Source organism: Leptinotarsa decemlineata, unplaced genomic scaffold, assembly GCF_025532065.1.
Source record: "Leptinotarsa decemlineata unplaced genomic scaffold, Ldec_3_MD MMD2_tig00026354_RagTag_RagTag, whole genome shotgun sequence".
NCBI classification, from domain to species: Eukaryota; Metazoa; Arthropoda; class Insecta; order Coleoptera; family Chrysomelidae; genus Leptinotarsa; species Leptinotarsa decemlineata.
Genome location: NW_027412702.1, coordinates 910,832 through 982,920, shown reverse-complemented (window position 1 = coordinate 982,920; position 72,089 = coordinate 910,832). Strand labels below are relative to the sequence as shown.

Below are 72,089 nucleotides of genomic sequence, written 5' to 3'. Positions count from 1 at the left end.
CGACAACCCAAAGCATTGAAACATTCGAAACTTTCAAACTATTTCACAGTTTTTCCGAACGATGTGTACGTCTACTTGAAGTTTTACAGACAAAAACATTTGAAAAAGTGTATGCCTTTGAGAGTATTGTTGAAAAGTATGGACACACCATATTGAGATTTCCCCTATTATTATTATTTCAATCCCATCGAGATGATTTGGAGAAAATTAAAACAAAGCATCGGGCGTAAAACTAAATTAGATAAGGAGATAATAGAGCTAACTAAAGAAGAAGTATCTAATCTTACCGAAGAAGACTGGCAGAAAAGGATTGAGAAAGTAATTTTAGTTGCAAAAGACTATATGGAGATTGGACACTTCCATATTGATGGTGGAAATGAATTCATTATTGATTTAAATGACGACAGTGATAGTGAAATAGAGAATATGGAAGAGGAATTATCAGAAGCTTTCGCAGAAAGTTAGCGAAGTGTTTCTGAAGCGATCTATTTGAATACCTAGTTTCCCACACACCTATTTAAACTTATGTGATCAGAAATGATTATTGAATAACGAAATTAGTTACCTTTCTAACTATATTATTGACGGGGGGCTGTTGGAAGGTGGGTTGCCCTATACCGTTTACTAGAACTATACCAGTATTATATTTTATGTGAGGGTATACTTGGTTTACAGCTTGTTTGAAAAGTTTTTAATCGATGTGTTAAGCGAAATGCGTCTAGAATTTTAAAAATTTCTGTGAAATTTGTTTGATCAATATCTTGGATAGTGGTATTAATTTTCATCAAGTCCATTCATACATTATTTTAATAAAATCTTCAAAACGAAGTGTTTATTAGTTTTTTCAAATGAACAGTGGCATTGAAAAATATTTTATGACCCCAGATACGCAATATAACATTTTAATATAAAAGCAATTTTTTTTAAGAAACAATTTCAGTCAACGGTGGATTGCCGAAATATATAGGGTCGTGGAGAGATTCAACTGCATTTAATGATTCTGGACTGTTAGCATGTCCAGAACAAAAATGACTGCCTTAGTGTTCGTGAAGATCATCAGTGTCGGAGAAACGTTGAGCAACTTCTAAGGAACCGAAGTAAAATTATAATCCATCTCAAAAATGACAGTTTACCATTCAAACTGGTTTTTGGTGATTGGAGGCTTCTACTCTTTCGAATATATATTTGATGTAGTTAGGTATAAATGGTTTTGCTTCACTCGCTTATGATGAGAGGTTATCATCTTTAGTGAGTATACGGAATCGTTCACTCTGTAACACTCAGAAACTTGCTTAAAATGACAAGACATCGTGCTTAACCTTGACATATCGTGACAACGTGCGAAAACAAAAGGATATTGAACACAAACCTTTCTATTGTTGTTATCATTGCTCCATCCAGCATGAAAAGTAGTTCACCTTAGAGTTTTTCTAACAGCGACTAATTGATAAAATTGACTGGTAACTGTCAAAACACCAACTGATACGGTGAAATTGTCGTTAAGTTAGATATAATGGGAGGTTAATTCATTAATTGAAGCATGAAAACTTAGAAATCTGCATATATTTTATTGCTGCATTGATACAGAATATCCGGGTCCACTGATATACTAAGTTGTGTACTTCTATAGCTCGCCTAGAAATATAACTGGCTGAAGAATATGATTGATTTCTGATATTGATGAAATTTTCTGAACTTTTAAAAACAAACCGAAACAGTGGATCCTTCCTAATAGCAACCCATATATTATTTTACAAAATGTAAGTGGCAACCCTTGAATGTGCCTCACCAGTAGAACCGACTTGATTCAAATAGAAGGAGAAAATTAGATCTGAGAGGAGAAAGTATCATCCAGGGATGATGCCAATTAGGTATCCTTCAGAATATCTCGAATAATCTGAACCTCCAGAATATCTCGAATAAACTGAAACTCTACTGCCCATATGGGCAGTTTATATTTCGAACCCAAACTTAATTTGGAGCAGGCGTAGAAGGACTCATCGGCCTTGCCCATTCTCTAACAAAGTTCAGATTTTCCTAGATGAATTGAGAAATATTGAGATACACCAAACTCCGAAACTGAAAAGGAACTAGTACTGCAGTTATCATAGCATTGCAAAAATACAGCAAGTTTTAACTAACTGAATCGAATGTTCCACTTCAATTATTTTTATTATATTCAATAATTTTAACATTCAATTCAGTTTCGTTTCATTTGTTCTGCCTTAGATTTGAGATAATGGGAGGCCGTTATATAGATCAAGAAACATTGTCACTTAAGAAAAAAAGTTATATTTCCATCTTACAATTTCAGCCTATATAAACTTCTATAACTAGAGAGACCAACAAAGCACGTCGTGCATTGTTGGTGGCAAACTTTCGAATGCTTTGTTAGCAATTAAAAACGTATCACGTTTGACAGTAGCAAATTATAATTCATTACCACAAGCCAGAGCCGTAGCGAAAAGAAAAACCAGGGTGGGGGGAGGGAATCCAAATTTACTCAACCCCACCAGCAAAATTTCCCAACTTTCGAAAAAATGAAGGCCGAGAAATTAGTTACTACTATAATATATTAATTTTCTTACTTAGTTATCCAAAGATTGGCTGAATGCTTACTTTTTCCCAAGTCGAAAAAGCAGGGGTGAAGCTCCCCCATCCCCCCCCATGGCGACGGCCCTGCCAGAGCCAAAGCGAAAAGAAAAACCAGGGGGAGAGGGAATCCAAATTTATCCAACCCCACCAGCAAAATTTTCCAACTTTTGAAAAAGGCCGAGGGATTAGTTACTACTATAATATATTAATTTTCTTACTTAGTTATCCAAAGATTGGAATAATGGGATATATTCTACTTTGGACTAAGGTCCTTGGTCTTCCGCCATATCCACTATGTATAGGAATATTCAATAAAAATGAAAGGAAACAACACTTATTGCGCTTATTGTTTTCTACTATTATTTTTTCTATCTTCACGGCCTGAACTTTCTCAACTTTTCCAAGTCGAAAAAACAGCAAAAATTTCGGAATATTTTAAAATTGTCACTTCAAAATTTTTGGACAGTTCAGGACTGTTCTATCACTTGGGAGAAATTAAACTCAGAATTTCAAAGTATGGGATCTCCAAGTCATGCATGTTGGGAAATCCCAACCTTCTTCTGATTCTTTCCCTTTTCTTATTACCTCTCCCTTTCTTTTCTCTCATTTTTTAAATTTTTATTCATTTTTTGTACTATTATTTTTCTCTATCTTCACGGCCCAAAATTTTCCAACTTTTTCCCAAGTCTGGGGGAAGCTCCCCCCCATCCCCACTCATGGCGACGGCCCTGCCACAAGCTACATATTTTAGAAGTAATGACATTCCACGACCCTGATTGTTGAATTTTTGCCTGAATACGAATATTTTTTTGATTTTGTCTCATAGAAAAGATTGCAGTGTTTTGTGAGCTAATTAACAATATACAATACAGGACATCTCAAAAGAAACTTTCACTGTGAATATTTCCAAATCGAATGAAAATATCAAAAAACCCTATTGACCGTAATTTTAAAGGTTTCCAGGGAGACACATTATATATTTTGAAACCTTATCACCACCCCCAAACGCCTCAATTTACTTCACTTTTTTATTGCGAGTTGTTGGAGTAAACCGAAATTTGAAGAAAATATTTTACTCATTGACACCTTTTATTGTATTGTTTCCAATTTTTCGTGTAATTAGCTCGGGATCTAACTGAACGCAATTCCAAAATGCTTTTGCAATTGACTTTGAAAAATGTAGCTCTGGAATGGTGTCATTTGAAAAATTTGTAGTAATATGTTCCATAAAATGATATACAGGGTGTTTCAAATTCGATCCTCACCATTGGGATCTCGGAAGCTATGAGAGATACGAAGATGGTTAACCTGGGGCAAAGTTGCGCATTCACCTGACTAATAATATACCGTTGAGAATGTTCTGAAATTCCGAGTATATCCGGAGATATCCGAAAAAAACAGATTTCGAAAAATGGTTTTAATTTTTTCTGGCTTCATTTTTTGAAAGCTTCGAAAATAAATTGCACTTCCACATTGCCGCTTTTCCCTGCTATATAATGATGTTTTCAGGTCTGCTGTACGTCGTTTCGTCTTCCAATCACCATCATCAACTTTATTTATTTCTTATGGGCGCTACCTTAGATTTTTTCTGTTTTGAAGAGAATCAGAACTTTTCAACGATGTTTCACAATTCATCATTCTATTTCAAAAAATAGGAGATATTAAAAAAAAAATAATTCTTATCACAATAGGCTTTGACTTTGATGTTTCTAAATATGACTTTCATTTCGTTACACTCAATGTAACAATGTATTACAAATACGATAGAAACGGTTTTAGGACATCGGAAATGTATTTAAACTCATATCCCGAAAGACGACAACCACATCGAACATTTGAAAAGCCGAGAAAAAAAAAACGGAGACAGAATATACCAAGAAACTAAAGAAAATTTGATGATTGAGGTATGTATGAGGTAAGTTAGACATTGTGTTCTTTTAAATAAAAATTAATAATTTGCAGATAAACATGAACCCGGGAAAATATACACTTCAAATTTCCTCCAACATAAATATTTGTAATACAAGTGCTTGAAGACATTAAAAAAAAACGGTTTAAAGTGTTACAAAATACATATATTTCAAAAATTACATCCAGGTGATTCCGAAAGGCGATTAGAAATTTATAATTGGCTAATAAGAAGAACTGATTTTCCTGTTTTCCTGGAAAATGTAATTTGGTCAGATGAAAGCACTTTTACAAATTGTGGGATATTCAACCGAAAGAACGAACACATTTGAAGCATGAACAACCCCAGTCAACCCCAAAAAATTCGACCTCAAGTGCGATTTACTATTAGGCAGGAATTCACAAAGATAGAATTTTGTGACCTCATTTATATGACGGAATTCTGAATGGAGAAACCTATCACCAGCTTTTAATGTCGATTTTCGAAGACTAATTGGATGATCTACCTTTGGCTAACAACATCTGGTTTCAACATGATGGTGCTTCACCGTTCACTACCAGATGATTTACCTGACTGAAAGGTTTAGTGATAAATGGATAGGCAATAATGGGCCGGTGAGGTGGCCAACAAGTTCTCCAGGCTTAAGTGTTCTGGATACATTCATATGGGGTACACTGAAAAATAGAGTTCATGGTCAAAGGGAATATCAAAATGAAGGACCTTCATTACAGCATTGTTAGAGAGTTCGGAAGATTGAGGAAGAGGAAAATTAATCGTGCAGTGAATAATATTTGAAGAAGGGCACAGTTGTGTTATCATAAATAAGGCCAGCAATTTGAGCATTTGCTGTAATTTACTTTTGTGTTTACATTTCAGTTAATTATTGTTATTTGTTCAAAGTTTTATTTTCATTGAAAAGAACACAACGTCTAATTTAACTCATTCACACCTTATTTATCAAATTTTCATAGTTGATTCTGTCTCCGTATTTTTTATTGGCTTTTCAAACGAACCAAACTCGGTGAGATTTTGATCCAATAACTTGAACATAGTTCGATGTGGTTGTCGTCTTTCGGGATACAAGTTCAAATACATTTCCGATGTCCTAACACTGTTTCTACAAATTTGTAATAAATTTGTATTATATCTCTTTTTTCATCAATCGTGAAATCTATTTTTCGCCAAAAATTCAATGACTTGTAAAATAATAAAATTTCATCAAGTGTAACAAATTTTAAGTCAAATTTTGAAACATCAAAGTCACAGCCTATTATGATAAGATTTTTTTTTCAATATCTCCAATTTTTAGAAAAAGAATGATAACTTATGATACATCATTGAAAAGGTTAAATATGGTTGTATTCAATACAGAAAAAATCCAATGTAGCACCCATAAGAAAAATTAAAATTGATGATGGTGGCCGGAAGACGAAAGGTCGTGTAGCAAATATGAAAAAAATCATTATATAGCAGGGAAAAAGTGGCAATGTGGAAGTGCAATTCATTTTCGAATTCTTCGAAAAATAAAGCCAGAAAAGAATAAAAACTATTTTCCGAAAATTCCGAGTATATCTCCAGATATACTCGGAATTTCAGAATTTTCCCAACGGCATATTGTTAGTCAGGTAAATACGCAATTTGACCCCTATTTATCAATCTTCCTATCTCTTATATTTTCCGAGATCCCAATGGTGAGGATCGAATTTGAAACACCCTATAGAGGCACCTGGAAAAGAGGTAGGTAGTAGATCAACAGTTGTTTAGGTACTTATTGAAACAATAAGATGGTATAATATTCAAACCGAGTGAGAAAATCATTCTGAACGAATATGTCGCCATTCTAAAGCAAGCAAATCGGCTGGATGTTAGAAAATAAGTGGGCCCACGTTTTCCGTTGGAAACCAAGGACCTATTGCCAACTTTTCTAAATATAACTTTATCGCAAGTAAATAATCAGCCCTACTGAAAGCAAAATTATCTGATAATTCAACAAATAATAAACCAACTCAATAATTACAACAATCATAGCGAATGAGAGCAAGTATAAGGATACTTCCATAAAAGTAAACGGTAAGGAGCTAAAAATATTTCTGAAACAACAACATAACATGTGTTCTGATTAGATCCAGAAATAACAGTAAATATTTAGGAATATTTTTCAAAACCGCACTTTCCTGAGGTGATGTATCCCAACATAAACTCATCCTTCAAAATGAACATTTTTGACGAGAATTCCTATGAGGCAATGGATTCGTTTCAATGGTCCCAGGTAGCACGCATTTAACGATTTTTTAGGATTTGGAAGGAATGGAGGTGAGCAAGCGATAAAGAAACGTGATTTGTTTTAAAAATTATAAACGTGAAGTTCCAGCCGATTACAAACAAATTACAATAAAATCGAACTTATGATACACCAAAGTCCACCAGAAACATTATCTGTATTTCAGAAACATGGTGTAAAAGTATAAATGGTGTATATACTGTAATTCCAAAATATAAGGGTCTGAATTCTCATAAATGACTGACGTTTATTATGTCTCTAGCAGTGGCGTACGGAAGTTATACTAAACAGATGAGAAAAAATGATGAAAAAATATATAGAATCATAACCTGACAAATATTTTCGTTTCAATGCAATGATATTTCTGAGAATTTAATGCCTACTATTATGAAATTATACTATCTGTTAAAAAATCTGTTTAAAATCTGTTTTTCCGTTAATCAGCTGCCGCCCCCATACGAACGACAACTCTCAGAAGTTGAGAAACTTGTGCGAGCTAAGGAATAACGAGGTCTTACCTTTTAACGTGTGATTCCTAACACGGTTGCAGAATCATTCCAGCTTCAACCAGATGAATTCTCTCGAAAAAAATATCTGGTCTAGGCGGGAATCGAACACACGACCTTCCGATCATGAGTCGGACGCACTACTACCGCGGCCAATTCCACAACACTATAATATATAAGAATATTTCTTGTTTTTGTTTTGATGACTATGATCAAGCTTCATTTTTCAATAAAAAAATAATCTCATGTAGAAAAACTGATTCACATCAAAATAATTTTGACATTTAGAGTGCCAAATTATAGGTCGGTAGCCGGTCGGTTCGACGTGGGTGCTTTGTTCACTCATTCGAATTGGCTCCCGTGTTGGTCAGTGGTTCAAACCCAGGCTGAACAATCTATGTTCACTTGCTATCGTCCAACCTTCGTTAGGAAATCACACGTTAAAAGGTAGAACCTCGTTAATCTTTAGCTCGTACAAGTTTCGACTTCTAAGGGTTGTCGTTCGTAGTTGTGCGACAGTTGGTTACCGGAAAATACAGACAGAAACAGGTATAACTCTTTAACTGAATAGGCTGAGAAGTCTAGGGCCTAACACATACATGAAGCTGGTCTTATTCAATTTACCGCTTTTGCAGTTAGTTCTAACCTTCAAAAGAGAGCTGTTGAAATTTCATGATTTTCTACTCATGAGTTTGTGTTATTGTGCCAAGAGTGACACTACTTTGTTATTTTCAAAACAATGGATCAAAAATAATTTAGTGTTTTAATTTCACACCGCTTCTTGATGAAAAAAAAATGGTTTAAGCAAAGCAATGACTTGAAAAGTGTACAAGGATCCCACTCCATCAAAAACAACAACTAAACGTTGGTTTGCTGACTTCAACCGTGATCGCAGTGGACGTCCAAATGAGGCAGTAACACCAGAAAACATTAAAAATCCACAAAATCGTTTTGAATGATCGAAAAGTGAAATTGCGTGAGTTACCTGACATTGTGAAGATATTATCAAAAGAACATGTTGGCTTTATATTGCATGAGCATTTGACTATGAGAAAACTCTATTCAAAGTCGGTGCCGTGCGAGCTCACTGTTGACCAAAAACGAGAACGTTTTGATGATTCTGAGCAGTGTTTGGTCATGTTTAAACATAACAATTCGGAGTTTTCGCGTCGATACGTGACAATGAATGAAACATGGATCCATTACTCCACTCCGGATTCAAAACGATCTTCATCCCTGAAGACGCCAACTTGGTTGGTGAAACGCGGCATCGAGGAGAGTATTGCAGTTCTGATGTTTGTGAAAAGTGTTTGCTTTGCAAATGTTCATTCATTGATAGTTTCATAACTGAGTGCAATTATCATTCATTTTATAGAAGGGTATACCCTTCCTAATTCACCGATATCATTTATCTTAAATCTGATGACATTTCATTTGAAAATAATGGAATTCACAAAACATGACAATCAACGAAAAATATCATCTACTACATTTGATAACCCTCTTAATTTCGTGTTTATTCTTGAATGTTTCCGTAATGATATAGTATTACAAAAATTGACTAAAAAATTTTCGTACTCTCTTGTACCGCACACATTGGGATTTTGCCATTACCACTCCGTATCCCTCGATTTTGGTAACGGAAGACATACACGTGACAATGCCATACCTACGAATATTCGAGATGTTCAAATATTTCAATATTTGTCAACTATCAGATCATGAAATGCGTTTCTTAACTTTTGAGGAATTGGTTGGACTTCGGATTTTTCAAACTGAAAAGAAATTCACGTGAACTGTACGAAAGTTTGAGTATCAATTAGCAAAAGTCTGGAACACACGCAGTCTATGTTTGACAATCTCTGGCAATACTTTATCTGCTGAATATGTGCTCAGTTCCATTGGTTGTTCATGGTTGAATTTTCGCAAAAATACTGGAAATGTTGTGAGGAGTCATTACTCGAATTATCCTTTGATCCTTACCTTCTTTAATAACGGGGAGACATGTATTGACCATCCGTTTTCACTCACTATCACGCCAAAGATCAGAATGAGCATGATCTATTTGAAGATACAGTAATTTCAGATTACTGAAATTCATGTATTGAACAGTACTTGGATGAATTTGTTTCGTACTTCTACATTTGCTTTTTGTTTTCAAGAAATGCTTATGAGGCCAGCACTAAAAAGTTGCTTCAGGGCAGCAGATTCAGCACAACCTTTGCAGCATGTCCACCTCTTTCACTTTTCCAAACAAAAAGCAAAGGTAAGAACCAATTCAGTTGAGGTTTGAAGAGTTTTTCGAATTGCCAATGCCGCCAATTGGCGGCATCTGGTCATTCTACTTTGTGCGAGTGACGCCTTATGGCGCGCATGTGTTTCTCTCAATAAATGTGTCAGTATTCAGTCCGCACTGAACAGAGGTGATAGAATTTCAGTCCGCACATTTAAATAGTATTGTTCAAGAAGATTTCGGGGTGGGTCGTATTTTCGTGAATTTTAAAACTTTCTACAGCTTATTTAAATATGAGTGAAGAGATCCAAATAAACTAACAGTTGAGGAAATGTTACAGTTAGTGGACTGTTCAGATGACGAAGATGAAACTTTTAGCTGAGTTCTGATGATGACCTTAAGTCAGAAAGTGAAGGGGAAAATTATGATAATTTATTTCGTTTGTTTTCATTGTTTTGTTTATTGTATAAAGATGTTTTCTGTTTGTCATAGATAATACGGCAGAAGAAACAATCGACCAGGTAACATTCAATACTGACAAAGAAAGTTGACGAGATATTTGTTCGGGTATGAAACATTTTCCTCTTACTGAAACCAATCGAATGCTTGTTGATCTTCCGACAGAGGCAAAACCATACGATTAATTTAGACTTTTTGTTGAAAATATCATAACAGAAACGAATGAGTATGCAGAAAACTTGTTTTTGTCAAGGGGTGGTAATGAAAGGTCAAGGATAACTAATTAGAAAGATCTAAAAGAAGAAGAGCTCCTGAAGTTTATTGGTTTGGTGTACCATATGGACAATGTGAAACTGAACAAACTCCAAGACTATTGGAGAACCAGTCGGCTATTCAATTTCAATTGTTTTTCGGATCACATGAGCCGGGATAGATTTTTGGTGATACTCAGGAGTTTTGCATTTTTCTACGAATCCGGATCCAAATCAACCCAAATCAAACGACCGTCTGTATAAAGTTAGACCAGTTATTAATTATTTCAATGAAAAAAATGAAGGAACTATATTATCCCGGAAAAAACCTCTCTCTGGACGAATCTATGGTTTTGTGGCGAGGTAGACTATTGTTCCAGCAGTACATAGCAAATAAGCGGAATATGGACTGAATGTGTATATGTTGACCAAAAAAGGCAAATGTAATATAATTTAATTTTGTTTAAAAATGTTTTTTATTTGTTGTTGTATTTTATTCCACTTGAGCATTTTTACCCACTAACGCCATATGGCGTCATCCGCATATATCATTGAAACTCTGGTACTGTGCGTAGGACGCCAATAGGCGTCCGAGCTTGAATTTTTTATGAATCAATAATTACTGCTTTCCACACAAAAAACACATTAGAATAGCATGCAGTCCCAAACACCTTATTTAGAAAAATAAACATGCCCCGCACAGGAGTAGAGCCCTCAATTATTTTACGCAACGAATGTGTTTTAATGGGCTCATTTAACAAATTTTTTTTATTTCATAATTTGGAAGTTTATGTTTCAAATAGTACATCTGCAAAAAATCTGAATTTTCACTCTTTGTCTTCCCCCTCAAGTTAATTGTTGAATGTGACGTTCACCGAAACGGGCCGTGGTCAAGCTTGACGTCACATCAGTCGACTCGGCGACAAGGGAGTGCCGGCGGATAAGCGAAATACGTGTGCTAGAGCTAGAGATGGCACTGAACAGTTAAATTTGAAGAACTTGTTCGAACTGTTCCACTTCTTATCGAAAACCTGTTCTTTTTAACTGTTCATGTTCACCTATTCTTAAATGACGTCTCATCTTGAGTCATGGTCACTTTTTAGCGTTCGGTTCCGAGTGGTTCTGAATTTCCGTACTTTCCCTCCATTCGTCTTGTTGTTCTAGAGTTTTAGTAACAGGCTGAATTTTAATGTAAAATAAATGAAAGATCGAACCCTATTTGGAATTTCTTTTCAATTACAGAGAAACAACTGCAACTAGCAAGCAGGTTATTTCCTTCAAATCTTCCGTAACAAATTTGAAGCGTCATATGCTTGAAAACACCCCACGGTAAAAATTCTACTGAAGCAGTGTTTCTCAAACTTTTCGAATTCACGGCTTCCTTATGTTTTTTGAAGGTTATCGAGGCGCCCCGAACATAAACATTACATTAGATATTTAGGTAATAAAAGTAGGTAGGTGGCTGTCTGAATGGATTGCATTTTGCAATTACAATAGGTACCGACGTATTACCTTTACTCTCAGCTATGTATGTTGTAAAACGTTGTACCTTGAGACTTACCCGTGGCCCTCGGCACCCCAGTAAAGGTTCCACGGCGCCCCAGGGCGCCGCGGCGCACATTTTGAGAAACACTGTACTAAAGGAACAGTGAAAACGTTGAGAGGTATTCACAGGGACAGGGACCTACAATTCTGCAACAGGTGGGTATTTAATTAATTCGTTTTGCATTTTTTATGTTTAAAATTTCATGGAAAACAATTATGACTTGTCAATGCTCGGTGCAGTCGAGAGCACAGGTCACATAGCGGTCCCGTCATCCAGTTCCAGCACCAACCTGCGCAAGCGTGTTTGGAATAGCCACTCACCGTTTGAATAAGTTCAGTTCATTGAAAAGAACAGGTTCACTGAACAGTTGACTGATACCTGTTCCGAAAAACCAGTTCTTTTGGGCCCATCTCTAGCTAGAGCCGTAGAAAGCGTAGTTACGTGTTGTTTACTGCGGTGTGTCAACTGCGTGAATATGAATAGTGATAAAAAATGAAGTTACAAGTATTGCATCGTTCCTAAATGCAAGAATTCTTCAGTAACTGCACCAGACAAAATTTTTATTTTACTGTTACGAAAGTTATGGCAGCGCGCTATGCGGAGGGCCGACTTTGTATCTGCCAAGGGGACGCATTTTTGTTTTAATGAAAAAAATTATAGTTCACTCTCAGCACTACTTTCAATTTTGAGTTGAAAAAGACTTAGAAAATTACATGTTTATCAAAACTATCAAAGTGGGAAAAATTATATTGAAACCAGGCGTAATTCCACATATATTTGATTGCCGGATTGATAGACTGACGGCCCATACATTTAAAGCTCCACCGTTTGTTCAAAACAAGGAAAAACAAATTTTGTAAAATAGTTGTAACGAAGATATCGCTGAAAATCAAATCATGTGTGATGAAGCAGGTACACAGGAAAAGACCTTTGATGTTGGATTTCAAGTTAATAAACAGGTTTTTCGAAGATCAAAAGCTAAACAGACCGTAAATATTAAATACCACCGAAAAATAAATCGTTCTAAAGAAATAGAAAATACAGAAAGTATTGGAAAAAATTACTACTAAGTTACCCCGAGGACAGTGAGAGTTTGAGTACATCAGACATGACTTCTGTTGATACATCATCAGATTCTACTTTGTCTGGAATATTAGTTGAGAACTGGAATTCGAAAAACAATATTGAGCGAAGATCTATTTACTTCATAGAGAAAAATCCGAAATTATGTCTTGGAATCCCAAGGTACTCTTTATTTATTATACAACTTTTGTCTCATAAATGCCAGTTACTCATAATTGATATATACATTACTTTGAAGAAAATTAAATTGAATTGACGATAGTAGCGATTCATAATCTCCAACTACAGGCCCGGTTGCCACCGCTCGAAGCTCGTTTGCCTGGTGTGACGTCAAGATGTACTGCAGGCGATCTCACATTTTCAATTGCTCTTGCTCAGTTGTTAATTGACATAGGTATAAACCAGAAAATTTTGTGGGATACTTGGGAGATGATTTACTTTTAAAATATATAATTTTCAATAAAATCTAAATTAGCCTGAATGAGCCCATAAACTCGTATTCCTTTGTGTGATGGGATCCATATGAAATTTATTTTTTTACCGTTTATTTCTGCTTCATAGAGGTGGTTTTTGATTTGCACAAAGGGTTCCTGGAATACAATTGTTACAGTATATTCAGAGAGCTGAGGAAATCCGTTAGAATAATATGGTTTTTGTTAATGAATGTATTGAAGAAAAGAGTGACGCGGTATATGGCACATTATTACCCTGTAGAAACAGCTACATTGTGGAGGTTTCATTGGAATGGAGATGTTAGGACCATTTATCACCGCTTCCACTTCCTCATTCTAAAGTGTCAGTATACAGTTGAATATGGTTTTGATTTGGTTCTAATAGAATTTAAAGGTGGTTTTCATGAGTATATGCATATTTTTCATGATGTTCACATTAATGCTTTTCAGTATACACATTTTGTATGCATTTTTGTAACTATGATTCAGTTCACGTTATGTTTGTATAACGCCGGACTTACTGTCATAGAAGGAACGGATATTATGAAAACATCATTATGTTGCTGTTGATTCTTCTCAAAACGAAAAACAGTCGTTAATTTTCCGTAAACAGAAAAATATCTTCAACGGATAGAGCTGCTCGATTTCATATTATGACTTTCGATGTTGCTGAGGTTTGTACTCAATTCATTATTGTTGATTGAATATTCGGTAGCAATTTGAGTTCATTTACAAGTTATGTTTTCAAAATGCATTGAAGGTACTGGCTAAATTACCCATTTTCCATGTGATGTTAGTATAATCAACAAACATGTGATAAGAACATGCTAATTACACATTACAAACCAAGGAGCATTGTAATGAGCTCAATTCGAGTTATGCATTTGTTGGTACCTTCGAATCATTTTCGAAAAATGAATTTTTAATAATAAGACCATTTTATCATTCAAGGTTTATTTGTTGGAACTACAATATAAAAGCAAAGGTTCAAATCACACATTTCCGTGATTTAATTCGCCATGAAAAGACGCAGTTGCAAAAAAATGTTTTCGTCAAATGATTATTTCATAAATTCATGGTTATTATCAATCACGACAACGATCATGATATTTTGCAATCTTTGGTAAGTACAAAGTTACAAATTCATCAATTATATGAGATACATAATTTTCATAAGGGATTTATCATCCTTCAAACTTCAATGTGATGTTATGTGAAATACAGGTTTTTTCAATTCTTCATGAGGAGAAGTATCCGAAAGGTATATAATTGATATTCAAGGAGAATAATTTTGAAAATATGTTGAACGCGACTATGGAAACTCAAATTTTGGCTAATTATATTAATTTCTCCTTCGACTCGCTCAATGCCAATTTTATCTACGTATATAACTTCAAATAATAATACGAAAGTGATTTTACATAATAAAATTTTATATCAATACGTGAACAGACGTTTGAGTCAATATTTACATAATATGTAACATTCATCATTAAGAGCCAACAATGTGAACGACACCCAGAATTCTGGTACTCTGTACAAATTAATGTAAATCCCAAAAGTTCAGTGATTCAATGCCAATTTTTTTCTATACGAGTGAATTGATATTGATTATTTTCGTCAATGCAAAAATGATAATCAAAAATCTTTTATAGTTTTGAAACGTAATAGCCCTGTTCAAGCCACTAAAACAAACACGATTCCCTCGATTAACGGTTTCGGGATTCAAACAAATGAATAATAATAAAAATAATAAAGAAGCTCATTTTATTCATGATATAAAATTTCAAGTAACCTATTACTGATACATTACTGAGAAAAAAAATAAACAAAGCATTACGGAAAAAACTTCAAAAGAGTTTCTTGTGTGTGGTATAGCCAACCTATTAAAAATGTAGCCGCGCATGCCAATATTCTCCAATTTTTCTAGCAGCCTTTTGTGACAGACGGTGTCAAACGCCTTGGAGAGGTCGGCAAAAAGACAAATTGCTGGCTTTGAATTGTCTAGTGCTTCATAAATTACTGATGTTAGTTAGGATCAGTATAATCCATCCTCCGTTGAACATCCCCCTCTGAAACTGTATTGATTTTCTGACAGGATACTATGTTTCTCCATAAATTATGTCATTCCTCTTTGATGATTTTTTCAATAACTTCTGTTATATTTGAAATCAGTAAAAAAAGGTCTGTAATTGTTGATTTGAAGTCTATCACCGATCTTGAAGAGTGATTCGATGGTACCGTTTTTGAAAATATTCGGAAATATTCCTTTCACAAAACAATTATATTGATGATATGAACAATTGGACCTGGTATGGCATTTGCTATTTTCTTTAACGTGTCCGCGTTCATGTTTTCATCTCCTGGACTTTTGTTTGACTTGGAAATACAATTTTTTAGCACTTTGGGTTAGTTTATGAAATTCATTATTTTGATTGATATATTGATGTTTGAGTTGAATATCATCAATATTCCTTTTTAGCATTTTATAAAGATGATTTTTTTCTTGAATTAATGTAAGTAACTCCGGAGTTATCCATTTCTTGCGGGTTTTGTTCTTGTTTGTTATTTTGATTTCAGTTGTATTTATGTTTATATGATGTTGAAGTTTATTAATGAACATCGTAGCCATTAGAGTCATGTCGTTTTGCTCGTAGATATCTTCCCATGTTTCCTTATTTAACATTCATTTCAATTTTTGGTAATTAATATACCTTGTTTCTCATTTTCCTTTGTATATCCCTTCTCTATCTTTAAAGCAATAGGGCGATGGCCACTTATTTGTTCATGGAAAATGAATGATTTTATACTTTCATGAAATCGGATATCAGTTTTAACAAAAAAAGTGGTCAAGGCATGCGTAACTACATGTTCGAGTTACATCATTGATATAGAAGATGAATTCAAAGTTTATATTTAAAAAATCTGTTTTTCCGTTAATCAGCTGTCGCCCACATACGAACGACAACTCTCAGAAGTTGAATACAAAAATCTCAGAGATTATCGATTGAAATTGTAAAAGACAGGAAAGTACAATAGCTGCGTTATCAAAGGAAACAGTAAGTGATCGATGGAAAAAAGTTTTCTTTCGAAGAAGTATTGAATTTTGAGGACGACGAGGAAGAAGAAAAATCAACACAAGAAGAAAAAGAAGACGCGACATCGAATAGAAAACCGATCAAAAACCAAGCAGAAAAAAAATTGTGACTCGTAATAATGAAGAAAAGTAAAAAAAAAATTTTTGATTGTACGTCTCGATCCGGATATAGTCCAGTCATTTGAGGTTTTATCTGCGGAAAAAATCCTACCGAGCTGAATTTTGGTGAACACCTTCATTATGGCATTTTAATGAAGATGTGAAAAATCGACGTTGATATCGTGTCGGCTAAAAAAGTAATGAGGGTCAAAAGGTCACAAAAATCAGTTTTTCGGGAATATCTCGCGACCTATCGCTCGGAGGTCAATAAAGATCATCATAAAAATCATTCCTCATACAATTGTCTACAAAAAATGTATCTTGCATTTTTCTGTAAAGTCAACAGTTTTCGGACTAGAGCGCTGAGAAAGCGACTACATTATGATAATGCATTCGTTTCCGCACCACCTTTGAGGTAGAATGCAATGCGTGTTTTTTTACATGGTTTCCTCCGTAGGCATAATCCATGAACTGTAATAAAAGTTTTTTTTATTTTATGCTAAATAATTTTTTATTTGTACATTGAAAAATTGGGAAAAAATTTGTATATAATTTTCTTTTATATTCATTCGTCGTCGATATCCTCAATTTCAACTTCATCGAAAGTTGCTAACAAAACATCGAGTGGACTTATTGCTGTATTTAAATCAACATCTTCATCATTTTTTTTACTAGTGGACTCTGCGTTTAAGCATAACTGACCACGACAATGTCCACAAGCTTTAGAACATCCCAATAAAATTTTTTACATCCACATTTGCTGCCACAACCTTTTGTACGATTACAAACAATTGTGTTTCGTAGATCATCGGGTGCTGGTGGCAATGAAGTTGTTATTGGTTGTAATATATTATTTTTCAATTCCCAACCCCACTGTTCTGGATCAATTTCTTTTCCTAGCCAGGTTTGTATTTGATAATAGACTCGATAAATATGCTGTTGAGCTGCCTAAGAAGAGGGTGGTAATAATTGAAATTTCACAGCTGTGCTTTGTCTTGTTAGTTTACCAAAGCTGCAGTATCTGTAGTTGTCAATTGAATTTTTTGATTTTGGAGCCCCGACATTGCTAGTAGAAAATGTATTCCAGCATTGACAAGGGCATCTCGAGCGCAATTTCCTTGTTGGAATATTTTTGCCGAATTGTGTAAGTCGGGTCTTTTTTCAAACATCTTCATGACTTTAATTTTTCCTTTGCCAAAAAGTTTTGAAGTTGTGTCACATCCGGTCATAGCATGTAGAAACAGAATATTTTTCTTGCAGTGTGGATATTTGTTGAAGCTCTCAGTCGAGTATAATTTTGTTTCAACATTGTTTTTCCCTGGTTTCTTAAAAAAATGGATGAAGGTTGATTAAGTATCTGTGTGCGTGCCATGAGAATAATAATGCCAACGATAAAAGTAGTATTATTTATTGATTTTCAATTGCTGTTTCAACTATTAAGACGTCAGCATCATCACGTGATTGTCTTGTAGAAATACCAACTTTTTAGAAATTCTTAATGAGCATTTTAATTGATTTTCTTTTGTTAAATCGATTAGATAAAACCTAAATACATTGATAAAAAGCAATAGAGTTGACGGTATACAATACCCTATGTGAGTGCATTCTACTCGCTTTCTCAGCGCTCTAGTCCGAAAGCGGTTGACCTCACAGAAAAATGCAAGAGACATTTTTGTAGATACGAGGAATATTTGTAGATATGAGAAATAATTTTCATTTATGATGACCTTTATTGACCTCCGAGTCATAGGTCTCGAGATATTCGCAAAAAACTGATTTTGCGTGACCTTTTGACCCATATAACTTTTTTAGCCAGCACGATTTCAATGTCGATTTTTGACATCTTCATTAAAATGCCATATTAAAGATGTATACCAAAATTCAGCTCAGTAGGAATTTTTCCGCAGATTGAGGTTTAAAAAACCTACAATGACTGGATTAATGGCACTTTTTGAACTCTATTTTTCTTGTATCCTTCAATTCATCTAATATAACAAATAACTCTGTTATCTCTTGATTTGCGCATTGAAATTTCATTGACAATGTTTGATTGCGGACATATTAACGTGAGATCACTTCTCAATGATTTCGATATTGTTAGAGATCATTTAGAAAATTTCAAATATGACACCCTGGGAATTTCTGAAAGCTGGTTACCTGAAGGTATAAGTGGAGAAATGGTACAAATAAAAAATTATGATTTCATCAGACAAAATAGGAATGGGAGAGATGGAGGTATTGGAATTTATATAAAAAAAAATTTGAAATTTAAGATATTATATCAGGATTCCAAAGACTTTTTGGAACAGATATGGATTGAAACTATAATTCCAAATAGAAAAATCATCATAGGAAATATATATCGCCCTCCCAATTCGAAATTTGCACAATTTATAGACCACTTCGAAGATACTTCAACTGAATTATTCACTGAAACAGAAAAACAGTTTTTTTTTATATCATGATATTCGGTGACTTCAATGTTATTAATTCATTGATTGGATTTTCACCAATTCTCAAGATGTTTCTGATTCTGGCGTTCGGGATCTTGATATATCTGATCACATGCTCGTTTACTGTTCCATGAATGTAGAACTGAAAGCCTGTCACGTAACATGGACATCCTCTGTTCTCAAAGGGACCTCGGAAATATGACATGGGATATTTTGTACTCGATTGAAAACAGAACAGAAAATTATTTTTGCAACAGATAACTTACTGCAACTTTTCAACAATCATGCACATGTTCGACATGTAAAAAACAAAAGAAAACCTTATAGTCTATGGATTACAGATAATATTCGCAGAATGTAAAAGCTAAGGTATGAATAACTCAATCGTTACCGTTAACAGAAGTGGTGGAACATAGGAAACATTACAAAACTATTTTGTCACTGCAGCTGTAAGGGCCAAAAAAAAAGCGTATCTGAACTGAATTTGAAAAAACTCAATCATAAACATTTAGTACTCAACTGGCAGTTTTCATAATATTCGAAATGTAATGATCTTAGTCGATCACCATTTACTTAGATATATGCATTTTCCCTCTGGGTCTCAACAGCACCTGATCTCGTATCAGAAAGCTGACAATTGACCAATTAATCTGTATACCACAAAATATATGTATTATCATACTGGTCATGTAATTTTGAATTTTTATTAATAAAAGTCTTATTATTATTATTATTAGTTTTTTTTACCGAAGTATGCGCTATCCCCCGAAACACCGAATACATTCGGGAGGGCACATTAGCATTATCAACCAACGACCACTCAGTAAGTGATCATTGGGTCCAAGAATCATGTGCCCTGAGCAAGCGCATTGAACCGAGAATGACAGCCTTCTGCATCTGTGCGGCTAAGATTTCTGCCTCAGTGCGGCAAGCCGGTATGATTTTAAGATTTGAGAGTAGGTAAGGCATCATTTCACCAAGGACTCAAATAATCAGAACAACCATCTTGACAGAGCGATCTGGATAGAGTCTGCGGAGTTCGACTGCGATAGACTAAGGTGTTGAAGACACCACCCTGGCAAGCCATGATGAACCCCTCAATTTTCGACTTCAGTTTGATCTTCCTATTTAAAATCTGTTTTTCCGTTAACCAGCTGTTGCACCCCTACGAACGACAACTGTCAAAAGTCGAAACTTGTGCGAGCTAAGGACTAACGAGGTCTTACTTTTTAACGTCTGATTCTTAACACGGATTGGACGATAGCAAGTGAAAATCGATCGTTCAGCCTGGGGCTTGAACCAGCCACCAACACAGCGGCCGATTTGAGCGAGTGAACAAAGCACCAACGTCGAACCGACAAGCTACCGGCTGTCCTCTTGAAGACGATCACTTGGTGATCGAAACATGTGTTGAGAGGTTGAAATAACGGTTTGGTGTTGGGAAAAAACTCCAGTAATATTCATTACTACAACAAAGGTCCCGAACAGTGCATCACAATTGAATAAACTGTATTAATTGGTATTTTTGGACACATGAAAATTTAAACATCCTCAACTGCGACGATGGTCGATGTCGGATCCAGGTGATTAGGAATTTTCTCATAACTCTATAACTCTTTTTCATTCATTGATAATGAATATGAAATTGTTCTTCAGAGTAGCTAATGTTAACTTATCATCAAGCTAACATCAGCCTACAGAACATCTACAGAACATGTTGAAATATTGAACATTGAAAAAACACCAATGTTTGTAACGATATTAATTTTTGTGGTGTTTTGGAATTGGGGAAGTTGAGCAAAGGAACTAATACTACTTTGAATGGTTTATTTGCGTATCCAAACGTCATTTCTCAAAGACAACGTAACATCCACTATAATTGGCAAACCTTCTTTTTCTACCTGTAAGGAGTTTTGTTGACTTTTAGTTAAAGTTTGAGAAACATATTGGCTATTTCTCGTTATCAGAATAATTATGTAAAATAACCGCACCAATACCATAAAATGAACTATCCATAGTTGAATTAACAGATCAGATCGTAGTGAACTAGCACTGGAGAGGATGCCAAAACATTTTTTACTTTTTGAAATGCCTTTTCCCATTTTTCACTTCAATAATATTCTACATTTTTCTTCAATGAATTATTCAAAGGTTGCAAAAGCATTGAAACATCTATCATTAATTTATTCTATAAAAATTTATGAACCCAAAAAATTATTTTAGTTAAGTAACATTTTGAGGAACAGCTGCTTCCAAAATTGCTTCAACTACTTCATTACATGTATGTAACCTATTTTTATCAATTTTCTATCCCAAATATTTTACCGACTCTTTAAAAAAATCACATTTTGTTGAATATTTCAATGATCTATCTTCGAATTTTTTCAAAACTTCTTGCGCCTTATCTACATGCTCTGAGCGATTATGCCCTGTTATCAGAATATGATCAAGAAAACATGCTACTCCTTCTATACCAGGTAATATTTTTTCCATTATTGCCTGAAAAATAGCCGGAGCGTTCGAAATCCCAAAAGGTAACCTATTATAAACAAATTCTTCCTTATGTGTACTTACTGTTGTTAGCAATTCAGATTCAGCATAAAGTTCAACTTGTTGATGAGCATTTGGAAGTCAGTCCAATCCGCCTTGTAACTTACAAAATAATTCATCAATACGTGGTAGTGGATACTTGTTAACATGTAAAACTGGGTTGGGGTAATTTTATAATCACAACATATTCTCATTCCTCCACCGTTCTTAACTACTAGAACGATGGATGATGCCCATTCGCTGTATGATACTGGGCTCAGAATACCTTCATCCAAAAGTCGCTTTAATTCTAGTTCAGCGCCTTATAGGCATCGCTCCTTTTTTCAACTACAAATGTATGGTGCCACCGTTATAACAACTCAAAGAAGATCAAAAGACTGAGACATTTTTTCACAAATACTTCTTTATATTTTCACTGTCAACTTTCTCCAAGTACGTTTCTTTCAAATTATTTATTGAAAGCTCAAATGAATTGAAAAAATCTCAACCCAACAGTGGTGGTCCGCTTTGGTCAATGATAAACAATTTAATGGAATTTGTGATATAACCTATCGACTTTATTGTTGATCCATCATCACTAGGCAAAGTTTTATTTGTAAAGTTCAGTATGAAACGGTTCAGATATTTTTGTCAACATTCATTGGAAACTGCTAAAACTGAGGCCCCTGTATGCATTTCGAATAAAAATACCCTGCCATCAATTAAAACTTTCAAAATAATTGGATCATATTGTTTCAGTTTTGAGGTTGTTATAAACATTGATTTTGAAACCTCACCTACATCTAAATCTAAATCATTTGCAGCAACCTGCAAAAAATTATTTCTATTATGTTTACAGATTTTTGATAAAAGACCCTTTTGTTTACAAATATTACATGAATAATTTTTGAAAAAACACTTATCTTTTGTTTGATTCTGTTTGCCACAGACAGAACAGCTGACACTAATTACAGATATCGACGGCTTCGACCCATCATATGCAATCTAACTTCTTGTTGCCATTTTTCTTGATGAACGTCCTCTGCCGGTTGAAAATGTCCTGTTTCCCTCCACTTGACGTTGTTCATCAAAGCTCTGATGATTTATGTGTTGTGGATTTCGTCGACCCATGTATTGATAAAAAACTTCTTCCTTCACTCGTAGGCTGTTTTTCATCTCCGCTTTTTCAACTTAACAGCTCGTAATTTCTATGACCTTGTCGAAGTCGATTGTGATTTTTTCATTGAAATTATCGATGGGTCAAGTCCCATGATAAATTTGTCACGTAGAACTACACGCTGGAAAAAATCATGAACTCTCAAATGCGCGATTATCTTGATACATTCAATATACTGCCTCCTACTCAGTCAGGTTTTCGAGCTGAACATAGCTGTACAACTGTACTGTTGAAAGTTATGGACGATATTCATGCTTCGGTTGATAGTAATAATTTGTGTTTACTTGTTTTGTTAGACTATTCAAAAGCTTTCGACACGATTAGCCATCAGCTTTTATTAGTTTTGTTAAAATATCTCAGATTTTCACCCAACTCAGTTGAACTCATGAAAAACTATCTAAGTGATCGTTCTCAGTGTGTTATATTGAACAAAATCAAATCAGATTTTCTTGCTACTCGGAATGGTGTTCCGCAGGGGTCCATCCTAGGGCCACTTTTGTTTGTAATATATACCTCCCAATTCCCTCATTGCCTTCGTTACACAAACATACATAGTTACGCTGATGATACGCAGATATACATGCATTTCGAGGAATCTTCTGTAGATGATAGTTGCCGAAAAATCAATATAGATTTGAAAAGTCTGACTGAACTTTCGGAAAAATACTGTCTTTCTGTGAATGTCAACAAATCGTTTGTCATGCTTTTTGGGAGGTCAGCAACTAGAAAAAAGTGCTTGAATAATATAAGCATCACTGTCGATAACGTGTCGTTACCAATAAAAGGCGAAGATGACAATATAAAAAACCTTGGTTTGCTGATAAATCCGTCGCTAAGATTTTCATCGCATGTTTCACTGATTTTGAAAAGAGGGTACTGTAACCTCAAAACAATCTATCGTAACCGTGAAATACTGAATCGCCAATCTAAACAAATTCTTTGCGATGCACTTGTTTTATCCCATGCGAACTATGCTGATGTGGTGTATGGTCCTTATCTGTTACAAACCGATAAGAGAAGACTGCAAGTATTACAGAATTCATGCGTCAGGTTGATCACTGGTTCGCGAAGACGGGATCATGTGACACATCACTTACCAAAATTGGGTTGGTTGAATATGGAAAATCGGCGTATCTTACATGCATGTCCATTATTTCACAAAATAATAAATCACATGAAGCCTGCTTATCTTTACAACAAACTCAGGTTTCGGACCGACGTTCATAATCTTAATTTGAGATTCAAGAACTTGCTCACGCCCCCTCACCACAAAACTTCCCATTATCGTGGATCGTTTTCTTATTACATAACCTGGCTCTCCAACAAAGTACCTAACGAACTAAAGAATTCAAATTGTATTATATTCAAGAAAAAAATTAAACATCTTTTGCTTATGAATGAAATTCCTAGCATGCTGAATTTCAAGTGCTAGTATATATTTTCTTTTTTTTTCCTTTTAAATTATAGTATTATACATATGTTCAATGTGTCTTGCATACTGTTTTATGAAGTATATTTTCAATCGTGTTGTCTGGTGTTATGTTTGCTTGTGTGCACTTGTGTTTATGTTTACATAGGTGCACACGTTTTTTGGTTGGATGGAAGAGCAAGGTCTGCTCATGTTGCGATTTCTCCGTAGCATGGTCAGAAATTGAATCCTGCCATTTGATAGGAGGTTATATTTTTGTTTATATATATATATATTTTTTTTTTCTTTGTATTCGTTCCTGTCAATAAAAGCAATTATTATTATTATTATTATTATTTAACTCGGTTTCGAAAGCACACGTTCCAGCTAAACATCTTACTCTCGCTGCCACTGCTAAACTGTTTCAACTTTACTTTTAAATGCACTATAGTATTTATACCTCGCCGCAAAAGCACTGACCTTAGACTCAAAATGTTTGTCACACAGTTCCACTGACACCACAATTCTGTTCAAATGAGGAACGAGATCCTGCTAAACTGCAGGGGAGAATTTTTAAATACGTCAATCATTCTGAAAACTTCATAATTCTACTTGGAATTTCATGGGGTTTTCCACTTTGATAAATACCTTTTTATTGTAGTGATGCATACAAAGAAAACAATGGATCTTTTCCTGAGGGATTTATGTTTGGTGCTGCAACATCGGCTTACCAAATAGAAGGTGCTTGGAATGAAGATGGAAAAGGCGAGAATATATGGGATCATTTTATCCATGAAAATCCAATGAGGATTGTAAATAATGACAATGCCGACGAAGCTTGTGATTCTTATCATAAATATAAGGAGGATGTCTCTCTTGCCGCGAGTCTGGGATTTTCGGTCTACAGGATCTCTATTTCTTGGACTAGGTAATTTCTGCATAATTTGTATGTATCTAGGATTGCTAAAATTAGATGAAAAGGTTTTGAGTTCATATATTTTGTTGAATGTACCTATATTTTTTCACGAATCAACTAGAAATATCAATCAATCAATCAATCAATTAGAAATAATCGACAATACCAGTGGTGTGATTTGATGTTTTCAAGCTGAATCGTTGATTCATGTTATTCAACTAGTGTTACAGTTTTGCTTATACTTCAGTCTATAATGAATGTTCTTGCAAAATTGGGTATCACAATACAGATGATATTTCTCCTGAAAAAAATGAATATCAGAAATTTACATCTATTTTTTTATATCTGTAGGATCACATCTTCACAAGTTTATCAGTTAGTAAAGTTTATATATTTGAAATCAGTTCGAAATCACTCCTTAAATAACAGTTTCCTTGATATTTCAAACTAGACATTGCTTTCACATACATCTCAATCGGGTTAATACGATCAGATTGATATTCATTACTTTTTTCTGAAACTCTGTTAATTTGAAACAAAAAAATATTTTGTCATAGAGTTGAATGTATTTAGGGATGCATGATAGAAGTAAAAAAAGGAATATCGAAGGTTGATGTGGTGGGTTGGAAGGGTACTGAAAATGGTATTCAGTGTATGGAGTATAAACGTTCCCGAAGAAGCTTTGATATAGTGAAACGCGTTTTTTTATTTTGTGAACTGTCCAGTGAAAATTTCACAATGAAGTGTTACTTAAAATATACTATTTATTTTCAAATCCTTAAAAAGTTGAAATATCTATATATTTCTTGACAATATCTACGTTATTTACAGAATCCTTCCTACAGGATATATGGGCACCATCAACGAAGTTGGCCTCAAATATTATGAGGATTTAATTGATGAAATAGTGAAACACAATATGAAAGCAGTAGTAACGCTATATCATTTTGATTTACCCCAACAATTACAAAAAGACTTTGGCGGGTGGACCAACCCACTACTTATTGACATATTCGTTAATTACTCCCGAATAGTCATTGAAAGACTAGAAAACGTTGACTACTGGATTACGGTGAATGAGCCAAGAATAATTTGTAACTATGGCTATGGTAGTGGGGAGAGTGCGCCAGGCTTGAAATATCAAGAGTTCGAATGTACCAAGGTTGTTATTATGTCTCATGCTGCCGTCTATCGCATGTATAAAAATGAATTCCCTAATAGAAAAGGTAAGATATTTATGGAATCAAATTGCATGATAACGCGATAACACTGCTTGGGAAAAGTAACGGATGAATTTGAAATAAAAATGTAGACCATGTTTATTCCAAAATATGTTCAGACAGGTCGATTTTCATTTCAATTCCCAACCTCCTACTTTCAATAGGTGGCATCCTCAATTTAAAAAATTTAAATGGCCATGTATCGCTAGTAACAACTTTGGTGATATATTCTTTACATTGAATACAATAGAGAAGTTTTCAAAAGCAGTTTATGTTCAGCAAAAATATTCATCAAAATATATTTAAATGAGAATATTTCGAAAAAACAAAATACTTTCGCTATTAATGGCAAGAAAATACCCCAATCTACTGAAAGAGGCGTGTTGAGCTGTTTTTACTTCTGGAATGATAGAACCGATTTTTTGACCAATCTTTTCCTTTAATGTTTCGATATTTACAGTCCAATGACAATGACTCACTTTTTCGATCATCCTGAAGATAAATATCCAAAACAGTTGTGTCTAGTAATTTTTCTGGTCATTCAATAGCGAGTAGATTTTGTCATTCAGTAGGTTACGTCCGCAACGCTCATGCTTATAAATTTCCAAGGATTCTAAATAATTGAGTTTCCAACCCTCGTCTACATAGTGCAAAATTTCCTTATCGTTAAGATTTGGGAACTTGTAATTGAACTCCAAGGAATGGTTTGAAAACGTGGAATCATTTTTAGCTAGTCTGAAGGACCTTCCATGTTCATCATACCGTTTTGAGAAATTTTGGCCACATTGTCCCACATAAACACTATTACACTCTGAAAACTTGGGCACATAAACCACTTCATCTTTGGCATTGAAAAGGAAATTAGATAACCAGACGTGTGGCCTTTAGGCCACACTTCCACTTTATTTTTTCTGAAAAATTTCTCAATGGTTCCTGTTCTTATACAAATATGTTAACGTTACAAATTTCTTGATTTCTAATTGTTTGATCTGGGGAATATTAACTTCTGGATTGTGTCTGCGTTGAAACTGTTATTATGTCCTATCTGTATAATAATATTGATTTCCCTGTCTAGATTATTAGCAAACAAAGGTAACGAGAATGTTCTGTGTAGCATTGAATTGTAGGCTGCTGATTTATGACTGTCGAGATGGAATCACTTGGGATTGTAATGTCTGTAGAGCTCGGTTTTATGAATACATTGAACTCAAATTTATTATGTGTGATGGCCAGTTCTAAGAAATTAATCTGTTTAATTTCAAGTGCGAACAATGTGGCCGAAATTTCTTGAAACGGTATGCTCAACACAAAACGGTCCTTTAGACTAGGTAAAAATGATTCGACGTTTTCAAACTATTCCCTGGAATGCAACCTCAAGTTTCCGAATCTGGGTTTGATTCTCATACCGATAAACTTTTTTTAATTTAATTTCACTCAGTTGGCGATGACTACGTGACTGGTATGTGAGAAGGAGTCCCAAGGGGACCCGAGGGGAGAGACGCAGTCCCAAGGGGGTCTACGCTCTTTGAATCTCTCCGATACTCATTCCATCCTTCTCTGCATCGATTGCGTCACATGTTTCTCTCTGCCACTCACTAAAGTCTCTCCGAAACATTTTCCAACGACGCACGACCTTAAAATGCGCTCGGACCAAGCTTGCTCATCTACTGGTGAGAATTTCCCGCTGTACGCGTGGTAGCTTCTGATTGGTTGACTGAATGACGGCAAGTGTGAAGTAGTAGGGGTCTGTAGAGGCGCTATCCTTTTTTTGTCACTATGCAGGCGAGGGTTAGAAACTCATTTATTTGGAATCCTTGGAAATTCATAACCATAAGCATTGTGCATTTAACCTACTGAATGACCAAATCGACCTGGTCTACTTGCCAGTTTTCAGATAAGCGTACCCACATTGTCATAGGTAGAGAAAATCAGGTCATAAAGTCATTAAGGACCGTCGATTATTACTTACCCTGGTATATACATGGAATAAATTCATTATTTCGGTTACGGTACATCAACAAAATCCGAAAATACGTCAAATTCAAATTATAATTTGACATACTTCAACGGAAAAATGCAACCCGTTCCTTCAACCTTCCTTGAATGACAGGTACTAACCCCAATTTTTCAAATGAAAAGTATAGACTTGTAATATATCGTTTAGAAGGTCTCTTCACTATCTATTCAAAAATTATATCGCTTTTAAGTGTATTGCAACAATTAGGATAAAATAAATTAAAATCATGTGGTTGCCGAAATTCAATGAAATACACTCAAAACTTATTGCAATATACTCAAAACTTATGTCATGTTGAGGTAACGATAATAAAAAAGTAAGCAAAAACCATAGCAATGTTTTTTTAGATGGTATCCTTTAAAAAACTGTAAATTTTTGTGGCAACGTTAGTTTGAAACGGCTTGTCAACTTGTTTTGTATGTTACGTTAGTTGTCAGTATTTTAATTCAAGTTTGAAGTTCGTTAATTTCAAGTCTGACAAATGGTAAGATTAACTGTTCAAAAATGATTGGTTATGAAGATAAAACCCGAACACAACAGGAAGTAGCTCGCCTATTCAATCAGAAATTACTAATTTACCGCCCATATCTCACGGAACAATAAGCAAAATAGAGAAGCAGTTTCGCGAGCTTGGTCATGAGGGGCATATACAAAAAGCAGCTGCCTATGCAATGAGTGATGAACTCAAATTAGATGTGATGCTTGAGTTTGAGGAACACTCACATACATCGAGTAGACAGGCATCCACCACATTCAATGCTAGCCATACATCTATAGTAAACATATTAAAATAGAGTAAAATGCATCCCTATAAAATAATATCTACTCGAGAGCTCATGGAAGACGATTTTGACAAAAAAACTTCTTTTTTTATTTATTTATTCACGGGTAACTCCCATTTAATATAAGTTATACAAATATCAGATTGTTAACACAAATCTTATCTAATTTAATTATTAGTAATAACAATTTAAACAGTTATAGTAGACAATTGAAATGAAGCAAGAATAAAAGTAAATGACAGATACTAGCAATTTAAGAATAAGTATATCTTAACTTATTTCTAAGAATATTCTCGGAAATATGAAAGAGATCGAATTTTGTATTATTCCCGTTTATGACTATTCTTGATAAAGGAGAATGCATTCCACAGTTACACCTATGGTAATCTATTGCAAAGGTTAGATTATTTCGTGTTTTTCTAGAGAGAACATGAAGATTTTGTGAGCAAATGATGGACATGTTTGATAACAATATCATCATCCAATTAGAAGACGTTATGTTTTCTGATGAGTGTACTTTGTTTCTTAACTGTCATGTTATTCAGCAAAATTGCCGCTACTGGTCATCAGAAAACCCTCATTGGATGAGAGAAGAACAAACGCAATACCCTCAAAAGGTTAATGCTTGAGCAGGGATTATAGGAAACCATATCATTGGCCCCTTTTTCATTGAGGGCAACTTGAATGGCGATACTTATTTGGCACTACTTCGAAATGATGTCATTTCAAGTTTAGCAAATTTATATCCTGATCCAGGCAACCCTCAAGTTCCAAATAATGCGATATGGTTTGAGCAGGAGCACCACCACATTACCAATTCAATGTCCGACAATACCACGATACATTTCCCAATCGATTGATAGGGAGGCGAGGATCGATTGAATGATCACCTGATCTTCCTTCATTAGATTCCTTTTTATGGAAATATGTAAAGAGCAATATGTTCAAAACTAAACCTTCACATTTGAATGACTTAAGAAAACGAATAAAGCTTGCAATTAGGTCAGTCACGCCTGATATGTTGAATAATGTTAAATAGTTCTTTTTCGTATTCTACGTGTCATTACATTTTGCATTATATTTTAGTTTTCGAGTGTATTTTATCGAATTTCGGTAACCACATGATTTTCATTTATTTTACTTTAATTGTTGTTCGGGATTTTTTTAAATATATACAGTAAGCGAAATGATGAATTTATTCCATTTGGCTTTCACACACTGCATAAGGATACACATTTTTGATTATTTCAGTTCATTATATGTTCTTATAGTAATGTTTGTTACAAATAGGTACAAGTGGTATAAAAACCTGGAAAGTTTTATTTCTCATTTTTCATGATGATTTTTTGTATTGCATCAGAATCATCTGCATTTATTTCCAGTCGTGATCCAACATCACACATCGCTATTGCGAACCGGCATAGATTGTATGCCAGGCTGAATGCTTTGTTTTTTGTGCTTTGTTCTCAACCAGTTGCCTTGCAGGTAAAGCTGCAGAGAAATAGACCTTCTCTTGGAGCTACGTTTATTTTTAATATTCGTGTCTTCGGTTGATTCTACAGACGACGTTGTCGTACGAAAACATGTCATCGCAAGACAGTTGAGTTCAGCAATGTCTGTCTTTTATTAAATCGCAAGTATTTAATTTTTGGGCTACAATTCTGACTGAAATTTCATTCTGAAATGAGCAATTGATATATTCGATTTTCAACAGCAAAAATGGCAATAAACTTGGATTGTGAATGGTTTGAACCAAAAACTAATAGTTTTGAGGATATTGCAGCTGCTGAAAGAATTCTGGAATTTCAGGTGAGTATTGTTTTCTCACATCTTATTACAAGAATTGACAACAAAGGCTGTAAATCGAATATTTAAAAATGATGTTAATGGGTCTCGCTGAAACTCGACATCGGCTGGATCGATTTTGATAATTTTGGTTTTGAATTATTTGTGAAAGTCCAGGAAAGGTTAAAAAGGTGAAAAAATATGAATAAAGGAAAATAATAATAATAATATCATCATGGCATACCAGGATAGTATCTTCTACACCTTAGTCTACCGCAGTCGCGTGATGGGTATAGAGGTTCCTGATACAAGGTGCAGGGCCTGTCGCGAGACGCCCGAGACCCCAATGCCCTTGCTATCAGCATGTCCAGCATATGCGGTCTCGGCCTATATCCATCGACATAACGCGGCCCTCAGTGTGCTATATTACCATATACAGCACTCTTACGGTATTGACGCGACACCGGTGTTATTTTACGCTCCGGGGGATATTGAATCCGTTATGGGGAACGAGAAGTGCCGAATTTATTGGAACTATTCTCTTCCCATTCTCAGGATGAGAAAAAGTAAAACATCAATGATAAAAGTGACGTGTTACAATGAAACGAAACTGTATATCACAGGGTGATTCACTGAAGAGAGCACTCCTACTACCAATTCCCATTCATTTTATTATATACGAGTACCATAAATTTTGATATTCTTAACAATTTTACATCAATTTTAACATACAAAATTTGCTTATTCATTGACTTGGCGGAACGACGTTCACCGGATCCGCTAGTGCTCGATAATTCTAGTTCCTTTGAATTTGGATTGAAAATATTTTCGTTGAATGACCTATTATATTCATTACTGATGAAGCATATTCGACTGAGTTATTCTAGTTGACATTCAGGATCTCTCCAATTAATGTTGTTATTTAGAAAATAAATAGTATCTTGGCATCAGTAACTCATAGACTCTTTCACTGCCAATTTGACACAGGGGTGTCAGACTCATTGTAGTCCCCTTCATGACTAAAGTCAGGGGACTAAAAGTCTAATGTCAGAAAATAGTATCATTTTCGTCTGAAGTACCGGAATTGAAAAAACAAACGATCACAACCTCAGGCATGAAATGCGCGTTTTTTAATCAAGTATATTTGCTTTTCTCTATCTTTAATCATTACGTATGAGGGTATGAAAGGGTCTGTTTGGAAAATACCTTTCTAGTAGTTTATAGATCTTATTCCGCATTTTTAGATTTCTAATCTTTCGAGAGCATATAGAAACCTAATGTCATGTACCTGTCTCAACAATTTCGAGCATTCCTCACTCATTCTGTTACCGTCCTCTGAGGCATATTGAGCAAAACTAGACTCATCTGGTCTAGGAAACTGAACATGTGGAATATGTTCCTTATTCCACTCATTTCAACCAATATTTATCCTAACGGTATCCTTACTGTTTTCTTCTGTAAATCTCAGACTGTTTCGTTTTCGTCGTTTTGTCATTCAACAACACTAGTCGAAGGTAACGACCACTTTTATATTCAAATTTTTGAAAATTTGAATCAATCTATTGGTATATTTTGGTTCTTTCGGAACAACTATCAATTTTGAGCCTTCAGCTTTCTAAAAAGTCGAGGATTCACAATGACACTCTCTGAATTTCCATTTCTGAATCAATTCATTCACTATGTTCGAAAGGTAATCATTACTTTCATCTAGTTTTTTGATAACTTTTTTCTCTTTATCATATCTTTGTTTGTTCAAGAGAAATTTGATCAATCTAAGTACAATGGACAATTGATAATAGCGGCAGCTATTAGGGATATATCTGAAAGTGCTAGTAATTTTTTTGATACATCCAATTCTGAACTTTTTTTGGCGCTAGAACACCCAGGAATGGTAGCAAATCCCCATTTTCAATTCCATATGTGAACTCCTTTCCTGTAGAAAACATCATCCACGTATCGACTCCCAGTCCATGAATTGTAATCTAACTTTTCTCTTGGTACTATTTGATATATGTTCATGAACAGATTACTCATGGACAACGGATCGCCCACTGCCGTACCTTCATACAAATATGTGTAGGCTGGTTCATTTATTTACGGAAGATCCTTCAGATATTAAATTGTTTACGATATGGGTACACTCGGAAATAAGGAAGATACATCGAAGATACCAAAATATCAACCATCTGACTTCTTTATATCTTTGATTTGCTCCATGAATTACCAAAATTCAAACTAGGTTACGGAATTGAAACCTGTTCTGATGAATAGCTTGAGGATACAGATTGATATGGGAAGAGGTAATACGTAATGAGCTCATGAGTTGACAATCTTATTCGCAGACTATGAAGAAATGAGAGTTTTCGAATTTGAAATTTGGACACTAACATTTAATAAGAGATACTAAAAACCATATTGATTTGGCAAGAGGCCATCGCCTGTATTGTTCACTCAACACCATGAAACGTGAAATTGTGAGGTTGCCAAGAAAGTGAATTCAACGTTTTCTCAAAATATAGAACACTTTTCGGCATGGAAAAATGTCATCTGACATGTTCCATAAATTAACTGAATCAGTAACGAATGAAATAACAGGGGGGAGCTCTTTTAGTTGAGGATACGATTTTCATAGACCACTGAGTGCCAAGTATGTTAGTTTGAAGATCTCCTTTTGAAAACTCTGAATTTGTCAGAGTCATTGGGGGCCGTTCAAGTATTACGTAAGCAGATTTATTACAACTATTTACCCCCCATCCCCCTTGTCAGCAAAAGTAAGCAAATCTCTTACCCCCTTTCCCCATGCTTACGTAAATATTTGTCAATCAATGTATTGTTTTTTTTTAATATGATAATTATAATTTGAAAAATAAGAAAATAGATTTAGGATAGAGATTGTATTTTACTAATACGATATTCAACATAGAGTAAAGTCCAAATAAATGATATCTTACTAACATAACAAAATCATTTTAAATTTTTGGTACACATAATAAATTCAAATTAACAGTCTTCAGTCCATGAAACCCGAATCCATGATTCTAAGTTTTCGATGACAATGGATTGCTTCGATTGCTGCTCACTGTTGTGAGTCGGCTCACTTCCATCCGACTTTGGAATGTCTACGTCGTTCTCATCGAGCCATTCAACATCATGGTACTCTAAATTTTGAATAATGCACATCAGTTCATTAGCACGACGAGCAGCAACTTTTATAGGTCTAACTTTCCTATCAGTGTGCGTGTTTACATTTTTATGGATCTTTTCGATGTAACGATTTAGTGACTTGACGGAAGCATGATAAAGACCACACACACATTTTGCATGTTCGACTTGATAGCCTCAATTTTACCGTCGGACAAAAATAATCGTAGGTCATTTGCAGGAAATCTTTGAGTGAAGCACTGGAAGATTGAGAAATTGCCCTCCTTCATCCAAAACCAAGTCATCAACTGTTTGTTTTACTTTTACAGGTGGTGGAAGAAACCTGTTGTCTAGTTATCTAAATAGGCCCCTTCTTGGACGACAGCATTCTGTATTTCTACATTTTACAATTTGAAGCAAGTATTGGCTTTCACGCATGTTCTGAATACCATTTAATGTCTGGAAAATCAGGAAGATCTTGTTCACCTGCCCCAACATATTTTGCATTAATATTATAGCCATCAATTTCCATTGAACTCCATACTTCAGCTGATACATTTCCTGCAAATTCGAAATTAGATCTTTCTAAATGTTCATCAATAGTAACGCCACGTTCATCCAAATGAGACCCAAAATGGTCATGAGGCAATATTGAACCAGCCATTTCCCGACTTCCCTTTCTGCGGTCTACTCTGTTATACGCACTTCTTCCAGGGGCATTGGTAGCTAAAAACAATGCATCGAGATCATGTCGCTTGAAGTGTTGTAAAGTAAACCCTATGACTTTTTGATAACACGGATTTTCATCTGGCCCTCCATTAACCGTCATGATTACCACTGGTTTTACTAGTCCATGGTCAGTTTTAGTTGATGGTCGAAACTCTTCAAGTTTGAAAAGTGTCTCGAAATCCTGAGCATGTGTATTAGCAGTAGATGAACTATGCTTTCCACTTTGAATAGCGATGTATGTTGGTCCAGAATATCCAACGGCTTGCGGTTGTCCTAGCATATTGGAAGTGATTTTGATACCAGCATGAACAGATGGTATTAATTTATAACGCTCAGCGATTACCCAATCGTGATCAGGCAGTTTGATTATATATTCCATGTGCATTAGAAAAGGTGCCTGCTTATTTGCCGAAGTTACGCCAATAGGGACTCGAGCTTTATCATCTTGAGATATGAAAAATACTTGATCTGGTCCAAGTATGTATGCTATGTTCTCTAAATAATGGATTGATGTTTCAGCGAACTTGCTATTTAAGTGGCTCTTGTGGTGATCAGTTTGAGCCCGAATGAGCTTAACAGAGATTGTCGATACATGTCTTCGTCCCTCTGCAGAATTAGATTTTCTGGGAATCAAACAAAGATATGTCCCACTGCGACTATTGTCAAATCCTATTTTACGTAGTTCTTGTGTGAGTTCATCAAGAGTTTTTACGCTGCGAATTGATTCCGTTCGTCTTCTATCATCTGCTGCACTCCCAAATAAACCTATATCCGCGATTGTTTTCAATAGTGAGCGTTGATTGCTTTCAAGATTAGGACGTCCCACTGAATCCCTCAGAGATAGTCTTTTTTTATTTCTGGATTTTCATGACAAATATCTTCTAACTTTTTTTCTAACATCCCTGTGTTTCTTCTGGGCAATTGCGTTTTAAACCTTCCTGTTTAAAGACTGTTTTGCTGTTTTTATTTCCTCGCGCAACTTAATGATCTGTTTATTAACTTCAGCACGGCTTGGCATAGTATCTCTGGCAGAATACAAAGCATTCAGATTTTTTTCGAGTAGAGCGATCTCATTTTTCATAGCTTCCTGAGAAGGTTTTACTCTCTGTTTATCTGTATTTTCATTAATTTCGCATTGCTGTTGTGATTCATTACTGGGTTTTATTTTATCTTCTTCCTGTTTTTAATATTTGAAGCTGGTTGTATAATTTGTATTTTTTCTGCAGGTTGCCTAAAAATAAAAACTTCCTATGGGTTCTGCTGAAGATTCTCTCATTAAGCTACATAAATACAAAGTATGGCCATATACACACATCGGAAAAGTCTAGGGATATTTTTATAATATACTAAATATCATAAAAATAAATGCATGAGGTCGTTTAATTTCGATTAAATTGGTACATTCGACCACCCTGTAGATTTCTATGGATTGAACAAAGCCTGCAAAAACGGTAACTAATCTTTCATCAAGTTTTTTACAAACTGTAGGTTTTCGGCTAAAATGAATAATCTGAAAGTGTCGAGTTTATACATTCTATGCAGTTCTTGCTCAGCAATTAAACTGGAAATATTGTGCTTTAATATGGAACGCCATTACTTACCATTGGCTGAGATGAATAGAGCTGTAGGGCTTTTTCAAGGTGGCATGCGACAAAATGATGTAGCTCTTCGTTTGGGGGTCTCCCAAAGTGTTATCAGTCGATTGTGGCGGCTTTTCCGTGAAACTGGTAGTCCAGCCGAACAACATCCAGGGCGAGGACGCGCTACAACTGCAGTTCAAGACCAATTTTTGGTCTTAACCGCAAGAAGACAACCGACAATCACAGCACCTGAGTTAGTTAACGTGTTGCAGCAGACGCACCAGGTAACCATTGGTCGTGATACTGTCAGAAATCGACTGCATGAAGCAGATCTCCACAACAGAAGGCCACTTAGATGTCCACCTTTGTCGAGAGGCAATCGCGGTAGAAGATTAGAGTGGTGTCAAGAACATCAAAACTGGGATGCAAATGATTGGGCCACAGTTTTGTTTACAGACGAATCCAGATTTAGATTTCATCCAGATTCTCGTCGAGTAAAACTGTGGAGACGACCTGGAAATAATGAACGTTTGAGACACGTCCAGGAAGTCCACACATACAGAGGTGGTACAGTAATGCTATGGGGCGGAATCATGATGAACCGATCTCGTTTTTCCAAATAGCTTCCTCACAGCTCGACAGTACCTCGACACCATTCTTCTACCTATCGTACGTCCGTTTGCTGGTGCTGTTGATGAAAACTTCCACCTAATGCACAATAATACTCGTCCACATGTCGCGCGTCTAATGACTGACTGGCTCACCAACGAAGGAGTTGATGTATTGCCATGGCCACCACAATCACCGGACCTGAATCCCATCGAGCATGTGTGGGACATGATTCAACGAAGAATTACTCCGCATATGGGGAACATTCACACAACGTTTCAATTGAGAGAGCTTTTAATCGCTGAATGGGCAAATGTACCTCAACAAGACATTGACAATCTCATTTTGTCGATGCACGATAGATGTAGGGCCGTAATAAACCAGCATGGAGGCCATACTTTGTACTGATTCCAATTTTTTTTGTATTATGATTTTTTTTCCGGGTACCAAAGAAGAGCCATATTTTTTTTTGGTTTTCTTATATGCGCACTCACTATTTTTGACCATTTAATAAATTTTGTTGTAAGTTACATTCGTTTAATAATCACCCGTCACCTTTTTTTTTCCCTAAAGCGATCTAAAAAAATTATTGCCATTTTTAAAAATATCCCTAGACTTTTCCGATGTGTGTATATGGTGATAAATAGAAAACCCTATGGCTTCAAATCTAATATCTTCAAACGAGCAATTCGTTCGGGTCACAAAATATAGGGTGTTAGTTTTCTGTATATATGTATAAAACTATCATCCTGTATTTTGTGACCAATTGACGGAATTAATCATAAGAAATAAATATATATGTATATAAATATATATATATATATATATATATATATATATATATATATATATATATATATATATATATATATATATATATATATATATATATATTGAATATTACCTCTATACTTTGAGATAGGCCATAATATTTTCTAATCAGTAAAGAGAAACTGTTTGGCGATTTCTAATATTTCTAGTACTTATAGGTACCTAAAATGATTTCGTCACTCACCTTAGAAAAAAATGTAGATTGGATTTATTCTTGGTCGCCGCTTGCAATTCTTCTTCGATTCTTTTAGATACAATAATATCTAGTTCCTTGTCGGATTAGGCTTGTAATTTGTAATTTCGCCACACTTCATTAACTAACTTCTGTACATTTTGTACTTTCGTCCTTGTATGAGATGTTTTAAAACTTTGAAACAATTTTTGGTGTAACTTGGATTTGTTTATTTGAAACGACATCTTATTTAAACATTAAACTTTGGCTAATGGAATCAATGGTAACAGAAATGTTTACTTGCTTTACTATGCTTACAATATGCCTACTCGCTAGAGTATCCAAACAAGACAATACACTAATAGAGAAAATTTAGAGAAGTGAACAGTGCGCGATAATTTCTCTACTCGGTTCTGAAGCGAGTGCCTAAAGGTATGCATTATTTGCGGGAATCCCCGAAAATGCGTTTCGTTTTCAAGCAAGTTATCTTATCTTATCTATCTTATCTTAAAGACAATGTGACAGGGTTGCCATTCTTGTAAAAAAGTAAATAACTACCGATGACGTAATCATCATCTAGACTCCCCTACCCCCCAAGTCATCTAAAATAAGCAAAGCAGAGACCCCCCGCCCCCCATAGTGCTCACGTAATACTTGAACAGCCCCTTGTCAGAAATTCATAACCAATGAGATTATTTTGTATGGAGTTCAGAAACTTCAGTGATTGAGTACTGCTAATAGTGAATTCTAGCATGAATAATAATAATAAAAAATAACAGCAGTAGATATTTGAAAATATTCCATTTCGGTATTTTGTCTCATTATCACGAAAAAAATAATGTTCCTGAACAATTCACGATATTATTTATCATACATATCAACCTTCATGACATTGAGACGATTTGTTTCGTTGGCTGAATTTTCCTTGAATGTGTCACCCTCATGAAAATTCAGTGGTGATCGACTGAACAATTTTAGGTGATTATTTGGTAATAAAATTTGAATAATACACTGTGTCCCAGATAAAAATGAACATCATGGGGATATCGAAAACGGTAAGTGATATGGAGTCGACTGAATCAGGGAAAAGTAGCGCATTCGTGTGGCTAATAATATGCCATCTAGAAGGTTTTAATATTTCGAGTAGTTTTGGAGAGAAACCGAAATTTGAGAATTTTGTTCAAATTTTCTCCTAGCTTTATTTTCAAAGGAAATGTAAAACAAATAGCACTTTGCCATGGCCGCTTTGTATGGACCCCACGATAACGCAAGAAGAATTCTTCTGCGACGTTTCGTCTTTCAGAAACATTAACTTTGTATTTTTATAATGGACCGAAACAAAAGTATACCCTGTATACAACTCCATTTTTCATTGTGAATACAGCAACGTGTCACACAATATGATTTCTTAACCTTAACCTGATTTTCTTCAATTTTAGATAGTACGCGCTTGAAAAATGACACATAACGTTCTGTTGTCATAATGATACTGTTGTTTCGTAGTAGAATTTTTGACATATTACCGTTCCTACTTTTACATCTCGTTACCTACCTAATTTGTGTTGAAAATGGAAAACGGCAGCTTTTCAAATACTGAAAAATTTGATATGTTGTCATGTTACATTTTGTGCCAAAGAAATTTTGTTGATGATGGACGTGCGTAGTCTAATAAGTATCCAGTAATTGAACGTTCAGTTCTCAATTTAAAAGAATATGGATCATTTTAAAAATCTATGGTTTCCCGACAAAAGCAATCTAGTGAAGAAAGTCAGCGTGATGTGTTACCGTTGTTGAAAATCCTAAGATATCCACTCGCACCATTGATCATAATACCGGAGTAGCCAAATCCATCGCTCACCAACATTTTAAGAAAAAATAAATATCATACATATAAATTTAGGATTTGTCATGGACTCAGACCAGGTGACCATGCAAGGCGAACAACCTTTTGTGAATGGTCCACTAGAAACTGCCAAGACGATAAATATTTCCCTTTCAAAATAATTTGGTCTGATGAAACTAAGATCACCAACAATGGCATTTTCAATAGGAGAAATGTTCATTATTGGTCACAACAAAATCTGCGTGTACACAAATTGTCCAGACATCAACATCGTTTCGATTTTAACATGTTGGTTGGGATTCTCGGTACGAATGTAATTGGGCTTTTTATCTACCAATTCAACAAAATAGTGGTACATTTCGTTATTAAATGATTTGGAAGACGTTCTTGATAATTTGCCTTTAGCGGTTACTCACAGCTGCTGGTTTTAACAAGATGGTGCTCCAGAACATAACGCTAGAATTTTTTGTTGATTAGTTGAACCGTCGCTTTCCGGGACAGTGGATTGGTACTCATAGTGATGATTCCTGGCCTGCAAGGTCTCCTGATCTAACCTCACTAGACTTTTTCCTTTTTAGATATATCAAGAATCAAGTGTACTCTCATAATTTTCAAAATAAAGAAGGTTTGCTGAGATTGGTTACTGCATCCTTTAACAATACTGTTCCGAATATGTTAACTCTAGTTTTTAATTCTTCTGTTACCGTCAATTTCAGTATGTGAGAGATCTTTTTTAGAATCTTGAATGACTTGAAGTTCTCAATTCACCAGTTTCAAGAATATGATTTTTACTTAAGTAGTGACTGAGTACTTTTGATACTGTGTGATTTTTCACAAAAACCAGTGCTTGCAATATTGAGTTTCGCGTTATATATGCAGGTTGCTTCAGATAGCTCGCGTTTCATTATTTTGTATGAAGTGACTTCACAGTAACATACCATTTTCATATTTGAATTGAAAGGGGTATATTTTTGAGAGAAATCAACATTCCAGAAAGAGAGGTTTTGCCTTTCACTTCTCCACCTTTATATAAAAATTATGTAGGAAACTTTCAAATGAATGAAGCAATTGATCACAAATTAAATTATATGCAACGATGTATAGATTATGCATAGATTTTACTATGCACAATCTATCTATCTATCGAAACAGCTACTTTCATAAAAATAATGTTTTCACATATAGTCAGTGGGCATACTAATTCAAATCATCTAGAAGAACAATTCGTTCAGGCCAGTCTCAACTCCCTACACAGTAGGTTAATGGAAAACAGAAAACACATACTCCCCTGGCTAATACCACGAAGGGCGTAGGATTATATCCGGCAGGCGTCAGTGCAGGTATCTTCACAGAAATATATTTATGCTGTTGGCGATACAACTGCCGCAATAGATTTTCAATTATTGGAACACACTTGCAGAGTTGAGAGTTGAGAGTTGTACTGTTGAGAGTGTAATTATTATTCATTCTTCAGGAGAAACGCATATGGTATGAGCATTAACTACAAAAACGTATTTCATTTGAATTTTGAACGTTTTGTTTCACCTTAATGAGTTAGTTGTGTGCATTTTTCCTTTCTCCCAAGTGTATTTTAGCTAATTTATTTTCCGAACCGCTGAAGTCGGTGTTACAGATTTAAGCTGAATAGTCTGATATTATTCGAAACAGTTCATTTGGATACATTTTTTTCTGAACTTGTATTTTTTAGATTGGTATTTTTGCACATCCAATTCTCAAAGGTGGTTGGCCCAAAGTGGTAGAAGATAGAATGGAACAAAAAAGATTGATGGAAAACTCGCCGGTCTCTCAACTTCCCAAATGGACTGAATATGAAATTGAATTCATCAATGGAACATTCGATTTTCTAGGAGTTAACCACTATTTTACTAATTACGCTGAAAATGATTTTGAAAATAACGTTGGAAAGAGCCGCAGTGAAATGAATGCCGGCGTTCTCATCACGACCGATCCGTCATGGGATAAAAATTCATTGGGCCGCACAGTGAGTTGTTTTCATTTCCGTACAGAATGATTAATAATTATAATTGCAAAATCATCTACTCTGAACCATCAAAAGTCGCATATATATGATGATCTGAGTTTTCGGGTTTTGCTCCGTGTTTTTCATCCTCATAATAAATATAAACCTTGTGGGGATAAAAAACACAGAACACGGAAGGAAACCCGTTTTTTTTCATTTTCAGGTACCTATTCATATTTTTTCAAATTGCCATTGCTCTGAGCGTTTTCTAGAATGAACTTCGAATAAGAAAACCTTTTATGATTATCTGAAACATATCTACGACAAAAACATATATCTGTATTGATAAGCAGTAAAAAAATGATAGCATTAATAACATCCGAAACGAACACTATATAAGTTTCATGAGAACATAAAACTCATAAAATAAGTCAATAAAGGAAATCGTATGGACATCAGGGAGAACTTACATATCCATAAATTTAACAGTCATAATTCACTTATCGAGAAACAAATACAAATCAAATCGACCCGCTGACGAAAGTGCTGTCTATTTATCGTTTTAGCAAATTTTCAATTTTCGTAGTCCCCATTTTGAAAAATGGACAAAAAATAATACTCAGCTTAGATGGCCATGACTTCAAATATAGATGTATTTTTCAATGCTGAATAACTTTTATGAATAACATTTCCTGGGAGTTTTCCAAACTTTTGTCTCAAAATCAATTATTTGAAGTCTCCTCGTAAATTACGTGTGTTTTACTGTATTTCGTTGGTGCATGTTCAGTTTTAGGGAATGCACAAACTTTTATCAAGAATAACTTTTTGTTGAAAAACCTTTAATAAATACGTTTCTCATATGGTGCATACTTTGGGAATGACACTGTATAGTTGATTCAGATGAGTTTTATTATTATGTGGTTTTTGGAAATGATCAATAAGTATGTTGATAATTGTGGCTCTATGAATAGTTTTCATTTTCATTGAAATCATTCATTATATATTCGATTTCCGACAATGAATTTGAAATCGAAATGTCTTTTTTCTGAAATTTTATCCAAGTACAAGAAATTGTTCAATATCTTTGAGAAGGTTGACTTCAGTCAGAGTTTTCAAAAACTTTTCATAAGTTTTGATTTCTAGATTTTTGAATATATTCAATATATTTAATTTATTCATTCTTACGTGTTATATCATCAATTTGTTTGTTACCTATTTTTTGGGGGATACATCACATGATACTCATATTTGAATCTCTTGAGGCCTCACATCATCCACGATGAGGGCTTGGTTCCATTGTAGTTCACATCTAGCTTTCATCACTATTTCAGATTCAGGCATGTAATCATTCATTCCAGGTCTTCTCCTACTCACCCCCGCAACACAGAAGTTACCCTCTAAGCTGCTTCTATTGTGACTTCACATCTGATAATTCCTTTGTGTAAATTGAATATTTACTGTGTTTTAAAAACTTTAGATTTCAACCATTCTCATAAAAAAAAGACCAATGGAGACAAATCGAGAAATCTGGGTGGCCATTTTGCAGAACCTCTCCTTGCGAACCGTCGACATGTAAAGTTATTATCGAGATACTGTCTTTCTGTTACTAAATATGCAATGAGAATGATCCATATATTTGCTTCCAAAAATAATTATCCCATAATATGAATACTCAAAATTCTTGCCCAAACATTGAGTTTTTGGGGATGAAGATGTGTCATATTGGGATTTGAATAACTCCGATATCACAAATTTTGACGGCTTATTTGCCCATTCATTTTGTAAGAGTGAAGTTTCTGTCGATGAAAAAGTTTAAAAACATTTATACAACCCACTTCTGATGCTCGGGACACTCACTTCAAGACGACATATTTTTCATTAAGGCGATGTAGCTTAAACTACAACATTGATGCCTCCTCATTAACTAATTCCCGAAGTATTTTTTTTTCTGCTTCCATTAATTTCAGTAACAATTGATTCTCATTGAGAACATGTTGTCCGTGCAGATTTTCTATGTCCGTTGTACATATACATCCACTATTCCAATCCGCTTTTGAAGTGTATAAACATATTTCAACAAAAAATAAATGAATAAACTCATAGATTCGAAATCTATGACGTAACAATGAGAATTCAATGAAGCGAATGAAATAATCAATATAAAACATGAAAATGGCCCCGGAGTAGAATGAAAAAAATATAGAAATAAAAATGAATGGAATTTATGCAAGCAATTAAAACAATTAGAGATAGATTTGAAACCAAGTTACTCCACGAAGACGATTGTGGATACTAACAATCGAAACCATTATGAAGTAACGTGTTTTCAACACTTTTGTTTTTATTGTTTTGATTTTTTTTTAATTTCCTCCGTATTATCATTTTTTATTTCCTTTTATTTCTTTTTCATCTTTCATCTTGATTATTTTGTTTTATTGTATTCTTATTTCACGTTTCATTGCTTATATTCATTGCTTCTAATTGACATATCAGCTAGTCATTTTAGTTTCATTTATTCTTTCATAGGTTTCGAATTATATTACAATCATATTAGTGTCCCAACTAATAGAAATCACCATGAAAAAGTTGTTATCCACTCTCAAGAAATAAACATAATAATGAAACTAACCTGTCACTGACCATTTCAGAATGATTCTGACATATTCATCAACGATATCAGCAGTAACTAGATAATGATATTCAGGACCATGTTATGTATTTGAACAATACATTTTCCACCGTGTGATTTCATTTCTATTACTTTCATTAATATCATTCAATAGTCCAGGTTGCCCTAGTTTCTAGAACGTTTTTGAATTGAATAAAAACCTGAATCGGTATTTTATTTTCCCATTGTTATATCAATAATACTACAACATTGTACACAGAATTGAAATATCTTCCAAATAAGGTCACTCGATTATAATTTACATTTGACGAGTAGTTTATTTCCACACTGAACTTGTCCCCTAAACACTAAAGTTATTCAAAGTGGCTAGTTGTAGTTTATAGTTTCGATATGAACGTCTCATTATTCGATTAAAATGCCCCCTAAATGGCTTTGAACTCAATCGTCTTTCCGAACCAGAAGAAGACCTGAAAAAAAATCAGCTCAGAAAAAGTTGGTTGAGAGAACATGGCAAAATGTTTTCACGTGACTCAATTTCGTTAAAATATTCCGATTAATTTGAAAGGTCTCAGATGTTTGCAAAGACAACCCGGATCATGAAGCTCTACACGTGTTAACTTTCTTTGCTCCGTGAATAATGAATTTAATCACTTTGAAATAGATACTGCTCAGTAATTGATTAATCTTCAAGTTATTTCTTTGGCTTAGATCCTCTAACTGCCATAACTTGAATTGGAGTTTGATTTGGTAAATTTTGCCTCTTCTAAAAGAAGATTAACGAATATGAATTTCTTTATATTTATCCTTTAGAAGTAACAAAGAATTCAGATTTGTAGTTAAGAATTTGAGAAGTTCATAGCATTAGTTTTCGTGGAATGTTTATATCGAACCTCTCTTATTTGTTGTTCGGAATTTGTTGTAATAATATGTTATCTAAATCTTTGTTGAAACATTTTTATATTATGTAGGTTACAACGTGGGGTACAAGAAAACTGTTCAAATGGCTGAAGGAAACTTACAATAATCCTGAAATTTTCATATGCGAATATGGTTATTCTGATAATGGAACAACTTTAGAAGACAATGAGAGAATTAGATTTTCTAGGGTGAGTATTTTGAAACAAAAAAACATCAAAAGTGGAAAGGTTTTTGAAATTTCATCTGAAGGAATACTGAAGTGTTTATTGAATATAACTTCAGCCTTTCACACTGTTTCTTGTCAAAAATGAATATTTCTATATAACACGACAGTGCCGAAGTTTCCATCAAGTTTTTTATCAAGATACTCTACTGAGAATAAATATCCGATGAACTTCTGATTCTTGACAAATTTTTGTAACATTCCTCCATATGCTCCACTAATTTATGTTGGTAGATCAAAACATGTGTTGCACTATTTGGAACCTCTGGTGTAGTAATAAATATTACTAGAGCCTAATCCCAACACCAAACCGTTATTTTTAACACCTCGACATGTTAAAAATATCGGTTAGGTGCTGGGATTAGACTCCGGTAATATTCAAATCAAAACATGCTGCTCGATTTGTTGATTTCTTCTCAATGGGTATATTTTCATGTTCGCCAATACGAACTCCCAACGGTTTCTGGATTCACCGATATATGAGTCGCCTAATAGAATCTGGTTAACGCAATTTTTGGAGCCGACCATGATTGGTGTCTGAATTTTTGTTAGATTGTTATGCAGACCCGGATCTAGGCGGGTGCATACCGAGGCCTACGACTCGGGCCGCGAGTTCAGAGGGCAGCCAAATTCATACTTCACAGACGAATGGACAACTCATCATTCACTCAATTTTGACCTTCATTAGGCACAGACATTATTATTCGCGAGGCGCGTAGGCATAGTTAAAAATTCGCGCCCGCTCGCCCGCAGGAATCGCGGCATCACCTTTCTAATTACCGTGCTTGCGAAAGTGATTAAGCTATATTTGAAAACTCCCTCGTTGATCTCTCTTCACGACAGTGTTTCGTTTAGAACATGTGTGTTGCCTGTGTTTACAATTTGATACTTGTCGATGACATTAGAGTAATATAGCTAGAAGAGTTCTAAGCCATTTCTTATGGAAAAACACTTGCAAATTTGAGCAGGTTCATTCTGGACCTTTTTGGTCCTCAGGCCCAGTTCACATGGAAGGGACAAAATTCCATGCCTTGTCACTGCCAGACATCCATTCTGTGTGAATTAGGCCTTAGACTTTCAGAACCCACCCCTTCACTTTTGGCGTCATTCAGTCAACCAATCAGTTACCGCTCGTACAGCACGTACAGCGAGGTGAATAAAGTGACTTCTGGCCTAAAATCCCATGTATTTTCTTATGGAGCTGAACTTTTTGCAATATTCGTGATATCCGAGCGGAACCTTATGGAACACCCAATTCGAGGTAGGTGTGTTTCGAAGAGTGGGAGAGAGAAACATGTGACGTAATCGATACAGGGAAGGATGGAATGAGGGCGAGGGTTCCCTTGGGATACCGCCACACAACTCGGGCCCCCTTAGTACTCCGCCTCACCCCTCGAGCTCCCTTGAGAATCCGCCCCACCCCTCGGATCCCTTTGTCACGTACCAGTAACGTGGTCCTAATTGAAAAAAGTTTATCGGTATGAGAATTAAACCAAGGACGTCGGCGTCGTAGGCTTTGTCCTTAGCCTCGACACCAACGTGAAATATTGGAAGTGATTGCGAATTGTTGATAACGTTTGTTTTGTCGGGACCGAAATTGACTCATTCATTATACTTGACCGTATTTTTGGATTTCCTCAGAATGTTAGGGAAATTGTGACGTCATTGTCATGTAGAAGATAGGAAAATATCCTTAGATTTGGGAAAGATTGGTGAAACACAATTCTTTCCCAAATTTAATGGATATTTCCTTATATTCTACAAGTAAATGACGTCGCAACTTCCCCTTAAATTCTATGGAAATCCAGAAATGTGGTCTAGTATAGAGAATGGGTCAATTTTGATCCCGACAAAAAACCACGCTGACGACATGCGATCAAATCTCATACCGATAAACTTTTTTTTAATTAAAACCACGTGACTGGTGCGCGACAAGGGAGCGGAGTCTCAAGAGGCCTTACTCTCTTTGAATCTTACCGATACTCATTCAATCCTTCTCTACATCGATTATGTCACACGTTTCTCTCTCCCACTCTCCGAAACACACCTACCTCGAGCTGGGTGTTCCACAAGGTTCCACTTGGATGTCATGAAAATCGCAAAAAGTTCAGTTCCTTGAGGAAAAAATGGGATTATGGGACAGCAGTCACTTTCTTCATCTACTGGTGGTTTGAATTTCTCGCTGTACGCGCGGTAGTTGATTGGTTGACTGAATGACGGCAAAAGTGAAGGAGTGGACTCTGAAAGTCTAAGGACCAATTCACACAGAATGGACGTCTGGAAAAGACGAGGGGCGGACCTTTGTCCCTTTCGTGTGAACTGAGCCTGAGGTCCCAAAAGGTCCAGAATTAACCTGCTCAAGTTTGCACTTGTTTTTCCATAGAACTCTCCTAACTTTATTACTTATTAGAATTGGATACTGTCCTGTCTAATATTATGATAATGGGATCAATATGGCTGGCATCTATGAAGTCAAAACATTGGAACAGCAGTGATACAGCAACATAGTACTAGTATCTTTATATATGTAAATGAATAGGCGTAACACAGAAAGAACAGCGATGGATGTATTAATTCCGGAAGGCATAAGACCAAATGTCAATCAATTAGTGGACATCTGATAGCTGCCGCGGGGGCGGCATTTTTCATTTTTTGCCTCGCTTAAAAAATTGAAGATCGAGGGCTGCTATATGGGTGGTATGCGAGGATTTAAAGTATATTCTTTCATATAGATCTAGAACTCTGTATCCCCTCCAACAGTCCTAGACGTTAACGCTAGAAACGGCAAACACTGATTGTGACCGATGTTTTCTTTTAGCCGGTGCCGATGTCTATTCTACCAACTCAAATAGAGTCTTGATGATTCATCTTCCTGGGTAGATTGATGGAGATTGGATTCAGGTACTGTCCGGTATGAGTTGGTTTTCTGCATGAATATTTTTTCGTTTCGATAAATTAAAGTACAGCTTGTTATTGCTTGAATTAAACACATCCATTCTATATTTTTCAAATCTTCTTCTCCAACTTTTTGAATTGAAAGCCGTGGATTTTTGGCATTTTTCCTGACGTTTCGCTGGCGCGAGTGGCTAGCTTCTTCAGAGGTTTAACCATCATGGCTTGCTATCCGATGCCTAACTTTCAGGCTTCGTGAAGCGTATGTATGCCTTGTCAGGTAATCAGTTGTATTGGTACCTGTATTTGTACCTGTACTTATACGTTCACTTGTACCTGTAATTGTACCTGTACTTGAACCTGGAACATTAACAATCTTTTTGCCTGTTGTCATACTGTTCGTTATTCTCGAAATCCTTAAAGTGGGGTTCTATATTCGTTCTATATTTTTGTTGATGAAACTCGATTTTGTATTGTAACTGTCCTCAGTCATAGAACGTGTCACCAATAAAATAAACATTCTTGTAAAAAGTCTTATAAGAGAAAAACAGCACTCTCATTCACGCCGGTTTGAGGCCGGGGTAGACCGGATGTCCACGTGGGAGTGTTACAGTGGAACTACATAACCCCTATCCCCATTTACGCCGGGTGGAGGCCGGAGTGGACCGAGTGTCCACATGGGGACTGGACTTTAACAATCATATGTGTTGAATTATGTGTAAAAAGTCAAAAAGTGTCCCGAAAAGAAGGCGAGTCAACAAAAAAATATTAAGTGTTTTTATAAAAAACAAGTTTTGGGGTGGCAGTATTGCTTCGAGCAAGACCGCTGCACCCCTTCGACGAAGCTCCTGTCAAATCTGATAGAAGGAGGATGAAGAAATGCGGCGGAAGGAAGCAACGTCCAATAAATCTAGAGGGAGAGAGAGAGAAGAAGAAAAGAACTTATTTTATTGTATTCTTCGATAATTTCTGGAAACGATACTTCATTAACTGAAATGTACGAAAACGTTATTTATTATTCAATTCCAATCTCTATATGGCAGATTACAGAAACATGACGGAACCATATACTTCCAATCAATTCACTGTCAATTTCTTTATTTCAGATGTATTTGAGTGCATTCCATGATGCTATCTACAAGGATGGAGTCAGCATTTTTGGTGCAATGACTTGGAGTCTGATTGACAACTTTGAATGGACATCTGGATACAGGTATTACCAAAGTCACACCTATTCGCTGAATCTTTCCAATTTCTAATGAACAATACTTCTTCAGAAGTTGTGTGTCATACTGCACAGCATGCTACACGAATTCTTATATATCAGCAAAACATTTTACAAATATTCCTCAGAGAATAGAAATTGGTAATGAGTTATCGAAACGTATTTTGCATCGGAAGAGGTTTCTAGAGGCCAGAGAGGCCAGAGGCCATAAAGCGTCCAAATTCAAGACAGTAACTGATGTCAACATCTGATAGGAGAGATAAGAGGCTACTACACTTGCTATCTCTTCAAGATCAAGATTCACATTCGACCAAATGAACCCAGCTTCTCAACAAAGCCGATTAGTTTGTATGATCTTTCAGGTCAGATGGCAAGAGTACGGCTCTGTCGAACTCTAAAAACCCGATTCGTTCCCCAGCGGGGCAGGCACAAAGTATATGCTCTGCTGTTTCATCCTCAATGAGGTAGTTGGATAGTTGGGGTGCAAGATTCTCACTTTGATACCCGCGACAAACTACCCATATGAGGCTTTTTGCACGTCAGCTACACCTGACGATGCCTTAGATTCAACCGTGCAGGGCTTTTTCACCTCTAGTTTTGATGAATCATCACTTTAGCGCAAATGTGTGCTAACCTGCTCATGGGGGGTTTGTTCCTCCACCTGAGACAGATTGTGCGTACGCCGCTCAAGAATTTGGTGCAAGTTATTTTCGTAAGGTACCCCGCTCTTGAGGAGACGACTCAGTCGTTTCCTGGCTGCACCACCAAACCTTTTTTTTAGGTTCAGTTATTGGATCAGGAGTTGGAGAGTTGAGAATCTACTGATCTGAATTTACAGGGAGGTCAGTTGGAGTCGTAAGCTCGACATTCATCTTCTCTGTAAAGTACAGGCTTTACTAGTGTATTTAAAGAACAGCCAATAAGAATGATCGCAAGTACAGGCCTTGCTCGAATATTTAAAGAACACCGAGCTGCATCAAATTCTCTAATAACCGCTGAATTGGTAGCCAGAAAGATGTTCCAAAAACGTAAATCAAGTATCCCGAAGTTTGCAAATGATATAATGTGAGCTATCTGCATCAGAGGCAAAATGGGGCTCTCAAAATAATCTACAGAAAAACGATAACATGTATCGACTTTAGATGCTCGATGACCCAAGATTTCTAACAACTATTTCATCAGGTTAGTCGAATCAAAATACGTTGATTCTGAAAAGTGGTTACTGAAATCGAAGATCATTCCGAAGTCGAAGGCAAAATCGAATTTCAGGCTGGACATGGACGAGTTCAAACCTCTCTAGTAGGATTATCCAATACTCTAGTCACTTTTGAAAGGTTGGTGAAGGGTAATTTCAAAATCAATTCAGTATAGTTGACCTGCATCAGAAGTTATAAACCACGTAATGAGCTTTATGGGATGATGAACGTACTACAAAAATTTAGGGTGACTGAATTACAGAATAGAAAATATCACCCGATTCGATTGGATATCTCAGTGCTGGAAATTTTCACCTCAACTGTGATGGAGATAGGAGACTTTATTCTTCACTTTCAGATAGCAGCTTCTACCTTTTGTGGAGTTCCTAGACCAAATTCACACATACAAGTGTACAGTTCTGTTCAGAAGTTCATGAACTCAAAAGAGCTATAGGGTTAACTTGCAAAGTGATTCGGAAAACTTCGGTAAAAACACATTTCAGTCGTATATATAGGCTGAATATTTTAGGCAGGCACTATTGGTAACTCCAAAACCTTCAAGGTCAGAAGGTTGATAAAATTACAAAAAAAATGCTTACTCCAAAGGTCAAGTAAACAGTGTACCGAAATGGAGAAAAAAAAGGTTTTTTTAAGATATTCGCAAAAAATCAATATTGTCAATTCCAGTTTGAAATTAAAAGAAAACGCAACACGATTTTCATACACTTTCATTTGGTGTCATGAAATTCAAGTAGAGAATTCAAATCCAAAAGAACGAAACACATGTCCATCTTTGAAGAAGAGAGTTGACGGTGGCCAATATAAAACAAAACGTATTTGAGAAAATTTTTCAACACTAAATGATGATGTGTATGAAATATCCAAAAAAGTCACTATTGCTATTTTATTTTGATAGATGAGAGCTCTAAATCGAATATTTCGAGAACGCCTACTTTGTTTTTTCCATTTCTGTACAACGTTTATTTGACTTCATAACTACACAACTGTTTAAAATTCCACCAACCTTCTAATTCTGAAGGTTTTCAAAAACTTGTCTGTATAACAGTATGGTCGAAAAAATTCTTGGATTCTGTTAACACCACTTCATGACATCAACGAATTGCATTTTGCCATAATTATTTCGATAAAACTTTTTCCAATAAACAACTGCAATAAAAATATATAAAAAAATTTAAATAGCTAACTGCAAAATGTTGCTCTTTATCAAAGTTTGCTATCTATATCGAATAAAAAATACTTTCACTATGCACACTTGTCGCACGAACTATTGAAAAGGTATAACAACACTTTTGTTTTCATAGACAGATATTGAGATACATTTTTTTTAAAGCGCACACTTTGGCCTTTTTTACATCGACCAAAATGATCCTAACAAAACGAGGATTCGGAAGAAGTCAGCACATTTTTTCAAGAAGTTAGCAGCTACCGGTCGTATACCAGAGGATTTGCACACATAAATGGCTTGCAGAGGAAATTTTACCATTTTATTTGTAAATTATTTCGAATAAACTGATCATATTCAAGTTCTATTTACTTTCACTCGAAGAAAATTTTAATAATTATGAATTACAATCATTACAATTATGAATTACAATATCACAAAATTCCATTTGTAGAAAATTTATCTGATGAACTTGGAATTCTACTCAGTACCGAACAAATTAAAGTGGCCTTTTCAAATGAAAATATACTTGGAAAGCATTTTTTCTCGAAACAAAGAACAAAAACAATACAAGGAATACAATTCTATATAGAGTACAAATTGAACTGTGGAAGTTGTCACAAATGCTATGTTGGTCAAACCGGACGGTAATTTGAAACACGAGTTTCAGATTATATAAGACACTCTAGGAAACTAAATATAAAAAACCCCAGAGCTCTCGTTGAACATGGAAAAGAATATGGACACATTTTTTGATTTTGATCATCCAACTATTCAACCATATTTATCCAAAAGACTTTTGAGCGAAATGATACAGATGCTCAAATGCGATAGAAGAGATGTAGATGGCCTTAATAGTGCATATTCCATTTCGATTAGGGAAATACCTGGATAACTTATCCTTTTTCCATTCTTTTTCTTTCTGTCATTGAAGAAAAAACAGATACCACCTTGATATCTGATGATTTTGAAAATATCATCAACAAGAAGAAACTATTTTTCGTTGAGTAATTCAATTGGGAATGCTTCTCAATTTGGGTTAATATAGCAAATGCAAGTATGAATTCATGAGTTTTTCAAATTCACTTCGGAAAGTATTCAAATTGATGTTTCAAATGTTGGGTTTTGATTTTTGAAGGGATTTTTTCCTAATTCACATATTGGCAACATCACCTATATCAAGTTGAGATAATTTATACGTACCTAGATATTCTACTTTAAAAAAGAAAAATTATCTTTATAAATCAACGATTGAGGCAAAATATAAATTAATGTTCAATACCACCTCCACAAGCCACATAAACAACAGTTGTTTTGTTATTTATTTATATATAGGAAGATAGGTTAGGTGCACAAAATGTCATATGTCACAGAATGCCTCGGAACTCGGAACATAAGTTAACAGAACAGCACGCCTCTGAAATATGTCATCTTTGTTTGTCTCATACAGGTAACAGATTCATTGTCCTTTATTAGCTATAACCGATGTTGCCAAATGGTGAAATAGAAACGAATCCCTTTAAATTACTAATGCATTATTTCATTCCTCTTTTTCAAGAATTTAAATATTTTTTTAAAGAAAAAGGTTGAAATGATAAGTTTAAATGCGTTGTTTTAGAGCTCTTTTATGAAAACTACTTGATTTTCGTCAGGAGGAACATTTTCTATTAAGAACTCATTATTTCTTGTAGAATTGAAATGATGAATATTTGTATGAGTTGTGTGGGAGGTATATTTATGAAAATTCATTGTTACAGAGCGCCTAAATAGAATTTAATTGAATTCTTAACGTCGGCAAGAAAACAAATGTTTTTTAAAGAAAAAATTGATCCTGTTACCCAACCAACCTTCCCTTACTGAATATAGTATTACTCATTTCGAAAGAGGTTAATGAATAATATCAGAAATGAAAAATATTCCAATTCACAAACAGTATTGAACAGAGAACTGACAGGATTTCTTTGACAATCCTGAAAATTATTTTGTAGCATATTAGGATGTAATCTATCAATTCAAACTGTAACTTTTATTATCAATAGTGTATATTTCATGATCACAATCATTGGCAGAGTAATATGATTTATATGAACCATTTAACTGTTTTTTCAATAAAACAAAACAACTTTTCTTATTGCCACAAAGACAAACAGGAATATGAATGATTTGAATATACAATTAGAAAATACTTTGGTAAAAATGAGAACTAGTGGAAGTACAACATTTAGAGAAATATAATGAACAAAAATAAGTAAGAAAAATTATCTAATCAATTGTGAGTTGTCGGAAACTTCCATCTAAACCAAACAGATCGTCATAATTTGTTGGTTTTCCTGGACGTTTCGATTCATCAGCCTTGATATTTTCTTGAGCTTCGAACCAGGGAGTGTATTCTTCAAGTTTTTTCATCCACTGATCTGAAAATGAAAATAGTTTTTCACACAAGAAATTTACCTATTTATTGAGGTAAGATAAATCAATTCCATGAGAAAGCGGAAGGGAGTGAACTCAAAGAAATTATAAATATGAATCGGTGTGTTCATATCAGCCGTATCTTCCTGAGTTTTTATGTCAAATAGAAAATGTTTTCGAAGCATAGAGGTCCATTTCGAAATTATTATCTTTGAAAAATAGGTAAATCTGTTATTTGTATTAAAATTATTTCTAAACTAGATCATTTACTATTTCCTTATTTGCCATCAAGAATGTTATACTTGAATCATTTCGTATATTTTCCGCTCGACATTCCATACAGCGTGGATCACCTTGAATTATAGTTAATATTGAAACGAACGACCAATATTACGTTCCACGATAATGTTTTTGCCAATGAAATCTAATGCAATTGCAAATTACCGCGTCTACATGAAATATAATTTTTTGTTGATATTTTACAGCAGTATCTGGTGTTCACCACGTGAAGCTGATATTCTGAGACATTATTGGACATTGCTCAACTCCATCTGCTCACACTGCGGAATATCGATTTTGATTTAACGCTTCATAAAATTCCCACCATCAAAAGACTTTCGCTACTTTATGGTTTGTTCTTCCTGAACTTGGGCATCATATCCAATTTTTGACGTTGAATCCATTATCTTCCACTTCTCTACATTGAAAAATTACTGTCATTGTTCAGATTATTCAAGATGTATCTTGCAGGTTTTTACTTCCATCAAAATTATCATTTGTTTGCATCTTCCTTCTTATTTCAATATTTTGATTCAATATTTTATTGTAATATTGACTTTTCTGGTTTTGGTTTTTCTACTATCGTTTGTTCGTGAATTATGACTTTGCCATCGCAAAGGCAAAGGTTTCCGCGAATGAAAAATTCTGAAAGTATATTTTAAAAAAAACAAAAACCTCTTTTTCATGACCGAACGACGATATCTCATATCACCTATTCTCTTTGAGAAACCTTATGTTGTGAAAGTCTGGAACGCAACAGAAAATTCAAGTTAATATCTGTCTGTCTCTGTCTGTTTAAAATCTGTTTTTCCGTTAATCAGCTGTCGTACCCCTACGAACGACAACCCTCAGGAGTCGAAACTTGTGCGAGTTGAGTATTAACGAGGTCTTACCTTTTAACGTGTGATTCCTAACACGAGTTGGACGATAGCAAGTGAAAATCGATCATTCAGACTAGGGCTTGAACCATCGACCAACACGACAGTCAATTCGAGTGAGTGAACAAAGCACCCGCGTCGAACCACCTGGCCACCGACCGACCAAACATTAAAACATCTGTTGCTGTTGAAACACTTAGTCACTCACCGTGAAAAGTTTGTAGTTTTCCTGCTGTACCTCCATACTCTTCCGGTAACACATCCTTTGGTATATATTTGTGTAACGATTCCTGATCCGAATGAACGAAAATTCTATTTTTCAGTTTCTCTTTCAAGAACGGTTTCACCCAGCTGATGATTGTATCTACCAAAGGAGAAACGTTGACAACATGAACTTCTTTGAGTTTAACTGGATAAGCTTCCTAAAAATGAAAATAATGAAACAAGTGGAGGAGGATCAATTTGTTTATTTGCTATTTGAATGCCACCGCCAGCAATATACATTATTTTGCAAACAGAATTGGAAATTTATATATTTCTCAGAGTTTTCTCAAATTTGGAGGGTCTAATATTTCACTGTTGCTCACATGCCCGTTTAAAACCTTCTATAAAAATTAATCCGTTCAAAAAGTTTGGTCTATTGTGACTATTATTGATCAACTTTAAGAAAAGGTTGGGTTATTTGATATCTTACGGCAATTTCATTTCATAATTATCAAAAGTAGGAATTACTGTTGTCTTCAGTTGGCGTATAAACAAGTTGGGCATAATTGAAATTTTGAAGTTTCAAACAATCTCAAATCATTTCAAATGCATTGAATTTCTGAAAATCTTTGTAGCAAAACATATTTTTCAATTCACCCATCGGTTTACTTACTTCAAACATGAAAGAGCTTCGAACTTTCAGATCATTTGAAACTCCAAGGCGTTTCAAAATCATCATCAACGATAATAAAAAATGGTAAAACTTCGCATTGATATATCAGAAATAATTTTGATATGATTTTTTTTCATCAAAGTGTAAATAAAACGAAAAGTTAAAAATTTCTAGTTTTCAAATCAAATAAATTTTTCGGTTTTTTTATCGATAGAGTTTTTACGAAATCTGATGAATCGAATGCCATCGTTATCCTTGAACGAGAAACATATTCAGAAAATTAAATCAGTCATTCAAAATGAAAACCTTACTTACATCAAGAAAGACCCAACGAATAAATATAGTTTAAAAAAACTAAAAAACACGCTTTTGAAGAACATCGAACTAAAAAGTTAAAAATATTGCAAAGTATTACTCACTTGGGTAATGACTAAAATTTTTTAACCATCGATGGATTGATTTTTGAAAAATGGGTGGGAGTGGCTACACTTGCATCTAAGATATAAACATCCCCAGCAACACCAGTCTCTTCCGCTTCCAGACGAACATCACCTATCATGAGAACTACTTTCATAATATCTGCAATGTCATATGTTTCCACTTGATCTGTTTTACCCCGAAGAACAACAACTCTTCTACCATCAGGAGTTAGCCCTGGCAAAGGAGGTATCTGACTGAAAATTAGAAATAATTTCTATAAAACCAATGTTTCAACAAAGGAAATATGCTGAGCCAAGCAACAACAGTTTTGATTTGTACATTAGAATTGATTCAGACAAATTTTTTTAGTATTTTTTGGTAGATTAGTGTGTGATAATAATAAAAATACTTGAAACACTCATTCATCAAAAGTTCTAGACGATTATATCAATGGAGATTGTTTATCGTTAAATATTTACTAATGACCTTGAAAACATGATGATTGGTTTTTGTGAGAATTCATACATAACTATTAGGGGCGATCCGTTATTGGAGAGAAATTGTTTGGCTATCTATTCTTTATATGTACTATCGTTTTACAGAAAAAAAAACATTGAATTACAGAAAAGAATAAGTTCTTTCAAAACAAATACTCTTATATAAACATTGAATTATACGAAAAATACATTTTTCATTCAACGTGTTTTATATGGATGCTTTTCCATTCATTCCGTTTTGTATTTTTAATGAGAATGATGTATGATCCAATTCCATAACGAATGAAAATATGATTTATCGTGTAATTCGAAGATAGTTGAAGAGAGTTGTTTAGAATGAACTTTTTTTTTCGTATAATCCAATGTTCATGTGAAACTAGTTTTTTCAAGGAAAAATGAAACTATTAAACCTAATTGCCCTTTCCTTTTTCTCAGAATTTTTCCACATTTTTTCGTATAGTCATGGAAAACTAGAAAACCAAAATGTTTTTTACTCATTCTTTCTCATTCAGAATATTTTGCACAAAATATCTTTATCGATTTGGAGTGAAAGGGAAATCATCTTCAGAACCTAATTTCGAATACAAGTGAGAGTTCAGTTCATAAAATAATAAAACTTGCCCATGTCTATAATGAGCTCGTTCTACGAAGTAATTATTTTCGAACGAATGTTATTATGTCAAGGAACCCTTATATCGTCTCAAAAATGATAGCATCTGAAAAGTATCCCTTATATTATATTAAAATTCATAGATGGAGAAGTAAACTCATGATATTTTCAGTCATTCTTGAGATGACTCTCAGTTTACAAGAGTATCCTGAAGGCTCCGACACAAACACCACTCCCACAAACGAGAACCTGAATTTGTGATGCACTGTCTGGAACCTTTCGTGTAGTAATGAATATTACTGGAGTTTTTTCACAACACCAAACACCTTGACACGTGTTTCGATCACCAAGAGGAGGAACTAGAATATCATTATTGACGCTCTTCCATCAACCAAATCAGGAGGTGAAAAATTAGTCGAAAATTTTTCTGGTGTGCTTGAGTGTTGTGAGTGTTAAAGTCCACAAAACATGTGAAAAAGTCGTAGTATTCTCTTCTGAAGTCCACAAGGTCATTCAAATATGTAGGTACTTGAAAAATAGGTATTACTGTGAATTACTTGCCAGTCGTGGAATAATTTCAACGTTGATCATCCTTGTCACGTTTTTGTTATTTTCATTGTAGCATTCCCAATAAAAATATATACGATCTCGAAAAAACCAAATGAGAAAGAGATGAATTTCAGGGTGGCAGGCCGTGATCGAATGGAATTTGTGATTCGTCTGCTACTGCGGTAAAAATCTTCAATATGCTATTCAGAGCTATTTGAGAGAAATTTGGAAAAAATAACCTTCTTTTCAATGAGTCACTTACTCAATCAGTCGATACTGAGACTTCAAAATGCTACATTAATCCTCGCAGTCAACGCATATAACACTGAAGATGTCTGCAGCAATAGCAGACGGAACGTTATGTACAGTTACGTCCTACCAGCCCGAATTTTCTCTCTCATCCTGACTTTTGCCATGGAAACCTATGTTATTGAACAATTGAGTTGTAAATAATTTCAGATTGTGTACCATGAACTCAACTCGACTTGTTGATGGAATGTGAATACATTTAGGCATCAGAGTACCGTTTCGAAATTCTCATGCAATTTTCTCTTCACCGTCAAAACAGAGATTAACATTTGAATTGAAGGGGTTATATTTTTTAGGAGTGATTAATTTTTGGGAAAGAAAGTTTTTGGCTTTCTACTACTCCATCTTGATACAAAAAGAAGGATGAAGGAGTCTTCCAAAGAAAGGAAGGAAGTAACTCTATACATGGATGTGTAGATCATGCAAAGAAGTAACTTTCAGACACAACCTGAAAAAAAGTCCTCCTGAAACAGCTACTTTTTTTTGTATCAAGATGGAGTAGTAGAAAGCCAAAAACTTTCTTTCCCAGAGATTAACAATTTTTCACATTTTCTCGTATTCGATTTTTGAGTTATTTTTCTTCAAGAGAAGATATATTGATACGCAAGATTACTACTGAACAGTTTTAGAAATACGAGTACAAAAACAAAACAGAATTACGTTTTAATTTTCATTATGTTCATAATCTTCTACCCAATCAACATTTCTCAACATCTGGCCAATGAGTAGTTATACTTCCTGGTTCGATTTTACTGTACAGTGAAGCGTATAATAAATATATTTATTGTCTTAACGTGACAGATGGTATACAGAAAATTCTAAATGATAGCCTCATTTGGAAAAGAAACCAAAAATATTTTTTTCAGGTCATCTGAATGGACATTCTTCAATATTGTTTCCCGGAACAAATTGGAAGAACCCAAAAATCCTAATCGATTTATCAACTGGAGTCGGACTGATATAAGCCAATTCAGGTCATTAACAATTGAGTAAAATAAAAAAATTGCCATGACAAAATATGTATACACTTCAGACAATAATGTTGGATGGAAACAACCAGAACGGAATCTTACCCCACTTCAACGACTAGCTTCAACTCTGGGTTTCTTATATTTCGATTGGAGAATATTTCTGGAACCGCAGTTCTCATAGTAAAGTACATATCCAATTTCCTTTTACATTTTTCCAACGAAAATTTGCACCCTCGCAAGAAAGTCATAAGTCGTTGTTCATCTGGAAAATATTCAATAAATGAAATTCCATCAGTAAAATTCTGAAATCAGAAAAGAATAATCTCACTACCAAAATAATATTTCAGAACACAAAAGAGCCGTTCCAGTATTACGCAAACATATTTATTACAATTACAATTACAATAGTAAGATTCGCTTACTTTTGCTGAAACGTAAACATTTTTATATGAATTTTTCTTTTAAAGTATTCTGTTTGATTCATGGGCAGCAGATATGATTCTAGAAATAAGAAAATAGATTTATGATAAAGGACTTTAACGCACATATTATCCATTTGAACAAGGTTTATTGAGACGGTATTCAACAAAGAGTAAGTTCAAATATTATAATTTATAATCTTAAGTAGAATATTATAATCTTAAGTGTGCATATTAATTTCAATTAACAGTCTTCAATCCATGTCAGCCGAATCCATGATTCTAAGTTTTCATTGACATTAGATGTTTGCTGTTCAATGCTGGATGTCTGCTCACTTTCATCCGATTTTGGAATGTCTTTGTCGTTCTCTTCGAGACATTCAAGTTCGTGGTCCTCCAAATTTTGAACAATGTACACCAGTTCATCAGCACGACGAGCAGCGACTCTTATACGGCTAATTTTGACATCAGTGTGCGTGTTTACTTTTTAAGGATGTGTCATTTAGTGACTTGACGGAAGCATGATTGAGACCACACGTTTTGCATGTTCGACTTGATGGCTTCAATTTTACTGTCGGACAAAAATAATTGTAAGAGATTTGCAAAAAAATCTTTCAGTGAATCATTCAAGCGTAGAGCTAAATAGACTTTAAAATTGAGAAATTGCCTTCATCACCCAAAACCAAGTCATCATCTGTTTATTTCACTTTCACTTTTGGTGGAAGAAACCTGTTGTCTAGTAATCTGAATATGCCACTTCTTGGACGACAGCATTTGATGTTTTTAGGTTTTACAATTTGAGGCAAGTATTCGCTTTCACGAACATGTTTTGTATACCATTCAATTTCTGGGAAATCAGGAATATCTTGCTCGCTTAACCCATAGTCAGACAACTGAATAGCGCGCGGTATTTTGCCTACTCGGTGACAAGCGATTACCTAAACCCCACAAATGCGTTTTATTTTCAAAGATAGACAATGGGTGGGTTGCCATATGTGTGAAAAAATAAATAACTACGGCTGACGTAATCACCATCTAGACACCCCGCCCTCCATGTCGTCAAATATAAGCAAATCAAAGACCCCCGCCCCCCCTATGGTGCTTACGTAATACTTGAACGGCCCCAAATGGGTTTTTTTCATCATAATGAATTATATGATTCTTCATTTCACTCTCATAATGTCATGTGGTTTACCGTACTATCTTCAACAGTACCATTGTCAATTTATGAAAAATAGGATAGATTATACAGACACATATTCACATCAGTGTTCATTGAATAAAAAAACTTTTCATATTTTCCATACCTTCAGAAATTATGCTTTCAAGAAAATATTCTCGTATGTAATATTTTAAGATAAAATGTGTGTAAAGACTGAAAATTTCAACCGATTGAACTTAGTATATTTTCTTCAATGCATAAAAACTATAGAAGGTTATTGAAGGTTAGGCAGTTTTTACAGAGTGTACCAGTGATTAAATTAACTAGACCTGTTCAATCTATTAAAATGAACCCAAATATTGTTCTTGAGAAATGTTGTCGTCAACATTAATATTTCAAACATAAACTTATAGTTTTCGAAACTCAATAATTTTCGGATATTTCACATAAATCCTAGAATTTGCATATCAAAACTTTCTTAAGTTTACGTTATCTTTTTTGTTCCGAAAATGATTTCGAAATATATTTGTCCTAAATCAAGTCCAATCAACCAAAATGCGTACAATTCCATAACATAAAATTTTGCTTTTAGGTATAATGGTTCAGGATAAAATTTTTTGATCTACGGATTCAAAATTTTATTGACTATTAGGAATCAAACGTTAAAAGGTAATACCTCGTTAATCCTCAGCTTGCACAAGTTTCGACTTCTGAGGGTTGTCGTTCGTAGGGGTGCCACAGCTGGTTAACGGAAAAACACATTTCAAACATATTTTTCATTATATACTCAAGTCATTTTTTTAGCATAATTTCAAAAATTAGGCCTTTGCTCACATTTTAAATGGTCGAATTGGTTCACTCGGAAAGTAATATTTAATTATGTCTGTTCAAATCTGTTTTTCGTTAACCAGCTGTTGATCCCTACGAACAACTTCCCTCAAAAGTCAAAACTTGTCCGAGCTAGGAATTAACAAGTTACCACCTTTCAACTTGCGATTCTAAGCACGATCATCGAATAAGTTTTTGAAAAAAATATTAACAATATTTCCGCCAATGTAGAATATATCTTTTTGTTTATCATTTCAATTTTCATCGAACGATTTTGGATTGAGAACAGAAGTGATACTTACCCCAAGTGTCTGGTAAATGGGGTTGTTTGAGTAACCAGTCTTTAATGTGCTGTAAATCACTATCTCTAGTTTTAATATCTTCATTGAGTTCTTTTCTGATGTGGATCTGCAATTCCGGACCAGGCTGTACCAGTGTCATGATGGAGGACTACTGAAAAAGAAATTAGTCTGAATTACGGATATACAAAAGTTCGATAACGGATGTATGTGTTCTCATATCCTTTCACGTACTTCAGCATAATTAGTTCATTGCCCTCGAATTGGGAACTAGGTTATCAATAAAGGTAACTCCAGAATAGGAAACACAGGATATACCGTGAATAATAATTTGAAGATCTATCATCGCCTATTCAATGTTAGCGGTTACCCAAGACTTTGTTCGCGTATACTTCAGTTTTACAAACTTTAAGCAGAGTTTACCAAGAAATAGTCTCAACAAAAACTTCTTATTCTGAAATAATATAAAAATTGAATTGAGGAATTTTTTTTGACAACCTGTATATTATACTTCAATTCGTAAACAACAGGTAACTGACGCCATTTCATAATATGTCACAACAATTACAGGTTTGGAGAAACCAAAACATATTTTATTTCAAAAACAATTACTTTTTAATGCGAACTACAAAAACGAGGAGAAAGTGAAATTTCTTTTACAATTTACCGGATGTACGTGACTATACTTGGTAAATCCCTTCAACCGAAACGAGATTCTAATAATCATAGATGTAATATGTTTTTTTATGATTCATTATTCAACTTTATGATATTGAAGAAACTAGGCAGATATTAAGATGTTTTACGTAGACATTTTGAAGGCCGAGGTCGCATGTTTTGTTGCCTACTGGAAAATAGGTACTTACCTATTTCAAAATTGAAATTGTTAGTTGTGAAAGTATTACTGTTGGAGTAACTTTCATGAAAGGTCATTATCACTTGTTACAAGCTGATGTGACACTATGGATTATGAAAAATTATATGTTATAAAAATATAGGTTCAACAACGGATCAGTCGCTAGATTCATGGAAAATTTTTGAACTGACTAGTGCGTAAACATACAAATCCAAATAATCTCATTCAATCATGTTTTTTTATTTGATATGCATAATATAAACCACAACCCCATAATTCCACATTTTCGTCAGAATTCTTATTAGAAACCTCTTCTATCTCACAAGACACCTGGTCAACGCAAACTGTGCGATTATTTAAATATTATTCGTTTTCAATTATTTTTATGACTATAGCAAGTGTCAAATGTGATGACGAGCCCGCTCCATGCTCACAAACTCATTTTTAATGTAACCCCATTATATAACATTTCAATGTACTGTTTCACTACCCATAATACTAAATGAAATATGAAAAGAAATTATAAAGAAGTCATGTTTCATTTACGACCATGATTAAAACCAATTATTTATATATATCACACTGGCCAGCAAGGAGCTTATCGTAATTGGCGCTTGCTATACTAGTTTTATAATGCAGCAGGTAGAAACAGAAACATTCAGCATTTGTATCTATTCAAATAGAGATCAAGGAAGTATTTTTGTTACTGTTCATTGAAAAAATTACTGAACACACCAGTGATCCATATTCATTTTCAAGTTCCCCTTCAAATAAAAACCTCTGTTATGGCAAATAAGCATCGCAATTCTGTCCAGCGAATTTTTTTATATTGAATTCAATGCTATGAATTATAATACCTCGTACCTATCGGTAACTGACGTGTTGTTTGAATAATGTTTTGTCATCTTCGCCTTCAATTAAAAACAAAAAAAATCGATATGTCATTAATAATGAAAAGGAATAATATAGATCTGATAGAGAAAAGATGGTTGAGGTCACACAGTTATTAATTATTTAATGCTTAGTAATTTTACCTGACGTCAGAATGTCAATAATTCCATTTCTCTGTAACGGCTAATGATATTTCGAACGCAATTTTCGATTCTATGAAATATTTTCACTTGAGTTTGGTAATAATGATGATTCATTCTTAACAAAACGCAGAAAAAAATCAGATACTTACTGTTTTTTAAACTGCAAAATAATTTATTGCAATTGTACTGATGAACAATTCATTCGATAATTTGTATACAATTATCAGTTGGTATAAAATGACAAATATTCATTTATTGAATTAGAGAGTGAAAGAGACAAGAAAATCGTGATAAATATCATGATATTATCGTAGTATATAAACTTATTTTTCCTTCATTTAGGACACCTGCAAACGGTCAATTATATACTTGGAAGATTTGATTAATGTTAATGAATTATTCAAATAAATTTACAACTGGCGCATTGGAGCAGTTTAATATTAATGGAAAAATAGTTACAGTTCTCATCAACTACAAATATACTGTGGATGTATAGGAATATAGGTTTTCATGTCTGCCGCCAATGTTTTGATTGGTTTCGGGTTTTTCCGTGGTCTTCTTTGGTTATAGTCTCCAAACGTTTCAACTACAACTGCGGTAGAGTCATCTTCAGTGGCGAGGTCGAAGTACACCTCTTGACGTGTCAACTGACAGTTGACACGTCAAGAAGAGTACTTCGTACTTTTTGATAATAAAGAAAATCACATCACCCGTTTTCACCCCTGGAGAAGCTATTGTATAGTGAAACACGTGTGGCGTTTTTGTGAACGTCATGTATTTTCATCAAATATCGGCCGATTCATCAGTTACAATTTTCAAACGTCTTTTTCCTAAATTTCGATGAGAAATAATGATCACTGATACTTTGAGTACTTCTTCAATTTCAATAATTGCCTATTGAGAAGTAAAAACTGATTAAGAGTTCCGAACAAATTACCTGAAAATATTTTTGCGTACTGACAAATTTTTAGAATTCAGTAATCGTTCTGAACCTTTCAGTTTACAACCCAAATAAAAAAAATCATTTATTCCTGATGGTCAATTTGATGGAATGAAAAATTTATCGAAATGATTTTTTCAGTTGAGCCGCTGTCGCCACAATACAAACAGAAATTATCAAAAGTCAAATTTTGCGTGAGCAGAGGATTAACGGGGTCATACTGTCAAAACTCATTTCCTAATAGGGATCAGAAGATATGCATCGCTCGATTTTTTCACGTAAAAACACAAACATCTCTAAGGAATTGCATGTGATAGAAATGTGGAAGAATTACTCCCTACTCAAATTATTTCAGATGTTCAATGATTGTTACCACGTCTGAAATTGTGACATCATCTAATCTTGTTTTTGTAATAATCATGAGTTCTATCAGTTCAATCAATTCGATATTTAGTATAGTATTTTAATTTTTTTTTTCAACAAATTCCATAAGATTCACTGAGACCAATTGCCAAACTGTATACTAATATCCAATACAACTGTAAGAATAAATGGACAACAATCCACTGCAATCAATGCGCTATCAATTTCGTTCCACTGAAGACCATATTATCCAAAATTGAACAAACCATCATCTGGTTTACTGTCTTCATTTCAAGTTATACACAAATAATGATTAATTAATATGTCATCTTTTTTCTTAATTCGATCATTTATGTGAATTTATCTCTTAATTTGTCAAATCCTTGATATGTCAATTTTTTTTTATATATTTAGCTTGAGTAGCCTCTATTTATACATTATTATTTTTATTTTATATTGTCCTTTGAATGGATTCATCTGTTGGGCAAAAAATGTTGTTTTCCTTTTCTTCTTTTTTTCTCTTTCTCAACAGTAGGTGCAATAACAATTATGCGATATTTTTCCTGGTGTCTTTCTTTTAGCAATAGCTCATGAATATATTTTTGTTTTCATCAATTTGAAAATGTCGTCGTTCTATTAATTTTATTCTGGCGAACGGACGAAGATCCACCTCAAGGTCGACGAGTTTGTTATAGACAAACATTATGGTTCAGGACAAATATCGAATAAGTGGTTTTTTAATTATCCAAAGTATTGAGTGATGATGAGTTTCATTGCAGCAGGATGATTAAAATTGAATGAAATTCAATGTAAAACTCTCTGAGTGGTTTTTTAGATGTAATTCTCTTGTATAAAGATATTTCAATTATCGTTTGAGTTAAAAAGATAATTTAAGGGGAGATGAGTTTTTTTGGAAAGAGCTTCTGGCCTCTGATATCTCTATCATGAAACAAAAAATGTGGGAAACTTCCAAATTGAGAAAGAAAAAATTACAACATTGGAAAGTCTTCATTATACCTAGTTTTTCTTTTACTTTCTTAGAAAGTTTTCCACATTTCTTTTTCAATTCAAATGAAATTCCTATGGCGGGGTTAACCAACAGTAGAGATGTGTGTACGTACTGTCATTGTGACAGTATACACATCTACAGCAAGGTTATGGAAGAAATGAGTGATTTGTCTGGTTATCCAAAACGGTGCTGATGAGGTGATAAGGCAAGTGTCTCGCCTTGAAAATTCAAAGTACATCATTGAGAACGTTATTATTCCATATAGGTGACAGTTCATATTAATACTCTTCGCGGCTCGACTGCATGTATGAAACCTTCGTCTAAGGAAAACATTGTCTAACAACTTCATCTCGTCTCAAACGGAAAAGAAACATTCCATGTACCAATACTGTGACAGAAATCAAAAAAATATCAATACTATATCGAAAAGAGACACAATTGAAAAAAACATGTGCGTCTCGAGACGTACACGTTTTTTTTACAAAGTTCTCAACTTACTGTTAGTGAGAATGGCCGTGTCAAAAAGAATGTTACATTTAATTGATACATATCAATACAATAGAACAAGTTACTACATTAAAAGAGGTTGACTCCTCACTGATATAAAGAGTGTTATTGAATTTATTTACTAAAAATCGTTATTTGTTTTAAAATTATTTGATTATATGGATTATCATGTGTATGTACACATATTATAGCTACCATAAGCCAATTATTATTTCTGTAGCATTAAATAACGATGCTAATAATGTACATACACAAAATAAGTATCATAATTTTTAAGCCACGTTTCACATAATGAAAGAATATTTCGTGCTTGCTGGTTAGATTTTCATATTACTGTTAACAGTATATGTCTAACGCACACTAAACACAGCGTCTGTCCGACGAGTCCGACGAGAGAGGAGAAGCCGCCTTCCGCTAACGTATGCTTGAGAAAAAGAGATGCCAGAAAAACTGGCGCCGTTACGCGTTAGGTAAAGAAGCGGTTTTGAAGTTATCACTTCCAAACAAATATTGCGAATTGAAACTTCGAAACATTCATCTCCGTACCTATACAACAGGTTCTGGTAAATGTCTGCATCTATCGTATTTAAGAAGTTGATGCCGCAATAATGGAAGGATTTTGAATAAAAGAAGATACTAAAAAATCAGTCAAATAGATTTCAGCAGGAATGTCGAACATGCAATATTGGTAGTTAGCAGTGAATTTTATTTTGTGACATTTTGCCTGTGCTCCAGGACAAGCTTCAAATGCGCAGGTGGTGAGTTCATTTCAGCAATGATATAAGATTTATTATTATTCCCTGTACCTTCACCTGAAGGGGTGGTGAGCAATGTAACTGCCGAAGCTGAACAATGGGCTGCAAGTGCGATATTTGACTTTATATCGACAATTTTCGGAAATTTCATAACGAATGAAAATAAATTTTCCAAGCATTGTACTCTCAGAATATTTGTAGATTCTAATATTTGGTTGGGATTATGAGAACTCAGACGAAGTAAACGCCTTGAGGAGAACATTAATTTTAGAGTTTGTTTTTTCATTTAACAGAAATGTATCAGAAATTGGACGATATCATCAATAGTTTTTGAAAATATTTGAAAATGTATTTCAGCTCACGTTACACACTTGATTATTACATCACTGCAACCAGGAAAATTTCCATATTTAATAATGTTGCTTTTGTATTTCCATTGTTTAAAAAAGGCGACTCAATTATAATAAGCAGCTACAGATTTTATTACTGTTCACTTTTTCAAAATTAGTAAAGAGCTGTTAATAATATAATAATGGGTTTTTTACGAAAGTATTGGATAGATACTTCTCAACATAGTTTTCCAAAAAATAAATATATTGATAGAGCTATAAATCATTTTCCCAGTCTTGTATACTTCGAACTTGATCAGAATGAATTTGGCATTCTAGTTTCATCCTAAGCTTTCGACAGAATAGATTAAACAACTGTGAAAGATAAACTTCATCACCTGGGTATTATAGAAAATATTTTGAATTGGATAAAATCTCACTTGCAAAATCGTGAAGATGTGCAACAACCTGTCTGGCAGTTGCAATGTTCCGTTAGGAATGTCTCAAAAGACAGGTAGGTTCACTAATTTTTCTATTGTAAATTAATAACAATTTTTGAAAAACGTTCACTTTACATGAGAAGAGACGGACAGGTGGTGCAATGGAAATCGACTCATCGTAAATAAAAAAAAAATGAGTTCATAAATTTTTATCCTAGATCTTTGATACAGAATCTGGTTTCACCAAATATGCCTTCTGCAAAATGTGTGAGGTTTCTTGAAACACAGCTTGATTGTCACTCAAAATTCAATTTACATATAGATTATATATGATCCCAATTGAATGAAGTCTTTTATATAAATGTGCAGATGAAATCTGTGCTAGATATTACGCATTCACCTACAGTCAGCTAGCCTTAAAAAAAAGCATCTTGGGAAATATCATGTAATTGGAATTGAGTTTTCTGTGGAAAATGATTGAGGCTTTCTTGGCCAAGGTTTCACTATTTCTCGGGTTTGAAGTTTTCTCTGCTCAGAAGTGTGTAGTGCGGCTGATCTTCTACTTAGTTCATTTGTAACTAATGTAAATATTTGGAATACATGGGGTTCTGGAAATCGAGGTTAGGATGTCCTTGATGTCGTAAGAATTTCAAAGTGTGAAGTATTTCATGAAAAAATTAATTTGCACGAATGTATTTCAAGTTGTTTGCAGTGTTTTCCTCATAATTATGTTTCCTGAAGCATACATTTCGTGCTATAACCAAACTCCATTGGAACGGATGTCGAAACATCGCAATGCAAAGATTACTCACCATGAACTGAACATACACGCCGTTATTAAAGTCTCTTATATAATATCAAGAATTTGGAAACAGAGGAACTTTCGTTAGCCTACTTGAGTCTTCATAAGTAGGTCGTGATCGTTAGGTCATATTTTTTGTACGAGTTGGATAATGAACCACTGAATTCGTGGACTGAATCAGTGGGCAATTTCTTTTGAGGATTTGCATTCGATCCGAATTTTGAATATTCATTCTGATGAAAAACTGATGTAGTTTCAGTGTTTTCTATTATTTCAAGCAAAATATTTAATTTTACTAAAAACTTCGTAATCATTTGATACAATTTTTAGTTTATCGAAGTAGATTATAAATATTTATTCTTCATTTCGTTTATTTATATCCTAACAGATTTGGTATTAGAACATGAATGTTATAATACCACACATAAGAGTATTATACACTTAAATCTGGGATATAATCCAAAGAAATGCCTCTAAAATTACTTTGCGAAAGAGTCCAATCCAAATCAATCATTGAATTGAAGTTGTTGGCTAGTCGAAACGTTAGTAGTTGTTACCAATCGCATTTGATGTTGTTACACTTCATCAGGAAACATATCTACATAAGTGAATAATGTGTCAACTATTATAGCAGCAACAAATATATTGGAAAATATTTTACTTTTTGTAATTCAGTCCTGTAAGGAACATGTTCAGGAGGATGAAAAACATGTTTTCAAATTGTTTTCAGTTCCTTTTTGCTTTATTTGCAATATATGAACTACGTTGAATATTGAAACAAATGAAAAGTACGCGTATTACTTTCATTATTTCCATACTGGTACCAATAGAAAATTATCACGTAGGAACTCACGAAGCTCTTATATGATTTTTTAAGTATTCATGGCAAGAACAAACCACTCAAATATTTTTTCGAAATCCCTAAGTCCAAATTATGACCGAACACAGGATGAAGAAATAATTGACTTTGAATTGATTTTGTGTGGCATGCTTAATATGATCATTACTTCTATATTTACGTTAATTACAGTAATAATGTTGGGTTAACAAATTCACGATGTCATTCTATTTAGCAAAAACAAAATACTACTGTGTCTCAGTAATTCTGATAGTAATAGTACCAAATGATGATGAGTACTGAAAATTTACCAGGAAACATCTGAATTTTTCAAATGGCCGTTTAATGATTACAAGCTACGCCAAGACCAGTTAGAGGACATTTGACTGAAATATAATACAAGATCCCAAGAGGTCGTCTTTGCCCCTCTTTTCACCGGATGTAACATTTTTCAATAAATTTCAAACGCAGACGAATGCTTTCCGAATAGATTGTTCGGCGTGAACCCAATCTTTTCATGAAATATATCAATTGTCACTTTGAAGAAACACTTAAAAATAATATTAATCCCTTAATTCTATAGTGTGTACATGTTTAGCCAACACAAATAAACTGGATGGTTTGCCCACTCGAGAGCATTTACCACGGAACTTGGTGGCTTCGACACCATTGTTCATTAATTTTTGCAGTTATAACCTTTCATGGGAGGGTGAACCGCTTCGTTACCTAACACGTAACGGCGCCAGTTTATCTGGCTTCACCTTCTCTCACACATTCGTCAGCGGAAGGCAGGCTTATCCTTCTCTCTCGTCAGGCAGACGCTCAGTGTTTAATGTGCGTTAGACATATACTGTTGACACTATTATAAAAATCTAACCAGCAAGCACGTAATATTCTTTTATTATGCGAAACGTGGCTCAAAAATGATACAACTTTTGTGTATGTACATTATAAGTATCATTATTTATTCCTACAAAAGTAACAATTGTTCTATGGTAGCTATAATATATGTACACTCACAAACTAATCAATACAAGATTTTAATAATGAATAATCTTTTCCTTACATCAAGCTTTTTTCAAGTTGAAAAATTTCAATATTGAATAGTTCAACTTGGATTAGGTTGAGTTATCACTTCTATCGGGCGTCCCGAGGCGCACACGGTTTTCAATGATTAATCGCGTACCATAGCACAGTCGTGGTGGATTTAAATAACGGGGCAATCCAACCCTCATTTGTAAATTATGCGGTGGCATGCCTGGCAAATCCAATCGGTTCAGAAACTCTTTTGGATAATTCACAGCTTCGGTAGCATTGCAAACTGTATCTATCTAAGCTCAATGGATAAACAGAATAGTGGCCAAAAATCGTATAGAAAGGCTTATTGTGTGGTAGAGACAGGAGACGTCGCCATACTCCTTTTCCGAGGATTATGAAATCCTTGACAATAATTAAACAATTTTCACAAACATTTTTCATTCCTAGACTCAAAATCTCCATATCGTCCAGTGATATCAGATATTGCTATTGGATTGGCAAAAAACTAACTACAAACAAAATGGCTAGGTCCATGGCGGTTGTATTTGTGAATGAATGGAAGAAAGACGTTACTCTCATGTCGAAGAAAGGATTGAAAAACACCGGTATTACAATGAGCGAAATGTTTTTGCCGGCAATTCGTGATTAACTTAACAAGTGCGAGGAATACTAGGTGTCAATGTGAATAATACAACAAAGTCGTGTATCACGAGTAGAGATG

At 34.6% G+C, this 72,089-nt stretch overlaps 2 protein-coding genes across 2 annotated transcripts; one reads left to right on the top strand and one right to left on the bottom strand.

Moving 5' to 3' along the window:
* Positions 1-14,180: 14,180 nt before the first annotated feature.
* Positions 14,181-52,311, top strand: LOC111509450 (myrosinase 1). The gene is made up of 8 exons (XM_023165213.2): positions 14,181-14,438; positions 24,740-25,006; positions 25,826-26,220; positions 30,728-30,822; positions 41,412-41,705; positions 45,282-45,419; positions 49,453-49,559; positions 52,119-52,311. Exons 1-8 carry the CDS (start codon positions 14,335-14,337, stop codon positions 52,243-52,245), a joined length of 1,527 nt encoding a protein of 508 aa, XP_023020981.2. The 5' UTR covers positions 14,181-14,334; the 3' UTR covers positions 52,246-52,311.
* A 1,663-nt stretch (positions 52,312-53,974) lies between these two features.
* Positions 53,975-63,021, bottom strand: LOC111509449 (alpha-tocopherol transfer protein-like). The gene is given in 6 exon segments (XM_074184355.1): positions 53,975-54,364; positions 55,725-55,938; positions 56,809-57,067; positions 59,852-60,011; positions 62,461-62,608; positions 62,956-63,021. Coding segments are annotated over 6 exon segments (984 nt in total). The 5' UTR covers positions 63,007-63,021; the 3' UTR covers positions 53,975-54,212.
* Positions 63,022-72,089: the final 9,068 nt, after the last annotated feature.

Bases quoted from the DNA above. Each gene is read 5' to 3' on its own strand.
- LOC111509450 (XM_023165213.2), top strand. From the start codon at position 14,335: ATGAAAAGACGCAGTTGCAAAAAAATGTTTTCGTCAAATGATTATTTC. The intron at 41,706-45,281 runs GTGAGTTGTTTT...TATATTATGTAG, and splicing joins AAAATTCATTGGGCCGCACA to GTTACAACGTGGGGTACAAG. The intron at 49,560-52,118 runs GTATTACCAAAG...TTTTTTTTAAAG, and splicing joins GAATGGACATCTGGATACAG to CGCACACTTTGGCCTTTTTT.